Here is a 60,948-nt window from a genome sequence, read left to right on the forward strand (position 1 = left end):
TTCCAGTGGTGGAGATATTTGAGTTTGTGAAGGAACATTATTCTACCAGGCAGATGGTTAATGACATTCAAGTAAATTGGAATATAGTTCGTGTTAGCCATGACTTGTTTAATTCTATTTTACTTTTAGGAGAAGTTGGCAAAGCTTAGTGCTCAATTTCGACTTATACAGAAAAGGCTCATTGTTAAATACAGATCTAAAAATCCTACACCGTTAAAGAATTTGGAGTTGCTGTTAAACGATACTTATAGTGATATTATCTTCGTTACGGAGTTTTTGGAAAATGCAAAGGGGAAACTGGTCAAGACACAAACGAATTTGTCCTGCGTCATATATTTGGCGAGACAGTTGATTGATTTGATGGATATTAATAGTGGAGTAACCGAAATGGTGAAGTCTACTTTTTGTGGTAGAATTTATGATTTAGATAGTCAGGTATGAGAAAGAATTAATGTATTTTCTTTTACTATTTGAAAATAAATAATTCGTAGGCTTGGGAAGATGTCATGGATACTTGTCTATGTTATTTATTGAGAACTGTGTTGGCCAAGAACGAGAAAGATCAGCTCAGAGTGGCGCACACCAGCTTTGAAGAAGTGAAGGACATAAACAAGTTCGAAAAACATTTAACACAAGTCTTAGAACGATTACAGAAGAAATCAATTTTCAATGGTGGTGGAAATTCTATATAATTAATATTTCTCTCTGTGATTATAATGATGACATTTTAGATGGGAGTGAAGTTGAAAAGGACGATGAACAGGAAGAGGAAGAGGAGAAATATAAATTGGAGGCACCTATCGGTAGTGAGATCGCTGTTTCTAGTACTAGACTTTTATTAGCTAGGAAGAGTTTGTTGAGAAAGAGGCATAAAGATGACGTCGTTGCAAGCAACCAAAATTAATTGTATAAAATCGTTTATCAAGATATTTTCATTTAATAAAAAGATGTAATAATCTTCAGCGTTTTCCTTATGCTCATATAGAGGTTTGGCGAAAAAGTAATTTCGGTTCTTCCTAATATACATAATACTAAGGATTTCCTTCTATAATAGAAGTTATATTATAACTTGTTTTAAAGGTAATAACCCATAGAACATTCTTGATGTAAAACTGGCGTTATTAGTTTACTCAGTAACAGATTATTGCGTTTTGAAGATGGGGATTCCATAAAAAGATATGTGACGATCGGTCTCTAAAGAAATACCAGCGTGAGAATTGCTTTCGTGTGAAAAAGATCGAACCCGGCCCATCACGACAATGCTAGATCACACATGTATTTAGTCACTTGGCAAACATTGAGAGATCTTGCGTGTCCAATTTCCTCACAGTTTTTTTTGTAGGTGTACTGGGCTAATTTCATCGCTTTAGGTTTTTAGTGGCCTTTCAGAGTGAGGAATTTGTTTCCTTGTCATCTGTTAGATCTCGCAGATGGTTATTTATGGATTTGTTTTTGATTTTCAATGTATTTCTTTTAATTCTTTGTGTTGATCGGCCTATTTTTTTTTCAGGTGTCCGATTTCCTTGCCATTTACTCGTAGTTTTCGTTTTTCACTAACCATTTGCAAAATGTATTTGGTATAATTCATTCATTTGGTTCTCTTTCTTAATTTTTCCAGTTTGTTCGTTTATTTGTTAATGTTGGGTGTTGTTATTTTTTTTTATTATGTTTTCAGTCAGAGGTCAATTAAAAGAGTCAGAATCACTAGTGAATGATCTGAGGTCAAAATATTCTTCAATTTCCATATAGTTTGGAGATATATTTCTGATTATGAAAAAATCTAATAGGTCTGGTGTTTTATTTGGATCAGTCGGCCAAAAAGTTCATTTTGCCGTTGACATGTAGTTCGGCAACATCTTGTTCACAGCTAAACATTTTATTTCAGCAACTGTTTGTATTTTTTGTTTGATGTAGCAAACAATCAAAACGTTTCTCTTAAGTTGTTTAGTACGTTCAGGCAATATCCCTTTTTTTGGTTGTTTATTGGAAGGTAATAAATTACAGATAGTATAATCCTATACCTACTTGAATTAGTTGTTGTCGCTATTATTTGATTTGATTTGCGTGAGGAATTTTTTTAATATATTTTAAAGTCTCCTCTTCACCAATGAGGGTTTACCTGGACCTATAATTTTAACATGGGTTCCGAAACACGATCCTTGGCAATAAGCCTACCAACTGGCCATTAGAGATCATGTCAGAAGACCTCCGGTCTTACCCAGCCTGGTTACTGGCGTAACTGGGATGGTTATTTCTTTCGGATTTTCCACTGTTGCCTAAAGACATTTACAATTACAATCACAAACATAAAGTACATCCATGCCCCAGCAGAGTTCGAACCCGCGACTATCGCCACAGTAGGAGGACCGTCCTGTCTCCTTGACCACTGCGCCAACGAAGCCGGAGAGTGAGCAATATTGTTGTTGATTAGTATTGCACTTCCTCCTTTTGCGGTGTTAAAAAAATGTTAAAGGTTATATTGTTTTTAGTCACGTCAAACTCTTGGTTTTTTAGTTACTGAACCTACAGCTTAACGTGGGCTCTGAACCACGGTCCTTGGCATTAAGCCTACCGATTGGCGAGTGACCCACTTTAGAAACCATCTCAGAAGACATCCGGTCTTACCCAGCCTGGTTACTGGCGTGACTGTGATCATTTTCTTTGTCGGATTTTACACGCTTGCCTAGAACAATCACAAATATTAAACAATCACAAATATAAATTTACGACCATGACCCAGCAGGATTCGAACCCGCGACTATCGCAACAGTAGGAGAACCGTCCTATCGCTTTTACCACTGCGCCACCAAGCCGGCTTTTTGCGGTGTTTTGCTTAGAATGTGTAGTATGATAAAATTTATACCCTCTAAATTTAGTGAAAGAATTCTTTGTCAGGTGGGTTTCAGATATTAGAAAAGTATCTATTTGTTTGTAATTCCAAGAGTGCCTGTAGATCAGTTTGCTGCTGTTGGAGCCTATCAGCATTCCAAATCGCAATTATAATAACTTTATTTGACATTTTTACTAGTTGAGAGATATTGGTTTATGATGATGATTGTTCCGTATTTCTCTAGTGATCCAATTTGTTCTTATTTCCTACTTAGTTCTTTTGGGGTAACTGGTGTGTTCTGATTTTGTCACTATTAATTATGGAGTTATTTGCCTATCTTTGGTTGATAATTTAGTCTATCCAAAGAAGCACTGAACTCACGTCATCAATATGTGTAATGTATTGCCTATAGCAGTTTTTAAATTCGTTTGAGTACCAGACGATATTTTCCTTCTCATTTTATTCCAATTAAAAATGGATATAATGTTGCCTGATACATTCGAACATGAAAACAACAACGACAAACGTTATTTTGGTGCTTTGCTTGTTTTGATTAATTTCAAACCTCTACTCTGGTTGAAAATGCCGAGGAATAGTATAAATAGTATGGTCAGCAAAAGCTGTAATTAAGGATTGGCTTGCAAAACATACAGTAAGTTTTAAAGATATGTTAAACAGTGAATCAGATGGCTGAATAATATGGTCACAGAGTGTAATGTATCCCTCCCTCTCACTGCATATTCAGTGAAATCGAATTGTTATGGACAAATGTGGCAAATAATTACTACAGTGGATATGCAGGTCGAGAAAGATATACAGGCAAGAACTGTTTGTATATGTGGAAAGGATTGTCTACAATAATATCCTTCGGTATGGATGAACTGGCGGAATTGTGAACTACTGTTACCTATCTTGACAGTAAGTGAATGAAACTTTCTGGATGTGGGATTATGATTCAATGTTGACAATACGAAGCTGACAATACAGGGTGATGGGAGTGGAAACAATTAAATGTGAGTATATAATTAATATAGGATAACCATAGAAAATCGTATTTTAGAGCGTGAAAAATTTAGATAAATAGATATGTGTGTAATTGTTCAGAATATATATGGGCATTTGGTTAAAATGTACGAGGAGAGAATGAATATTAACTGTTTTGCAGATATGGCATTAGGTAGAATACAATGATTAAATCTAATTTTATCAAGAAAAATGGGCACAGGTAACAGAAGAAACTAAGGAGAAATAAAATAAACTATTAATTAGGTAGATTAAGTCTCCAGGGGATACCATTAATTAGTTAAGAAAAGATACCATTAATTAGTTAAGAAAAAAGTTCAATATAAATAGAATAAAATAACTATAACCTACAAACTATTGTGTTTAATTAACTATAATTTATATTCTCCGATAATATATGCATTAGATGTATTTTATTGTTAAAATAAATTATATTTTATAGCATTTTTGTTTCATTATTTTATTTATGTTAGAATGCTGTTATATATCGAATGTAAAATACATTAAAATGCGTAAATTTGTGTCATAAATTGAGATGACGTAAGTTCACTTCTACTTTGGGTAGACTATATACACTTTTGTCAGATGTTTTGTTGTCTGTCGGAACCCCAGCTTGTTGCTACGTTTCTAGGATATTCTTTTTTCATTGGCCTTTAGTCAGACGTATTTTGTATGCTGTTCTGTGGATTTATTCCTCGTAAAGTTTGCAACTTCTTCTTGTTAGTTTGTTGTTTTAAGGTTAGTTTCTAGCTTGACGCTGTACTGCAGATCATACTTTGTGATTGTACATTTAGAACATATTGGACACCATATATAGAATAATGTGCAATATAATTATATAATCTGTGATATATAAATAATATTATACTCATTGCCAATGTTAATAAGTTTTTTTCCAGTAATGAAAGTTTCTTAATTTCAAACCAGTCCAATATGTAAGTTTTAGTAAAATTTAATACCATCTGTTCAATGATTAAATGTTTGTTTAAATAAATGCAAATTATAAATTTAGATGTTATTTATTTTTAAAATTGGTGACTTGAAAGCTTAATTGTTTTGTGCCAGTGACCTAGTTCTTCTACCGGCGCATTGGATCATTATTGCACTCGTCCAAAAACATCTAATACCTCTGCGGATTATCATTTTTTCTGCATTATACTTAAGGAACCGACTGGCCTACATACAAAGGCTCGGTTCTCTCGACTGGGTACCACCGGCGTCCAGTATCAGTTGCTAACGACTGAGGCGAACTGCTAAATACTAGTTTCTGAACAACATAATTGTTATATAGAGGGATATTTTAATGGGTTTTCATTGTCTGGCCTCGTGCGGTTTTTAATTGCTTTTAAACCATTAAATGCACCAAGTTTTTTTAATTGATGCCTTTAGTGGTTGAACAATGTGCCCAATGCGCAATAAGTATTTCCTATGATAACTATTATATAAATGACATGTAGAAAATAACTTCATTAAGGAATTTCCAGTGTAAACTATTTTATGATAAATTTTATTCTAATGTCTATATACCAGGTGTGCCGGAAAGTCATTACCGTTTTTTTTTCGGGAAAAACTACGTCATTTTCAAGAACATGGAAAAATTTATTTATTCAAAGCATTGATCATTTGATTCTATACACCTTGCCTATCTTTCAGGTCAATTATGGATGCCACCCAAAAAAAACTGTTTGTCTTTTGAGTAAAACCATTTATGGGCCCATTTTCTAACATCTTCGAAATTGGCGCAGTATTACTTTTCAAGCGTGTGTCCCATTGATGGGAAAAGTTGATAGTCGGACGTAAAAAATCTAATAGGCTTTCAAAGTGCCTTTAAGTCAAAAGAGTTTTTATTGGACATTTATTGCAAATAGGACCTTGTACTTTCCCATCAATTGAACGTTCTGAAGCACAAACAGGCTACATAATATAAACTTTTGGCGCTCAAATATGAGTCGAAATCGATTGCAGTTGTTACTTTGTTATCATTTGTTTGATAACTCAATATCTTCTGCCGACAGATTATACAAGATCAGACCAAGACTAAATCTTTTCAATAATATTATGCGTGAAAACTATGTACCAGATAAAAATATTTGTTTTGATTTTTTTTGTTCTGGCCTAAAACCATGCGGTGGAATGCATGACGCATACCTGGTCGCGGAAACTTGCCCTGGAGTGACGAGTTGGATCGGGTTATGTGGAACTGCTCCTGAGCAGGGGCAGCCGTTATTAAGCTGTCGTCCTAGCCGCGACCTTGGCAAAAAAGTAACCCAATTAATGCTTACATAGATTTATATGTAATATATATAGTTTTATAATTTTTTTGGTAGCTTACTTGTAAATAACAATATATTGTATATTAGGAATATGTACATCTCCGTCTTGCTTATACTATCGTTGGAAAATATAACCACATATAAAATTAACTGGTCCAAGCAATTATCTACGTCCTTTCCTCCCTCACAATTTATACAGGAAAGGGTTCGTACATCTTCGTCTGACATCACGAAAAAAACAGTCGAACCGTGCATTTGACTCAAAATAGTAATTACTATTTTCAATCGCTAATTTTTTAATTATCGACTGTTTCGACTGTTTTGCGACTATCGACAGTTAATAAATATATGGCGCGTCTTGACGTTATTATTCATAGATATACATCATATCTATAACCTATCTTATCTTGCGTAATAATTATCCATAGTGATTTCAATAATTCTGTTACTTTGTCAATTCATTCCAGGTCAATACATTTGATAATAATTGCGGAGACACATTTGAATCCATTAGTAACCCACGTCGCAAAACTAACTGAAATAATGACACTATAACATATGTTATAAAATGAGGATAAACGATTAACGGAAATAAGAGTCGGTAAGTTCCTATACTTTGTGCTTGTCGATGCGGTTAATTTCCAACATTTTTACTGTCTCGAAAATTGTTTTTGTGCTGTTTAATTGTAGCGGAAAATAACTTTCGCTTTCACATCATAATCGTGAAATACAGGGGATTCCCAATAAGATATTAACACGTGTTCTAACACCCTTTCACATTTTTATGGTAATCTTGATTTGTTCTATTCTTTATGAATGGTTTCCTACTCTTTATTAGTTGCATAAGCTTTTTGTGGCGTAGTAACGTTGTTAATCTCAGGTTGTTCTTGAACCTCGTGATCGAATAAATTAGTATATGAATAATTATCATATCTAATTAATTTCAACGGACTTGGCCATCATTATATTATTTATATATTCTTAGGTTGGGGAAAGGTTGATGACGTTTTTTTAAAAGTAAAATCTGGTTTTCCAATAATGTGAGAATTAATTTATTGAAACCAAATATGCTCTAATTTTATTGGCGATATATCGATTGATAACAATTCTGTGGTTTATGATTTAACAATGAAAAAATGTTTTTCGTTCTTCTTTCGAGTGAGATTACTTACCGGTGAGCATTTTTTTGAGGTCTGCGAACAGCCAGTTGAGCCAAATCTGGCGAATACGGTGGATGTGGGAGCAATTCGAAGTACAATCCATATTGTTTTGTCATTGTTTTGATTTATTTGTGACACGGTGCGTTTTATTGATGAAAAAGAAGTTCTTTGTCATATGCGGTCGTTTCTTTGCAATTTCGGACTTCAAACGCCCCAATAATATATACTGTTGATGATATTGCTTTTCTCAAGATAATCGATGAATATTACACCATGCACATCCCAAAATACCGAGGCCATCACCTTTTCAGCCGATTATTACGCTTTCGGGTGTTTTGGACGAGGTTCCAGTTGCTGTTCACTCGGATGACGATCGTTTTGATTCCGGAGTGAAGTGATGGATCCAAGTTACATCCACTGGCAAACATTCCGGTTTGTTACGTTTAAACACAGTCACTTTGAACAGAGTTATCTCACAGTTAAATGCTCATGCAATATAAAACCAACGCGTTCTTTTGATATCTTTACGATGTTAGCTAACTCACGCAACTTCACTTTTCGATCATACAAAACGATTTTATGGATTTTATTGTGTTTTCTGGTGTTACCACCTCATTTGGACATCCACTGCATTCTGCACCATCGGTGTATCTACGACCACGTTTGAAGTCAGCAAAAGCTGAGTGCTTCACTCATTAAGAAGCAATGAAGCAATGCAAACAAAAGGAGTGTCACTCTTAGAACAATAACTCATTATTAGTAGAATATCATGAAATTTTAACAGCTTTCTTTTGAAGATTAGTACTAACTGAAAAAGCGATGAATGCAATAAATCAAGCGCTATCTATGTGTTAGGCCCCGGACTTTTCAGTCCATGTATTACAAATATTCAACTCGGGCAACATTTTTTTCCATTTTCAGACACAAACAATTTTTTCTTATCTATATATCTTGAGTTATTTACATGTTTTTCCTAGAGAAAATATTATGTTATAAGTGCAGTAAAAAATCTAGTTATTTTTGAGGTTTTACATAATATACTTGGAATGATTTGATTTACGCCAATTATGCACTGTTTTTTTATAATGAGGTTGCCATTTTTTGAAGATAGTTCAATCATGCCTTCCTATAGAAGCATTTGTCCCTGTTGTTAAAAAACTGTGACAGTCGATTTTAACACGCCTTTCTTGAGAAACTTTAAAAAAATATACAGGAGCAGGTGCTAACCAGTCGTTGTCAAGTCTGGGGATGCAAGTTTCTGGTAAGTCTTTCTCTATTGTATGTATGACGTTGTCGCTATCTTGATAAAACACAATTCTTGTCCTGGTGGTCAAATTTGACTGCTTCTGGGTAATCGCTTCCTTTTGACCAATTTTTGAGTTTAATTTTTTTCGAAACAGAAACAAAGCCTTCTGAAAATATGGCTAGTAACATAATAAAGTTATGATAAGGAAGAAAATACGAATAATATTGAAACCCAACTGGTTTGAAGATTATGGTAAGAATATGTCATAAAACTCTTGTGTTTATACAACTTTAGTACTCTATTTATAGATTTTAAACATTTACAATTCTGTGATGACTACAAAATAATCCAAAATAATCAGAAGGTATATTCAGCCTCAAGCGAAATTGCTCCATATACGGAAATTTCACTACTTATTCTATAGGACATAATAAAACTGTAAATTAAGAATATTACCTTTATTTCGGGACACAAAATGTATAAATGTAAGCAATTCATACATCAAGTATAGATTTACTGCATGGTGTGTTATATTGATTATATTCTAGAAATTAAATTACTGTTTTAAAGGTGAAATTTTAAGCTAACTACTATGAAAAAATAAAAGCTGACCAGTACAACATAATATACGGATAGAGGAGCCACAGTCCTTAAAAGAACATAAATATATTTTTCAAATTATAATCTAAAAAATTAACTTGTTAAGAAGCACCTTTGAGACATATCTTGGAAAAAATTAAGGAGTAACACCTTGAAATCGCATGTGATCAATGTGATATGATAACTGCTGTCTAAAGAATAATATATTATTGTATTTAATGGGTCTTACTTTATATTTTAGGTTGAAACTATGGTCTTTTTGGAAAGAAGCTAAAAAACCACTTGTTCACTATAACATAGTGCAGTTAATGGTTGGTTATTTTTACATATCAATGTGTTTAATATAAATATACATAATATGTAATACATTTTAAAAGGTTTGCATTGATTTATGAATTAAATAAAATTAGTAGTAATATGACAATATTGTATTTTTTCAACCTTTTTCCAATTACTATTTCTAGTGTTTGCACAACTTTCATATATGCTACATTGAAAAATGCTGTGCTAACAACTATTGACAAACTTAATTTTTTATGTCGTTAATAGTTATTTTATATGAGATTATTAATGAACATCTTTTACCTCAATAGTTATGAAATATTTTTCAACAATATTTTTCATAACGTTTTTATATAGTTATATGTATTATTATCAATCATTAATAACTAAATATATATTAAACACATATTTATCATTCAAAAACATCTTTATGGTAATAACTAAATTACAAGGAAGAAATAGGTTTATTTTCTTCAAAACCAAAACCTATCTCATTAATAATCCCGCCAATTTTTTTCACTCTCGTTGGAACAACATTCTGTTCGTGGCCAAGCGCTGAAAATCACGTGGCAAACACTGGAACTAACCAAAGTGCATGCGCACTACCACTTTTGAACCAATTTTGAAACCTCTTCGGCACAAATGTTCGCTGAATTCAGTTCTGCTCATGCGCATTTTCAAATTTCTATGTAAATTCGTCCCGAATTCTCAGGAACCTGACAATCTAGCAGAACACGTCGGATCTTATGGGCCCATCTTGAGAGACTGCAGTAAAAGACCTCGTCTTTCATGCTTATACAAGTTTCTATTGGCTAGGATTGCACATGCGCACTTGTTCTAATCTAACCGGACAGTTTTCACAACTCGCGTCCTTTTCTACCACGCATTTCGTACCACAATTTTAGTTTTGGTTAGAGGTCGTTTTTAGGTCAATTTTGTATTTACAATTTATTGAGGTAATATAATTTATTCATAGGTAAAATTAGCAGCATATAATGCGAAAATGAGTGTATAAGGTATGAATTATTAATATTATCATTTTATAACACTAATTTTGTAGATTGTTATGGAACAAAGAATATCTTAAATAATATGGAAACAGAACCTATTTGAAGATTATAGTAAAGGTAAGAATGAAATATAGTCATGTTTATATACGTTTTCTGTGTATTTGTTATTATACTTATATCTAACTGATTTTACAAACATTTCAAAAGAATAAAAAAGCTATAACAAAGCTAAAATCTAACGAAGTATCATGAATTTTTAGCATAGTGTAAAAATAAGGTGTATTTAATAGAAAGTGGTTGGAATAAATTGATAACATAGTATTTGAAGCTTTGTGATTTATTATTTCTGTTTTATTCGTTTATATAACTCCTCGGAGCAGGAAAATAATGACAAAATATTACAAAAGGAAGAATATGGTTCAGAAAAAGACAACAGGTTTTTCGTTTGTATACTTCTTTATTATATTTAGATTAAACTCTTCTCCACACCACCTATAAGGTAGAATTCCGTTTTTTTTTTGATTTGTGATTGTTGATCGATTGATTTCAAAGTGTTAATTATACTGAAAACTCTGCTGTCAAAATCATTTTCTGTCATTGGTTTTTCCGCTTCTCCCTGTATATATTTTTCTTGCAAGATTCTTCTAGTTTCTTCTTTGGTTCTGCGATTTAATCACTGACCGCTCTCCTAGAGCACTTGCTACATTATCTGCAAAAGAATTAGTGCCCATTTTCTCCTCATACATACATACCAAATGCACATGCTTGCACAGATTATTCTTTATCGTATATTTTGGACCTCATCATTGTGGGGTATCTATTTGTCTTACGTCTAACAAATTTCTGTTGTTACACTAGTTTTCAATTTTTCAATAATAATATTTTTCTCAGAGTTCAGAAGATACCTTTACGATAATCTTCAAATAAGTTCTGTTTCCATATTATTTAACATATCCTTTGTTCCCTAACAATCTACAAAATTAGTGTTATGAAATGATAATATTTTATTAATAACTCATACCTTATACACTTATTTTCGCATTATCTGCTGCTAATTTTGCCTATGAAATAATTATATTACCTCAACAAAATGTAAATACAAAATTAACGTAAAAATGACATCTAACCACAACTAAGACTGCGGTACTGAAGGCGTTGTAGAAAGGGACGCGAGTTGTGAAAACTGTCAGGTTAGAGTAGAACAAGTGCGCATGAGCAGTCTTAGCCTATAAAAACTTGTATAGGCATGGATGGCGAGGTCTTTTACTGTAGTCTCATCTTGAGTGGTACCTTGGTGGTTGACTGAACGCCCAAGAGCCAGACTACCGATTGGCATACCATCCACACCCCACGGATTATTGGTTGTGCTTACGTAGTAAAGTAAACAAATACATACTTTTATTTTGCTAACAAAATCATAAAAAATATAAAAAAGAAAACAATCCATCTGCTGCTATATATATTCCATACATTATATTTGATGTGATATGTATTTGACAGATGATGCTACCTTTGATGTTCAACGTAGGCGGACAAAGCAAAAAACTTTCCTTCTATTTACCATAACACTGCATAATATGAGATCCAGCGAAGACAATCAATTATTCATCAATTCATCCTGAACTATTCTCAGGCATATTCGCCGAAAATTTTATTGTTACATACTCAATTTTATCACTTATTTATAAACATCGGCACACTTTCACTTTTCAGCAAGCTCTGGTAGATGTGCAGGAGGAAGTCGATTTCTTTACCGCGTCAATACCAGCCGGCCTTCCTTCGTAACACGTTGAGTACAGTCAGCGCAAGATCTTCCTTAAGCCACAATGCGATCACAAGAACACAATGTTTTTCTTTAACCATCGTTAGGCAGTCTCTCACGTGTCATATAGTTTATTTGAATCCAAATAAATGGTGTTATGTTTGATGATAATAGTGAAAATAATAATAACATTAAAGTAAACAAGATGACGGCCCTATCCACTAGCCAAAATATCTTCTTGAGATTGTCGATTTTGTTGGGAATGGCAGCTGCAGTGGTCACTGTTTTGTATCTAACCCCGTTACCAGGTAAATGTTTGTATTTTTAGTAGTAATTAACATATTCTTTTAATTGATATAATATTAAAAAATGGTTATAATTAAATAATTATAATACTGATCAAAAGATGAGTATTTATAATAAGTTATTAATTTTATTTTTAAGTAGTAATATCAATCAATCAATATTATTAATAGTCAAAGATATGTTCTACTTAATTCGAATTCAATGTTTATTTATGGCATTATTTTTTGTGATGTTGCTATTATATTTAATTGCTTTCACTCTCCTAATACCATTCCAAACCATCTAATTCTAGACCGGTATGCTGTATACTGAGTTGACAAGAAAATATCCGCCGTATATAGACGTCATTACTTTTTGTAGCTGTTAATTTTGGATCAATTATTAAAAAAAACTAGAGATAATTTCTTGCTAACTTTCTCTCTCTTTCTCTCTCTCTCTCTCTCTATGTATATTCTTTAGTGGTCTGACAACGTTTCGGTTAAAGCTCATCTGCCATCTTCGATATACTGAAGCTGCTGTTATCATTATCAGTTATTATAAAATACTTTTTTACCTCTATTATGTGCAACATATTTTTTCAATTAGTTTAATTTGGGATCTATGGGGTCCATGTAAACTATTTTCTCTTGTGTAAAACTTATTTTATTACTTCTTCTATATGTGTAAAGCCACGGGCAGGTTGCTTAGGATATCAAGTTGTTTGATACAATTAATTATAATTTCCTTTAAATTAAAATTTTTCCAACAATCAGAGAAGAATCTTTAAACTAAGTTAATTAAATATTGATTGAGTATGTAGAGGATGGGATCTCAAGCCAGGTGGACGTCCTATCCACAAATTTGTCATCATCCAACTACAACACTGTTTTTCTTTTTACTGGCAATAATTTCAATTTACGTGCTTTCTTCCAAATTTCAACTAAGCTTGTCTCTTCTTCTGAAGGCTGACTCTTTAGTACATTATTTCTGTTCATGTATCTGTCGTTAGTCAGTTGTTAATGACGATGCATACGTAGTTAATATTGTATGTACAGCATGAGCATCATCCAAGATTATAAATCACTAAAACAATCTATACATCTGTTTTTATATTCGATATATCTTTAAAAAATATTGAAAAAGGCATTAAAAAGACATAATAAAAATATCGAACATCGTAAAACACTGATATTTTCTAGGTTTATTTCAATATTTTTTTTTATCACATCTTACATTAACAAGAAACTTACTATTGTTCTATTGTACCTGCATCAATACACAAGTAAGACAAATTAAAATTAAATTAGTCTACTTAAGCTAAAATTTAGAGATGTACTTATGCATTCTAGAAGTTCGTGTGGTTTGATTCGCTTCAATCTTATGATTATCAGTGCGTATTGCTTCAACGTTGCTGTGATTTAGTCTTCCAAGTTTCTTCTTGTGTCTTCGATATGCTAAAGCTGCTGTTATCATTATCAGTTATTATAAAATACTTTTTTACCTCTATTATGTGTAACACATTTTTTAAATTAGTTTAATTTGGGATCTATGGGGTCCATGCAAACTATTTTCTCTTGTGTAAAACTTATTTTATTACTTCTTCGATTTGTAAAGCCACGGGCAGGTTGCCTTAGGATATCAAGTTGTTTAATACAATTAATTATAATTTCTTTTAAATTTAAATTTCTCCAACAATCAGAGAAGAATCTTGAAACTAAGTTAATTAAATGTTGATTGTGTATATGGAGGATGGGATCTCCCGCTAGGTGGACGTCCTATCTACAAATTTGTCATCATCCAACTACAACACTGTTTTCCTTTTTACTGGCAATAATTTCAATTTACGTGCTTTCTTCCAAATTTCAACTAAGCTTGTCTCTTCTTCTGAAGGCTGACTCTTTAGTAAATTATTTCTGTTCATGTATCTGTCGTCAGTCAGTTGTTAATAATGATGCATACGCAGTTAATATTGTATATATAGCATGAGCATCATCCGAAATTATAAGTCACTAAAAAAATTATATATATATGTTTTTATATTCGATATATCTTTAAAAAATATTGAAAAAGACATTAAAAAGACATAATAAAAATATCGAACATTGTAAAACACTGATATTTTCCAGGTTTATTTCAATATCTTTTTTATCACATCTTACATTAACAAGTAACTTATTACTTTTGTTCTATTGTACCTGCATCAATACACAAGTAAGACAAATTAAAATTAAATTAGTCTACTTAAGCTAAAATTAAAAGATGTACTTATGCAGTCTAGAAGTTCGTGTGGATTGATTCGCTTCAATCTTATGATTTTCAGTGCGTATTGCTTCAACGTTGCTGTGATTAAGTTTTTTTCATTCTTGATAGCTAAATCTTGGATAACTTCGTAGATTCATTTTATTTCGAGGCCATCGTGCAGTTCTTCGTTTGACGTAGCGATAAGTATTGGTAATTAATCGTTTTGATGTCATAGTGTAACCTCATATTTGCATTAATGTACATTAATCAATTTGATCTTAGGTCAGTTTGGGAGTATCTTTCGACTAACCAGTACGTTTCTTTAGTTTTGAGTCCGATCAGTTTAGCTTTCATGCCTGACGATTGTCTTAATCATCAAAAAATGCTATTTGTTTTAAAAAATATACTGTTTTAATTAAAAAATTACTCAGAAAACATATAATTCAATAATATGTTTTAACAAACCTATAATATAATATTAAAATTTGAATAAATGGAATCGATTATTCGATTAAAATCCCTGCACAGCTGAATAACAAACCCAGAGATGCAGATTACAGCTGTTCGTCGGTTCAATTTCTCAATATCTTGAAAACTAGAATATTTGAGAGACAGTATTCGAGGTCAAATCGATCAGTCTGTTAATCAAAATAGTCAATAGTGGCGATGATGATGATGGTCTTCTAACCAATCTAATATAAATACAAATTTATGGGTTTTCATTTTGTATCTTAACAACAGACAAGAATTTTTATATGTGTATATCTTTTAATCAGTATACTGTTGATAGGAGTTATTTTTCTATATTGCTTGGATTTCGATGCTGCAGCGAAAGATCTTTGGTGTTGAAACAACACTTTCATTTCATAAAAAACATTGTTTTAATTGCGCCAATATATTTACTCCACCAAATATTTTCCCAAAAACCTACCACCACTGTTAATTTAGAACTCAGATCAAGTCAGATGACTTAGGTACGAGAAATCAGCGAATTCAGTTTAATGAAAATAATTATAATTGATAATAATCAAGTTTCTCCTAATTTACAAGTTTACATGTTCATATAACAAATTATGTTTCAATATATCTACGGTGTTAATGGCTCGTTTTTTCCAAATAGAACTATCAAACATGGCGCTGGAAATCATAATATATTTCAACGTGTTTTGATTAGTCTACTTATCAGATCATGTGGTATTTGTATTTATTTTTTGTAAGTCACTTTCAAGACTTTCCGATGTAGCTATTCAACTCTCACTTATGCTACCTTTATCGAATTACTTGCTTATTTTTTGTATTGAAATTAAATGTTTTAAATAATATAAATCATTTGATATTGGACAGTTTGTTTTCTATAAATTTCATCAAATAAGTTCAACATGAGCACTATTTTTAATTTGTTGATAACTATGCTGTTTGCATATTTGAATATATATATATATATATATATATATATATACTATGTATATATATATATATATATATATATATATATATATATATATATATATATATATATATACTATATATATACTGGAAAAATAACTGTATATGATTATTTTTTCGAAACATCGATGAATCTGTATCATTAGTGTCTTAATTTTGTTTTTATAAATATTTACAAACATATATAAAACTTAACATAAATTATTGGGTAACTGAGCTATGCATATGGAAACTAATTATAAATATTTATTAAATGCAAATTGTTTATTGATTTCTTATGGCCAATATGTGGAAATTATAATATATTTTTATTTTAATAATAAAGTATTTTACACTCTAGCACCCTTATTGTATTTTATACAACTGAATAAAATTTGATTCCATTCAAAAATAGATAACAAATGAGATAACATTAATTTGTTATATTAAAGGAAATATTTATAATTAAACTAAATACAATATAAATATCTTCTACATTTATTAATTTTTTATCTAAATATTAGGAAACAACTGAATATATATATTTTTTGGTGACTTGTTAACAAATATTTATTTAGATAAATTGATACTTAGAAAAAGTCTTTAAAGAAATGTAGTGCGCTTAGTTCGAAGGTGTAAATTCTGGTGAATATGACTGGTAGGGTAGAATGTAGTTATAGACTCTATAATACTTGAATGTTTTGCTGTATATGTTAACAAGTATATAATATTATGATATATATGTATGTAATAAAAATAATAAAAAACACACCTTTTGCCGTGCACTATTCAGTGGTATACGTGTGTTGTGTTTATTGCTTATATTCTCTTACATGTTTTTTATTTTCTTTCTTTCTTTCTATATATCTTATTCAATATTGAAGTGTGTTTTAATTTCTTCTCATTCTGTTCATTTTTGTTACACTCTTGACTTGTTACTCATCTATTATTTCCCTTTTACACCCCTGTTCAGAGGTATTTAATTTCTGCTGCTTGTATCTTAATTTTATATAGTTTTCATAATATCAACGTCTCACAACAGAATGTTAGGGTTGATGCATTTCCGTTATCTGGCTTATATTGCTTTCCATTTCTATACCAATACTTAAATGCATTTACTTGTTTTATATTTACTCCTTCTAGGTCTCCCACTACCATGACCGTCATTTTGCCTTTATTTATTAGCATTCTATTTCCTCTGAGTATCATATTCCATCTGGTAGGGAGTAGATGCTCGGTCCTATCATCATTACGTCATCTACAAAATTTCCTACTGACATTTCTACTTTTCCATATGTTTATACCCTATAAGTAGTCCTGTTTGGTCTATTCTATATATATCTATATTTTCATCCATTAATATTACCCACTGTATAAGTCATTAACATTATGATATGACATTTTAAAACGGATAATTTTATATGACTTAATTCGTGCCATCTATTTTGTTGATCGGAAAAGTTATTTTTTTGGACTGTTATTGAATATTGTCAGAGTTAAGCATTAGGTCTAAATATTTTTTCTTAATCAGTTAAAAGTATTGTCCACCAGAAGGTGGAAAATGTGGTAGTCAAAGGGGGCAAAGTGTGAACACCATCTATAGCTACAATTGATGAATTCGTTCAGTAACGCTTTCAATTCTTTATCTTAATATCGTTGTGGCATAAACTATTTGCTTGATTTTTACACCAATGGTTTGATTTGCTGAGCTCTCATCAGTCGATTTTCAAAGATGACCATTCTTTAAGTAATTTATGCACATTAGAAACACTAGTTCTGGATAGAGCATCATTACTATGCGATTTTTATTTCATTTAGGGGGTCTAAGAATAATATAAGTTGTTTTAAAATATATTTCAATCATGTTTTCAGTCATGTTAAAAATAGTAAGACATATTTTTTTTGCAAGTAAATTTTAACATTAAATGTGTAGTTTGAATATGAACGATCGATTTTAATTGCAACGTTTTCAAGTGAATTTTTTGGATTTTGCAAACAAAACAAAGAGCGTTGCCAGGTTACAAAAAGACTTTCCCTAATTGTCTTCATGTTGAGCTCAGATACATCATTAGCATCAAGGATTTCTTCTGTTCGCAAAATTTTTTTTTTTTTTTTTTTTTTTTTTTTTTTTTTTTTTTTTTTTTTTTTTTTTTTTTTTTTTTTTTTTTTTTTGTGAGTCCACAATCTGCCCTATTGGCAATAAGTATTTCTTCTGTTTATATTATATATACATGGCATGTAGAAAATCACTTCATTAAGCAATCTTCTGTATAAAATATTATCTTAATTAATTAGTCTTATTCTAGTGCTTATTCTAAACTCTACATATGTCCAGTAATCAGATCAGATGGTGTTAAACGTTTTAGTCTACGCACTTCACTATCACGTCGCATATTTAGCTGATTAGCGAGTACATTGGGATGCACTGACACTCTTTCGAAGTACTTCACACAAACACGTTGGATTACACTCGTTATAGGTTCTAGAGGAATATCGCGTTGTATCACTTTATTTGAAATATAGTACGGAGCATCAACAATGGCACGCAACACCTTATTTTGGAACCGTTGAATGATGGATATATTGGATTTGCTAGCGGTACCCCATAGTTGAATTCCATATGTCCAAATGGGCTTGAGTATAGACTCATACAGCAATACCTTGTTATCTAATGATAACTTGGATTTGCGCCCAATGAGCCAATACATTTGATATAATTTTAGTCCTAGTTGTTTCCGTTTAGAGAGTATGTGCTTCTTCCAGGTTAGGCGTCGATCTAAATGCATACCAAGATATTTAACATGGTCTGCTTGGGGGAGTTGGCGATGATTGATATTTACTGGTGGACATGTTCTTCTACGCAGGGTAAACGTTATATGCGTGGATTTTGATTCATTGGCTTTAATGCGCCATGTCTTCAACCATAATTGTATTTGCTCCAGGTGGGTTTGTAGGTTTATTGATGCTGTGACTGGATCTTCATGGGATGCTAAGATTGCTGTATCGTCTGCATATGTTGCCACAGTAGTTATTTTTGTGGTGGGCAGATCAGCCGTATACAGAAGATACAGTACTGGACCCAGTACACTACCTTGCGGAACTCCTGAATATATGGGATTTAATTCGGTATGTTCATCGCCTTGATTTACAATAAAATGTCTGTCAGTGAGATACGATTTTAGTAGCTGATAGTCCGGATGAGGGAGAAGTTTCTTTAGTTTAACCTGCAAGCCCGTATGCCATACTTTGTCAAAAGCCTGAGATATGTCTAGGAAAGCAGCCGAACAATATCTTTTGGCATTTAGGTCAGCGTTTATTTGGTTTACAAGTCTATGCACTTGTTCTATAGTCCCATGCTTATTGCGAAAGCCAAACTGATGTTCTGGAATAATTTTTCCTTTTTCTATTATATAGTTTAGTTTTTTTATGTATAACTTCTCGAAAACTTTCGAGATTATTGGTAATAAACTTATAGGTCGGTAGGAGGTCACATCTTCTGGTATTTTTCCTGGTTTAAGTATCATTAATATTTTAGCTACTTTCCAGATACTAGGGAAGTAATTAATTCGTAGCATAGCATTAAATATATATGTTAATAGTTTTATAGCCTTTTCTGATAGTTCTTTTAAAATTTTGCCAGTAATTAAGTCATAACCAGGAGCTTTTTTAATATTAATCTCTCTCATTATTGTATGTTTAACTTTTTTGACCGTTAATTTCTCGTGCGGTAAATCCATTTGAAATGGCGAATCTAGAAAGCTAGTAATTTTATTTTCGTCATCTTTATGTAGCTGAGACTGGAAAGGTTTAAAAACATTTTTTAAGTGTTTTGAGAAAATGTCGGCCTTCTCTTTATTGCTTCTCGCCCAATTATTTTCGCTTGTTTTAATAGGTGGGTTATGCTGCTGGGATCTCCTAAGCTATTTTGTTGCTTTCCACAACGAATAGTCTGTAGCCTCAGTTGATGTCAAGTTTTCTAGGTATTCTTGAATGCCTTGGTTCTGTTCGATTTGGATTAGATCTCTCAGCTCTTTTATGGCCCTATTAAATTTTCTTTTATTCTCTTCAGTCCTTTGCTGTTGCCAATTTCGTCGTAACTTTCTTTTTTCTGCTATCTTTTTCTGTATTGTACATGATATATGTGTATTTTTTCTTGGAAATGTTTCAATGTTGGGAGTCGCGGAATATGCTGCCTCCTGTATATTTTTTGTAAGATTTATTGCTGCTATTTCTATATCCATTTCAGTTTGTAACGGTAAGTTTAGAGAGATATTTTGGTCTAAGTTTTCTCTAAATGAGGGCCAGTTAGTTCTATTATTGCACAGAGAAGGGGGTTTATCTTTGATGGTAATTTTTGAAGAAATTGTTACTATTATTGGTGAATGATCAGAAGACAGGTCGAAACATGATTCTGCCTGACACTTTTTTGGATCAATATTTTTTGTAATACAGAAATCTATTGTATCTGGTTTTTTATTTCTGTCTGAAGGCCAATATGTTGGTTCACCAGTAGAGATATGTTGTAAGTTATCTATCCTTATGGCTTTGAGCAGTTCTCTACCTTTTGAGGTTATTATTCTTGAACCCCATATTAAATGTTTTGCATTATAATCTCCTCCTGCTATAAATCTATTACCTAGCGTACGGAAGAATTCTTGAAATTGTTCTGCCTTGTTGTTATGTTTGGGTGGGCAATAAATCGCAGAAATTGTTAATGGTCCATGGGCTTCCTCTATGGTTATACTGGTGGCTTGCAGGTAGTCTTTGCGGAATTTTTCTTTTTCGAAATGCTTTATATCATCTCGAATTATTATGGCTGTACCTCCATGTGCTTTATCATCAGGGTGATTTGTATGATAAAGCTTATATTTAGGAACTTTCAAATAATTTTTGTCCGTAAAGTGTGTTTCGGAAACCATCATAACGTCAATATTTTGTTCAATTACGAACATTTTTAGTTCCCTGGCATGTTGTTGGAGCCCATTGGCATTCCAGACGGCGATTTTGTAGCTATTGGTTTCAGGCATTAGGCAAGTTTGCTTACGACGGTTGTGAGTAGACCAAGCATCGTACTCATTTGATCCATTAGTTTGACCATCATATTTTCTAATCTTGAGATGTTGCTAGTTTCAGTAGGTTGAGATATTGTCTCTCGTTTTTGCGCTGAACCATTTTCAACTATTTGGGCATAAGTTATGTCTGGTTGACTTGTTCTGGTGGGTAGTGGTAGATTGGTAGTAGTGGATTGTTTTTGTTGATGCCTTTTTTCCCTTAAGGCAGGATAGAGTTTCTGCTGTAGTTGCTTGTGAACTGCGCAACCCTTGTAGTTCGCTGGATGATTTCCGTTACAGTTGACACATTTCACTTTTTCATCGCGAACTTTACGAGTACAATCTCCTGTCTTATGTTCTCCTGCACATTTTACGCATCTATATGATTTGCGACAGTAAGTCTTTGTGTGCCCGTGCGCTTGACACCTTGTGCATTGTGGTATAATTCTTTTTATATGTGGTGGTTCGCATTTAATAATATTATTTTCCAATTTGGTGATTTCATACACCGCCTTATTGTTTCCATTAGGTTTTATGTCTATATAAAACATAGGCAGAGGTTTTTTTGTCGTATGATGTCGTATATTGTGAATATTTACGACCTCGTGGCCTTTTTCAGCTAGTGCTACCTTGATGGTGTTAAAGTCCGTCCCGTGATGTAATCCTTTTAATACGAATTTAAATGTTCTCTCGGATTTTGGCCTGAATGTATGGTATTGGGTGTTTCTTTCATCTAATTCTTTTATAAGAACTTTAAAGTGATCCGCTTCGAACAATTGGATTTTAATTGTTTCATAGCTCACTGTTTTAATTGTGTAGTTCGTAGTAATGGTTTTTAATAAATCATGGATGTTTTTTATTATTCCTACCTTATAGACTGTTATTGGTGGTGGTTTGGGAACAACTTTTTCAGGGCTTGGTTGTATGTTCTCTTCAATTTCTTCCGACAGGTTGCTAAAACTGTTTTTTGTCTCTATCGGTTTCTGCAACCAATAGTCACTGATTCTTGTTTGTTTCCTCGCGATTTCTTCTTCTGGACTTCTCAATCGTTTTTTGTTAACGACTGTAGTCCATTCTGATGGTGGAGTTTGCGTTATTGCTGTTTGTTCTAATCTTATATCAAAGTGTGCAGGTGATTTGGTTGAATCGCTATTGTTTGCCATTTTTTAATTTTTAATATTTTATTTAATTTACTTCCAGAGGATAAAAAAAATAAAATAAATACATTGTTTATTTCACGCACTTCATTTTTCACTTACGTTATTTTAGCACTATTTTTTTACTATAAATACTATAAATGAATTTCAAAAGGACTGTTGTAAAATAAGATGAAATTATTTTAAACACTAATAAAAATGAGATGCAGTCCTTTTGTCTGGTCACGTAAACACGTATTCACTACACTTTAGGTCCACTGAGAGACGGATAGCCGCATCTGTTATGCGTTTTTAACACTCAATTAAATAACCGTAATAAAATACTGGGTTTTTTTTAAAGAAAGGTATCTTTTTATAGCTTGGACCGTATTGAAAATACGTCTTCACCCTACGAAGGTTGGAACTGAACTGCAAAAAAAAAAAAATTAAACATGTTCTCTTGATAAAGGTGTTCTCTGCAAACCATTTCAAACGTTTGAACGTGATCGATTTCTTATGTGTATCGGTATAACACATGACATGGATCTTCGTCCAATAATATTTTCAATTCTTAATCTTTATTTTTGTGCACGGTCTGAAAGTTATTTGTTTTTTACGCTAAAATTACCATTGTCCCATAAACCATTGTGAATAAATTACCATTGCAAATAGGAATGCCATTACTTTCTACAATAATTTTTTAATAAAATAATAATCGAGAAAATTGAAAAATACACTTTTCAAAAAAAAAATGTTTTTAATATTCAAAGAAAGTTATTTTTATGAGAAATCTTTTAACTTATAGTTCAAGTTGTTAAATAAAAAACAGCTCTCATCGTGAATAACTTGTGACAAATTGTTTGTAGCTAAATAGCGAGAATGTATGAACAATATATCTAAATAGCCGGCTTGGTGGCGCAGTGGTAAAGTCGATGGGATGGTCCTCCGAAAGAATATCCTCCTACTGTTGCGATAGCTGCGGGTTCGAATCTTGCTGGGACATGGTCGTAAATTTATGTTTGTGATTGTTGAGTGTAACATCCGACAAGGAAAATGATCCCAGTTACGCCAGTAACCAGGCTGGGTAAGACCGGATGTCTTCTGGGATGATTTCTAAAGTTGGTTACTCGCCAGTTGGTAGGTTCAATGGTGAGGACCGTGGTTCGGAGCCCACGTTAATATATATATATATATATATATATATATATATATATATATATATATATATATATATATATATATATATATATATATATATATATATATTAACGTATATATATATATATATATATATATATATATATATATATATTAACGTATATATATATATATATATATATATATATATATATATATATATATATATATATATATATATACCATTTTTAACTCAAGAAATGGCTGATTTTTATAACTAATTGAAACAAATATAAAACATAAAAATATAAATTATTGAGGATAGGAATTCAATGGAAAATAGTAGGAAAATAACATATTCGTATATAACATAACTCGGATTTTCTTTCCTTTTCTGGGCCAATTCTTTCTCCTGGCCCATTCTTAATTTCTGGGTTCTTTAGCCAATTTCTTGGCATTTATACTGACTGTACTTTTCTGCGACTCATCCAGTCAAAAAAGGTACAAAAAGGATTTAGTACGAATAATTTAGAGCGAGGTTAATATCAACTATAGAGAACAAATGATAACAATTGTTAAATCGATTGGTCTCAATCATTCAAGACCATTGAAGAACACACAAGATGTGTTATCACAGAATATATGAAATAACATTTCAGTACCGTTATCTGTCAGTATATGGTGAGAGTTGGTTGTTGATTAAGTTTATTATAATTAAAATTATATTTTAAACCAGTTTGTTTCTGTGCCTGTTTTTGTTTACCAATTAATTTGTCTCCATTTGGAAAATTGTCGAACTTTTTAGGTCCATTTTGTTACGTTAATAAAATCATAAATTTAGATTTAGCCGAAAGGTAATACAACATTCATTGACTGTTTCGCGGTACAAAATTCGTCAGATCAGCTAGTAAATAAATTAATAATTAAAACAATTTAACAGAATCTGTTTACACAGTAGCTATTTAAGTAATTATATTAATATAGCGTATTCTTTATTATCATATTAAACAAAAAATAGTAAAAGTAAAATTGAAAGGTTTGTATAGTTTCACGAAGCTAATACACCACACGTTTATGAAAACATAGCGATGGTTAAATCGCTGATGGTTACACGATAGACGAATATGTAAAACAAGTACCGTTTCTCTTACAGCGTAACTTTCTCCCGCAGAAATAGCAGTTTTTTTTCTTTGCTTGTCTTCCTCAATCAAAGTAAAATAATATTTCATGTCGTGCTATGACAAAGGTGCAGGCTCACTTTCTCTCGCCGGTTTTTCAACATTTTCACAATAAAATAATGTTGGATTTCGTTATATTTGTTTCTTGCAAAATTAATACTTTCAATAATTAATAATATAATTCCGAAAAGATAATGTATCGTACAAAAAATATTAATTTTTCCAAATTTATTTGTACTCTTCAATTTTTTCAGTCCAACAATGTTGTAAATATTGCAGCAATGTTGTTGTTTGACTCAGATTCTTATTTAGATTCAGTTCTTCCAAGTACTTGCACGTGTTTTGATCCGTGATTTCTATCGACGAAAGGGCAATATAAACAAATATTAAACAACCCAACCAATTGTTAAATTGACGGTGATTTTGAAATTTATCTATTAGAAAATAATAGATTTTTCTTTAACTTTATTAAGTTATTTGGCACATGTAGATGTTAATTAGCGTTGGGAACTATCGACTGAAAACAGTCGAAACAGTCGATAGTCAAGAAACTAGCCACTGAAAATAGTAATTACTATTTCCAGTCAAATACACGGTTTGACGATTTTTTTTTCAATTCGTGATGTCAGACAAAGATGTACGAATCTTTTCCTGTATAAATTGCGAGAGGGGAAAGGAGGGAGATAATTGCTTGAAACAGTTAATTTTATATGTGCTTATATTTTCCATCGGCAGTATAAGCGAGACGGGGATGTACATATTCCTTCACGTACTAATTTTAAAAAAGAAACGGAGAAAAATAATTACTGAATAGTATTAACATGAAATTAATAACTTCACTTTAAAGGAAGTAGAATTACTTGAATGTTCTGTGGATCTGTAACGATGAATCAAATTCTTCTATGGAATGGAATAATATTCCACAAATGTTGTATCGTATTTTAATATGTTAATTGTTGTTTTAAATAATATACTATAATAAATATAGACAATAGAACTAAAAAGAAACCTAAAAACTAAAGATGTACAATAACTATGAGTACTAATTAAAAATTAAACATACACTTATTCATAAAAGAAAACAATTCCATGACATAATTAAAAATGATGGCACAATAACTACTAGAGCTTTTTTAAATCAAGTAAAACTTTATTTATTATTGAACGAAAATATTTATTAACAAAAATCGAGAGAGTAATCGAAATATTACCTATTATTGCCATAAAAACAGTCAAATGTATTTTACTATTTATTATTCACAATTTTAATCTTTTTACCCTATTACATTAACAATATTGAAAAATATCGTTCTAAAATGCTACTATATTAATATACAATATATTGTTATTTACATTTTACATTTTTACATTTTTGTCAAGGTCGCGGATAGGACAAAGCCACAGCGTTAAAAATCAGTCGAATGAAACTAATAGAACCAAAAATAGTAATTAAAAGTACACGACTGAAACAGTCACTAGTAAAAACTAGTACAATCAGTCGAACCAAAAATGGCGACTAGTCGATAGTAAAAAGTAGTCAATTACTAAACAGTCGATAGTCAATTTCAGTCGAAAGTTCCCAACACTACTAATAATTCCATATTCAAAATTATTTTCTCGACATTCTTTACTTTTGTTGTCTGTTTGTAAAAAATCTGCTGTTGAAGCCGTTCAGATGCTTTTAGAAATTTATGGTGATGCTACTCTGTCATATCGCAATTTTCTGGTTTTGGTTTCAACTATTTAAACGTGGTGAGAAGTGTCTAGAACCAAATGGTCTTTTGCTAATTTGGCTTCAGGTTCGGGATAGAGACCCCGAGGTACAACCCTGGGATTGTCGTAATTGGTTTAACTACCGGGGTTTGTGGATGGATAGAAATTTGATCACGTTGTTTTCGTGTTCTAAGACGCCAAGGGAGAACCTTACACTGGGCATGTTCGTGAAGCTTTTCACGAACGGGATGCCTGATTCGACGTTCCTCATAAACCATGGGGCACTAAGTAACGCGCGGACTTTTTTGGACTGAAACACTTGGACTAGTGCAAGTTGTCTCCCAGAGAAGTACCTGTACCACATCTGTGCTCCGTAGATGCAGACTAGACCGACTAGAATCTTATACAGACTCTCTTTCTGGGGGATTGGGAGTTTGCTTTTTCTGAAGAGGAGTGGAAAGAGTAAGGCCGTACACGCCATTGGCAGAAACATTAGCAGTTGACGACTATTTCTAGACTTTTACGTGTGATGAAAAAGATCCAAAAGGAGGGAATATGGTTTCAACATGAACTGTATAAAAATGCCATTTGGAACCGTTTCTATATCGCAGTTTCATTGCTTGCCAAGCAAAGAAGAGTTTCCTGCAACGTATTGTAACTGAAAACGACAAGTGGATTTATCACGACAATCTCAAGTGCAAACGGCCATAGGTTAGTCCAGGAAAATCAACCATCAAGGATTGGTATGTTAAGTTCATACGTGGTGAAATGAGCACCCAAGACGGCGAACGCAGTGGATGCCCAAAAGAGGTTGTTACCGATGAAAACAGTAAAAATATCCACAAAATGGTTTTGAATGACTGTAAATTGAAATATAATGAAATAGCAGACACTTTGAAAATCTCAACTGAACGTGTACATCATATCATTCACGAATATTTGGGTATGAGAAAGCTCTGTGCAAAGTGGGTACCGCGCGAGCTCCCTTTTAACCAAAAACAATGACGAATTGATGTTTCGGAGCAGTGTTTGAAGATGATCAAGCGTAATAAATAAGAGTTATTGCGCCGATAGAAGAATGGCTCCATCATTTCTCTCCGAAGTCCAATCGACAGTCATCCGAGTGGACTGCACACGATGAACCCGCTCCAAAGCGTGGGAAATCGCAACAGTCGACTGGCAAGGTTATGGCGTGTGTATTTTAGGACGCGCATGGAATAATTTTCATTGACTACCTTGAAAAAGGAAGGACCATCAACAGCGACTATTATATAGCGTTATTGAACCGTTTGAAGGACGAAATCCTCGAAAAACGGCCGCAATAGAAGAGAGCTGCTTCAGCAAAGCACACGATAATGCACCGTGTAACAAGTCGGTGAAAAGGATGGCAAAAATTCATGAATTGGGCTTCGAATTGCTTCCTCATCCACCATATTCTCCAGATTTAGCCCCCAGCGACTATTTCCAGTTCGCAGATCTCACAAGAATTTTCGCTGGGAAGAAATTTTCGTCGAATGAAGAGGTGATCGCCGAAACTGAGATCTATTTTAAAGCAAACGACGAATCGTACTACGAAAATTGTATCGAAAAGTTGGAGTATCGCTGTAATCAGTGTAGCACTTTTGAAGGGAATTATGATGAATAGAAAACACTAATTTTGCCCAAAAATGTGTTTTACTACGGTAGGCCGAGGACTTTTCAATTGACGTGTTATATATTATTCCAATTGTTCTGAATAAAAGCCTTTCTAAATTTTAATACTGATCAGAATGCATGAAAAGATCTAATGCATATATTTTGAGAAATATATTAGCAATAATTGGAATCGTTAGTAACACAGAGCCTACTCGTACATATTATATTGATCAATAAATTTATGGAGCATGATATTCATGATCTGAGTAAAGTGTAAGAAGTAACTCGCTAAAAATCCAACGCCATTTTAATATCAATATTTCAATATTAATATTTTGATTTTATTAATAAATTAAATTAATTTCAAAATTTTAAAATTTTGTACTTTGTGAGTATCGGCTAGCAATGGACGAAGAAAATATTCCAGTTTGTCCTTTGGGTGAAAAATATTAAAACCACTTTGATTCTCGTTTCGTCATTATGGTTACTACCATCGTCCGAAGGTAAAATAAGAGGCTGAGACATTTTCATAAATCCTGACCCTTTTTGACTACCTGTGGTCTGAATTTGACCATGAAAATTGTTTATTTAAACCTGCAAATCTTAAAACCAGAAACCAAAATCTGCGCCTTTAAACCTGCAAAACGTTAATTCTTATTATGATAATCCCTTCCATCCTAGAAAATCGAGATAGAAGACATTTTTATTAATATATATTGTACTATTTTTTTCTCATTGAACTCCTTTTATTATGATCCTAATATAACAATTTAATTAATCTTTTCAACAAGTGATTCGGTACTTTAGGATTTAATCAAAATACCACAGATCAAAATCGAGCCGGCCAATTTTGAATTATTTACTTGGATGGAGCTTAACTATCGTTTTCCTACCTCTCAGTATACATTAATTTCACAAGGTGATATTTAATCAAGAATTTTTGGTCAAGATAGCGAATTTCAACATGTTTTTTGTTTGTATGGTATGTTATGGAAAGTTTACTTTCTGGTTTACTTTTTGATCGTGTTAACAGATGAGCTATATACGGTCATTCCGTTTTACGACCGTAAAATAAAAAAAAAGAAAGCTTCTTTCTATTTTTCGTGTGAATTTTAGTGACCGTGGGTGTCACGAGGCTTTCAATACATTTTATTAATGTACGAGTACTATAAATCCAACTGGTCTTTCGTTGGTAATTGAGAAAGGTGGAAGAATCAACGGAACTTGTTCTTTTTTAATTTCATACGTTTCCGCAGTTCAAATAAGAAGATACTTATCTATATACCGGTGATTATCATCATTTCAATTTATTTAAACTAGTTAACGGTTACAGCTTATTTATACAGTGATATATAATATACAATTTTGTGCAATATTCACTAAATTTCTTCTTTGCTTTACTGACTTTCCCTTCAAAAAATTTTTCCATGAAAGCTTATGTGGAAATATAATTACCATTTCTAAATTATAAACATATTAGCTACTGCAGTGCGTCATATAGATGAAACATCTTGGATTAGTCTGAATTTTTATTATTTATTCTTATATAAGGTGTCCCAAAATGTTTGTAATATCTTAATTAAATAGAAAACACAGTTTTTAACTGTATTTGTTAAATTTATTCCTACAAATTAGTTTAATTTTTTGTAAATGCAATTCGTTGTAAATGTCGAAAATGTATTTCTTTCAAACTATTGTCCATCAATAGTTTTTAGCCGTTATTTTTTCCTATTTTTCAAACATTTTACGGATTCAAAATCGAAAGAGGGATGTATCTGTTGAGGCTATCCACGAATCGATACATTTTTTAATATCTTCGTAAAAATTGAAACGCTGCTCAGACTGGTTATGACTCATATGCCGAAACAAATAGTAAAATGAAGGAACAAGGCTTGGAGAATACGAGGGGTGGGGTAATACCTCCCATTTTAATATTTTCAATTATGTTTTGATCGGTTTTGTAACATGTGGTGAGTTAATCCATAGAAATCCCCATAGTGCCTTCAAATACACGTCTTGACATTTTTTTGGTTGTCCATAATGCTCTTTGTCTTGGGTGTCAAAATCACCACATTTAAAACGACGAAACACGTATTCACATATTGAAATCGATGGAGCATGGTTTCCATAAATTTCAGACGGTATTCGATGACCTTCAGCCGCTTTTTCCTTGAAATTGAAGTAAAAAAGTACAATTTCCTGCAGATGGACATTTTCAAAATATTGAAGACATTTTTTGTTCACACTTGGATGAAATGACACATATTGAAAATTGATGTCTCTTATTTGTCAGTAAGGCTGCAAGTGAAGCCTCAACATCAAGTTGGTTATAAATTTTCGTAGTAGATGCGATTTAATATACAGTAAGCCGGCTTTGTGGGGGCAGTCGTCAAAGCGACAGGATGGTTCTCCTACTGTTGCGATAGTCACGGGTTTGAATCTTGCTGGGGCATGGATGTACTTTATGTTTGTGATTGTACATGTAAACGTCTTTACAAGCAACAGTAGAAAATCCGACGAGGAATAACTATACCAGTCACGCCAGTAACCAGGCTTGGTATGACTGGATGTCTTCTGGGATGGTCTTTAAGTTGGTTGTTGGCTAGTCGGTAGACTTGTTGCCGAGGACCGTAGTTCGGAGCCCACGTTAAACAGTAGGTCCAGTCTAGATAAATTCTAGTTGGTAAAAAGGCGGCTTTAAAAAATATATAAAAATATACACAGTAACACCATGTTTTGTAAATCCTTTAAAATTAATTTATAGACCTATGACTATATTTACAATTTTGCTGACATAAATTATGTCAAAACTGAAATGTTAATTATGAAAAAATTGAATATAGTATATAAACTGTTTCATGGACTTTAAGACTTTTCAGACAAAAATGCATGCCATCCACAGACAGAAAGAACTCAACTATCAAGGTTTCGATCTTTACTAATAGTTCGGTACCAACCTCACCTTCGAAGTCATTAAGGTGAACATGGCCTTTATAGTTTAGGATTATTTTGTTCAAGGAATCAGCATCCATTTGTTGATGTTCGATAATCCATTCATCGAACCGGTTACTTTACATCGTTATCAACTTTTTTCTAGAAATGGTGGCATTTGAATTACATATTGCAGAGTATTTTTGTCGTTTTTTTTTTCTATGAATATCAGCTGTTTTTCTATCAATACTCGACCCGAACTTATCAGTTATGGCCGAATGCGAGGTTGTACGATTATTTCGTTTGTTATTCTGCTTCTTTCAATTTCTCCTCTTCGATCTTTCGGCTGTTCTCTTTTAATGAATTAATTGGATTAATTCAATGAACCGAAATAAATTTACTTATCAAAAAAAGAAGACAGGTGATCTTGGAACCATAACCATAACCATAAACTATTACAATTAGGAAGCATCTATGCTTTGGGAAACAGCCATAGTCTGTGGTGGGCTCGTGTCATCAGCATCGCCCTTCAAGGTGTAAGATCATCAAAGGCCGATTGAAGTTGCTGCAGGTTGCAGTTCCGGGTGTAGGGCTGTCAAAGGAAGATAACAGTAGCTAAGTTGCTCAGCCATAACAATTTTTATTTGGAGCCAGCAAAACTTGGAACATTATTCCATACAGGATATACTATGGAAATTTGGCTAAAAACAGTGCTATTCAGAAGAGCACCAACGGCAAACTGGCTGAGAAGTTATAAGCGATATTCACAAATAATTTTATTACAACTATAAATTGCCCAGGCGAATCAACCATCGCGTACATTCCTGTGGTCGCGACTCCTATGACTTTGATTCCTATGGGTTTAAAGTATTTTTATTATTGTTGAATTTTGAACAATACAGTGCTGAATGTATTATCAGTTATAAAATATATAAAATATAATATATATACGTAAACCATGATAATTTGAAACGTTATGTAATACATGTAGACTTATAGTTATTCTATGTTCTAAAACCAAATAAAAACGCAAATATATTTTTACTTAAAAAATCTGTAACAATCAATTCTTTCAAGTAATAACCGAATCATCATGGCTATGAATCCACGTTAGTTGGTGAGTGGATATAGATGTAAAAATACGGATATTATCATCAAAATTAAGATAAATAACTAATGAAGTAATAACCAAAAACATAATACCAAAGAAAAAGGCGAATATAACATCACATTTCCCTACTTTTTTTCAATGAAAGTTAGACAGCGATATCAAAAATAACAACGTGATACATTACCGAAGTTGTATGGGAAAGAAAAAGGATGAAAATATAAAGACTGTGGTCCGTGAAGCTTCCTGGTTGAAATTATACGAAATAACGAATATTACTGAAGTAACAGAGTCTGGAAGTAGTTATACGAAGCCGTCATTCTAACAAATTGAACATAAATTGTCACAATTAATTTAGTAAATTGATTAACTAATGATAATGATGATATTAACTTCACTGAAAAGATAATTTAGACAATGGTACTGACGTGGTTATAAAAAAGAAAACCCATACATTTTTACTCATATTCTTTCGTTAAAACTTATGTCGCTCGTTATTATAACTAAAACATGATGTTGCGTAAAATAGAACTATAACTTCAGGAAACTTTCTACCCCATAAAGATTATATTTATATGATATTATAGCCATAGAGTAATAGAGAGTCAACTCAATAGGGGTCTCTGGCGAAAGTTTTGCTTTGCCCAACATTCAGATGGGGTTATATCGGCTAGTCAAGTATTTTGATCGGCCGATTTAAATCTACATTATAAGCACCTGTAAAAAATTTCGCTGTGAAGACATTTGATTGGTCCTTTGATAAAATTTTCCATTCAGGTGCGGCACGTGATAGCCCTGACGTCACGTTTAATTGACCAGTAAAATGTAAATTAGAAGCAATTTAATTTCTCAAATAAATTTATTAAATAAAATTCAATGAGATAAATAAATATAATCTGTACAAATCAAAATTACTTCTTGAGTCTTTTGCCTTTTTCATATTTGTTTAGTGCCATCAAATTAATCTATTAGAGTCTTTTTGTTTTCTTATACTGAAAGCAAACTTTTGAGTCCTTCCTTGTTAAAATTCTGTTTACCTATTTTATCCAAGAGTTTATAGCCCACCTTATTATTTTTAATATTCTATCTGGAAAATAATTAAGTAGTGTACAATTAAAAGTTTTAAATTTACAGTTCTGAAAGATATTTGACAAAAAATGTTATATTATCGACATGGCAATATCGCGGAATAAAATAAAAGAGATAAAGAGATTTCGTAATATAACCATGATGGGATTTGATTGACAATTGTTGAAGGCTTGAATTTAATTCAAATTTTTCTTTATAGTTTGGGGGTAGATGATTTCTTGTCTAGTTGGCATTCGAATCTTGTAGAAGCATATACTGACTTCACGTATATTTATATGATTAAACCAGTCACGTTATATTAAATACAAGTTTCAATATTATTTGGTAGCTGAAAATAGAATTATTATTTATTATTAGGAAAATTATTAGGGATTTAAATACACAATACACGAATAGTTGAGGCCTAACATTAAATATTTTCAACAGTGTTATTTACCTCGATATTACGTTAACTATACTAATTGACATAATTAAGGGTACTTGAAATAGTAAATACTTACAATAGAATGATAATTTTACTGTAAATAACTTACCTATTTTCAAACTATACTGGCTGGTTCTCGCCTTGGAACATTTTTCTGCATAGGCACGAAAATACATAACTTTTTTGGAGTTTTTAGCGATATATTAGGGGTTCTAATACTACCCGATACCCGATAGATTGTCTAATTATAACACAAAATTATTAAAGTAATGCATAAATAAGACCTGTACTCGTAGAAATCGTCCAGTGCGACCAAAACAAGTACGTCATGCGCATTTTTTTCAAACCCATTTTTTTAAGAAATAATTTTAATTTCAGTAAAGTAAATACCCGTCCCTAGCCCCGGCCCGACACATAGATGGCGCTACTAGAATTAAATCCATATTTTTTTAGTTAGCCCTAACCCTCAAAAGATGCATGTATAAATTTGACAGCTGTCGGATCATTAGTTTGTAAATTGTAGCATTTTGAGTGAAGCAACTTTTGTTATTGTGAAAAAAAATGGGTAAAAAGGTATTTCGTGAGTTGATAAAATATTGGTTTTTGAAGGGAAAACATACAGTTGAAGCAAACACTTGGCTTGATGCCGAGTTTCCGAACACTGCTCCAGGAAAATCAACCATCCAGTATTGGTATGCTAAGGTATATGGTTTAGACGGGGTGCAATGAGCACTGAAGACGGTGAAATCCACAAAATGATTTTGAATGACTGTAAATTGATATAGAATTAAATAGCAGACACTCTAAAGATGTCAACTAAACGTGTACATTCACATCATCATTCACGAATATTTGGGTATGAGAAAGCTCTGTGCAAAGTAGGTGCCGCGCGAGATGACTTTTGACCAAAAGCAACAACGAGCTGATGATTCGGAGCAGTGTTTCAAGGTGATCAAGTGTAATAAACCCGAGTTTTTGCGTCGATATGTAACAATGGATCAAACATGGCTCCATCATTTCACTCCGAAGTCCAATCGACAGTCATCCGAGTGGACTGTACACCATGAACCCGCTCCAAAGCGTGGGAAAACGCAACAGTCGACTGGTAAGCTTATGGTGTCTGTATTTTGGGATGTGCATGGAATAATTTTCATTGACTAGCTTGAACAAGGAAGGACCATCAACAGCGACTATTACATACCGTTATTGGATCGTTTGAAGGACGAAATCGTCGAAAAACGGCCACATTTCAAGGAAAAGAAAGGGTTGCTTCACGAAGACTATGCACCATGTCACAAGTCAGTGAAAACGATGGTAAAAAGTCATGAATTGGGCTTTGAATTGCTTCCTCATCCACCGTATTCTCCATATCTGGCCTCCAGCGGCTATTTCCTGTTCTCAGATCTCAAAAGTATGCTCGCTGGGAAGAAATTTTCGCCGAAACTGAGGCCTATTTTGAAGCAAAGGACAAATAGTACTACAAAAATGGTATCAAAAAGTTGGAGGGCCGCTATAATCAGTGTATCACCCTTGAAGGGAATTATGCTGAATAAAAAAACTAATTTTGTCAAAAAATTGTGTTTTACCATGGTAGGCCGGGACCTTTCAATTGACCTGTTAGAATTGACATAAAGTAGTTTTTATTATTGTATCTATGTTGTGGGAATTAACGTATCACACAAATTATATTAGTTTTTATAAAGAACACCTTCTTGCGCAAACTAATAATATGACATACGTAGAAATTGCAAATATTAAATTCTGAATAATTGCTGAGACAATCTCATGTATAAACTTGATTTATTTGTTTAACAATATGCACAAATAAATATAATGGTAAGAGTAATTATTAATGGGACTACATAGTTACGCCTATGATCGAGCGGTCCTCCTATATTTCGGAAGTAGTAATTCCTTTATCCGGAAATACAGAATTTTTTTTACCCACATATAATTATATTATGAACCATCACACCATCGATATACATAGAATATCTAACTATAATATAATATTATTAAAATAATGTATAAATCAGATCTGTCATAAATCGTCCAGTGAGACCGAAACAACTAGTTCTTATTATTCTATCTATTCTGTTGGAATTAACATATCAATCAAATTATGTTAATTTTTATCAAGAATACTTTTTTGTGCAAACTAAAAATATTCAATTCTGAACAATTGCTGAGACAATTGTGTAACAATAGGTACAAATATATGTAATAGTAAGAGAAATTATTGATGGGACTACTCAGTCACGTCATATGATCGAGCGGTCGTCTTATATTTCGGAAGTAGTATACGAGTATTTACTTAATCACATTATGTTATATATTATTTGGTAACTGAAAAAAGAACCGAATTATTATGGTCTCATAAACACAGTAAACAAAACAAATGAAACCTAACCTCAAATGTTATCAACAGTGTAATTTATCTCGATATTACGTTAGTTACATGTTAGATGTAATTAGAGATACTTAAAATAGTAAATATTTACATTAGAATAGTTTAATCATTGTGAATGAATTACCGCTGTTCAAACCATGCCAGGTGGTTCACGCCTTGCCATATTTAACCACATTTCTTTTTGTCTGCCTTGGAACGAAAATACAGAAGTTGTTTGTAGTTTTTACCCACATATAATTATATTATGAACCCTCACACCATCGATATACATTAGAATATCTAATTATAATATAAAATTATTAAAATAATGTATAAATAAGACGTGTACCCATACTAATCGTCCGGTGAGACCGAAACAACTACGTAACGCGCAATTTTTTCCAAATTCTATCTATTCTATTGGAATTAACGTATCAATAAAATTATGGTAATTTTTATCAAGAATACTTTTTTGTGCAAACTAAAAATATTCAATTCTGAACAATTGCTGAGACAATTGTGTAACAATACGTACAAATATATGTAATAGTAAGAGAAATTCAGTCACGCCATATGATCGAGCGGTCCTCTTATATTTATATTATATATTATTTGGTAACTGAAAAAAGAACCGAATTATTAGGGTCTCATAAAAACAGTAAACAAAACAGATGAAGTCTAACCTCAAATGTTATCAACAGTGTTATTTATCTCGATATTACGTTAGTTACATGTTAGATATAATTAGAGGTACTTAAAACAGAACTTGTTTGTAGTTTTTACTCATATATAATTATGTTATGAACCCTCACACCGTCGATATACATTAGAATATCTAATTATAATATAAAATTATTAAAATAATGTATAGATAAGACCTGTACCCATACAAATCTTCCAGTGAGACCGAAACAACTACGTAACGCGCATTTTTTTCCAAATTCTATTCTGTCTATTCTGTTGGAATTAACGTATCAATCAAATTATGTTAATTTTTATCAAGAGTACTTTTTTGTGCAAACTAAAAATATGCAATTTTGAACAATTGCTGAGACAATTGTGTAACAATACTTATAAATATATGTAATAGTAAGAGAAATTTAGTCACGCCATATGATCGAGCGGTCCTCTTATATTTCGGAAGTAGTATACGAGTATTACTTAATCCTGTTTAAAGAAGTGAAAGTATACGGTCACTCGAATGATATAGCTTCGTCATTCTTAAACACGATGTTCGGCTGTCGCAACACGTGCGAGAGCCATAGTGCTAATCAAATCTGTTATATAACGAACTTGATTATTTATTAATGATTTCCGAAGTCAATAGCTGATTAGTCGAATTTTTATGTAGATTTTAGTAAATACACAGGGTGTGTAAATAAGTTTTAAAGTTTTTTCCTTAACCGTTTATTCAAATTAGTTAAGAGTTTTTATTCAAATTATTTTCCATGGTGCATGGTACTTCTAGACAACACACGGCTTTTTCGTAAAAGAGAAGGTAGCCCGACGAAACTATGTTTTCCAGTTCCATTTGGTTCCATGCATATGTTGATATATTCTAAAAGATGTAACACAACGCTCGCATAATACGAAACAAACTTGATCGCATTTATACATCTATAACGATGATTTGTATCTAGTATTTGTCATGTAAAGAGATCTCTCATGTCGATTTAGTTAGGTTGACATTTAAAACAGCTTTTGACAGTTTGTTTCACTTAAGTCAGCATCATAGAATAAAGAAATTAGCAGTGAAAGTTATATGGAAAAATCGGGTCCCACGTTTAAGCTTTTCGGAATCCCCGTTACGCGGCTAAATGTAAATGGAAAATGTAACAGCTATATATGTGTTTCTCTCTCGTTCGGCCTCGGTATTAATTATTCTAATCTAAGCAATTAACGCCCATTTTTAGGTGATATAATTTGTATTGTTTATTTACGTCAAGTTTTTCGGTATGTGTTTTTATATATATTTGACAATTTAGATTATTCTGTGTATTTAATTTAGTAGTGTAATAAAAAGAAAACCTTAAGGGGATCTCTTATGATCTCCTATGTAGGTCCAGGAAAGTTTGTAATCATTTTAAAGATGAAGACTATAGACCAAAATGTGGAAAACCATGGCTGAAACAAGATGTAGTTCCTACTAGTAATTTAAACAGTAAGTATCTTGTTAAATTATAATGATTTATTGCATTGAAATAATGAAGCAATATTTATTGAGATTCTTTATCTTTACTACAAGACAAGGAACATATGCCCCCAATGTCAATATTAAATCACATAAGTTTTTTGAGGCTGATAGATATATAGGAGGTTCTTCTACCCCAACAAGACCCAGAAGTAAGTATTTAATAAGAAACCTATGAATTAGAGAATGAAGGTTCTAACTTGAAATTGAAACTTGAAAACTCAGCCTGTCCCATCAGTTTCGGTTCAGGTTGGATGAAAACTAATGGCTTTATCCTTATTGAGATGCAGTGGTAGAGAATATAAACTGTTATCGAAGATATTCTGCTTGCCTTCTAGAAGAACATTAATGCAGATACCGAGTGAGGTTCCTTTTTGCTGCTGCAGTAGTATCCTTTAATTTTAGTCATTAGTTCAGAAACTTGACTGTATAGACTGAACTGTAGTTGTCATATTTGATAAAATGTACCTCAATTTAGGTAGGTTGTTAATTTAGTTGATTCTAAAAAATAATACAACAGAACCATTAATAGTTATTTTATCTTATTTTAATGTTTGCTTTAAATATTAGAGAGAAGATAATATCAGTAGATTACGTGTTTTAGGTAGTGGAGATATCTCTGTGATTATATCAGTGTCTTTATGGTCAAGGAAAATTAATGTAATTGTAATATATTAATAAAATATATTTAAATATATTAATTTTTTTATTTTCCCATTAAAATTAAAAGAATTTTTTTTAATTTCCCGCTAAAATTTTTTACTATACATTTTTAAATTTCCCGCTAAAATTTTTAAGATTCCCAGTAAACATTTTTAAATTTTCAACCGTAACTAACTGTCATACGGCGCATGCGTAAGCGCCCTCACAAGGGGATTCCGAGCGTAACTTAGAAGGAATTTTAACATAGGAGATGCGTTTCTAAATTTCTTTATTCTATGGTCAGCATTATGATTTACTTCTAAAAATAATCGATAATAGTTGTTATAATCGACGCTCTATATGTTATTTAGCACGCACTTTACTATTGATTGGTCGGAAATTGCGTGGGATCAAAAAACGTTAGTTAATTTTATATTTATTTATTTGATGTTAAGTTATAGGGTCGACAGGAGGATGGGTATGATTAGAGATGCAAGGTATATATTAAGGGTGTTGGCCACCGAAAAATATCGAAAACGGTATATCGATATTTTTTTAAATATTAAATATTTGAAATATCGATATATCGGGGAAAAAATATTGATATTTTGTGAAAAAATTATCGATATTTTTAAGAAAGAATAATATTAGTGAAATATTAGCTTAAAAATATATGTTTTTTAAAATATCGATATATCGCGAAAAAATATCGATATTTTATAAAAAATGTATCGACATTTCAAAGAAAGAATAACATTAGTGAAATGTTAGCTTAAAAATATATATATTTTATCTAAATATTTTAAAGAATAGTGATATTTTTGATAATATCAATTTCAAAAATTTATTAAAAATTATGTTTAATTTATTTTGAAAACATATTGAAAAATATCGATATATCGGTATATCAGCCAAAAAATATATCGGCCAAAAACAGATATATAGATATTTCTTTTCTCTATGCGTAAATACAAAATGCAAAAAGTTATTTTAATTGTATCCAGTATTATAGATTATATCATTTTCTATATGTAAAATATTAATAAATAGTATTATAAAATAATATATTTTTTATTGTTGTATAGATAGATAGATACCGGTAATAAAGAATCACAAAAATATTAATTTATAATAATAATATACTATAGAGAGATTATTAAGAATATTTTAAAATTAAAAGTAGGATTATTCAGAGTATCACCAGAAATAAAAACACAACATTTCAAAACTGACCATGTTAAGTCAAACATCAGGAGCGCTACGAAACATTGACGTCACTTACCGATTCCTAACCACCATTTCCGCATTACAATATTTGAACTTTTTAGCGCTTGAACTTCGATTTTATTTGGATTATTTCTCTTATATTTCACAGTTAAAAAAATCGGTTTTTTGCTATCAACGGAAATACATGATGAACGAAAAAATTAAAAAACAAAAAAAAAACTTAAATATACAGTATCGATTCGTCGATGGTGACTGTAATTGAAATAATAATTTTAAAAATAATACTAGAACTATCATAGAGTTGAAGTAAATGAGTATTCCAGACACACTAACCATGAAAGGTGGTAGAATATTGAAGGATATCAAGTAAAAATGCTATCAGTATGCCACTTGGCAAGAAAATTAATAATTTCAGGCATAAACTTTCCCAATAATATCACAATCTCCATTTGGGGACTGTGAGAATAATATTATTGAAATCAAGCGTGCTATATTTGCTAAAACAAAGCAAAATTGTATCGAGAGCAAATATGCTAAAAATGTTATGATGATAATTTAAAGATACAAATGCAAATGTTTTTGATAGGGCCACCAAAATATTTATTTTACATAGTTGATAGTAAGTATAACTCAAAAAAGGCTTAAATTACATATATTTGATGAGGGTTGTCAGATTTTCATAAATTTGGAGCGAAAACGTGTATCTGGTATAATTTTTGTAAATACAATGCACTTAAATGCAATAGCCTTAAAATTTCAATACTTCATCAAGTACTTTAAGAATCCTGTGCTTGAATCCTATGAATTCTTAAACTAGATCTTTGCTTAGTTTCTTTTACTTTAATTGATTCCACTGACTACATTTGAGTTCATACAACATATGCAAGTTTTTAAAACTAACAATATTGAAACAATCAATTCTTCTCTTCAAGCAATCACCGGCAATGTTAGAAGTGATCCTTAATTTGTTGTATTGAACAGTCGCACTATAGGCACAACTTTTGAAATAGCTTTGAGTGGTCACATGACATAAGCAACATATTTTATATCGTATCGATTTTTTGGGGCGCCGAGATATCGATAATTAACAGTTGTTCGATATATCGTTGTACCACCACTAGAGAGAATAATCAAGGTGGTTCCGGAAATAGTAAAAGAAAGATAGAGAAGGACGTCTTTTAGTTTTCTGTAGCGTGTCGTGAGTGGCGATGAAAAGTGGATCAATGAATAGACGAAAAGAGATGATGATCTATGATGCTGATGGAAAATAACTGATACTTCAAGTTTATGTTACTGAAAATGTTCAATTATGATATGATAATTTAAATCACATAGTTTTACATTACGTAAGTGCTGGCGTCTTCGTTTGTTGAATACAGGAGACTTTGACTTGCCATGTTTGTCCATTTAATTATAATTCGCTCGTAATTCATGTTAAGTTAGAAATACACGGTGGATGTAGCTGCAACATAGTAAGATCGATTTGACTTTAAATGAGAATCAATTCTGAGATTTTCGTTTATTTCTCTTACATTTTCTCCAGTTGAAAGATTTTCACATGGTCCGAAATCAGCACTGTTTGACTGGATTGAACATTTTGGTAGCCTTGAACACATTTGAAAAAATCGTATTGACTATATTTCTAATATATTGTTCTTATCGGTTTCAGATCAAAATATTAAGAGCTGCGATAGACCTTGTCACGAGTTGGATTGGCCCATGATCTGTAGATATAAATTAAATATCGAGATGTATCAAACCAATAAACAGTAAGTAACTCTATCAAATTAATTTAAAGATAACCAAATGAGACGTCATTGTCGAACAAAAGATAAGTACAAAGTCTAGATAATATATAATCTAAAACTGTAAAACTGTAAACACACCATTTAACAGCACCGAGGGGTTAGCTAAGTCATGTGTATCCGCTTTATTGTTTTCCAGCAATTCTGCTGCATATATTTCTTACGTAACAATTTCTACACTACAGCAATCCATTGTTTAGCTGCAACAATATTCCTCCACATTTTACAAAAATATGTTTTGGATACTTGCACGTATTTTGATCAGCGATATCTATTGGTAAAACCACAAAATATATTTTTTTGATAACATCTTTATTAGATATGCTTAGTACAATCTTAATTATAAATTACTACATTTCATTTGAACTTGGATTAATTCCAAGCAAGACGAGTGCCAGATAAATACATCAAAATGTATTCTCAATTATAAAATTATAATAAATTAAGTTATAGGTTACACTAAAGGTATACACTTTATATAAGTTCGTATGGTTTGGTTCGGTTCAATCTTCTGTTTTTCTGCGCGTTGTCTAATAGTTGTATTGCTTCCACGTTAGTATGACTTAGTAATCTTCTTTCGTGTTTTAAGGGGAAATCTTGGATAACTTCGCAAATCCATTTGATTTCCAGGTCATCGTGCAGTTTTTCGTTGGTGGCGTAGCGATAGGCATTGGTAATTAATCGAAGAATTTTGTTTTGGCAGCGTTGGATGACTAGTTGATTTGAATTTTTAGTGTAACCCCATATTTGCACCGTATAGGTCCAAATTGGCTTTATGATTGTCATAAATCAATCTCTTTGATTTTAGATCAAGTTGAGAGTATCGTATGAATAACCAGTATATTTGTTTTATTTTGGTTCTAATATGTTTTGCTTTTTGTCTAACAAGTTACGAAATAAAAATGTCAACATCTGTTAAACAACTAAACCTAACTGTTAAATTCGATGGTTTTGATATTTCTCTATATACAATAATCGTTTTCCATTTAGTATTATTGAGTTATTCTGTTCGTTATGTAAGTTAACGATGGAATGCTACAAACTGCATTTTCAACATTTGTTCATTAAACAATTTTAGACCCTTATTGTGATGCTGCTCCATTATATCTCACTCAATGGTTTTGGTTTCAACAATTTAAAACTGGTTATTTTGACACTAACGATAAAAAAATGTCTGGAAGACCAAACGAGTTCTGAAAAAATGAATTGAAAGGCTTACTGGATTAGAGTACAGTTCAGACTCTCAAAGAAGTTTTACACAGCTTAGCAGTTAATGAAGCAAGTATTTTTGGATATGGAAATATCCAAAACGGGAAAAATGGTTACCAAACGAATTGATTAAAAATACCATTTCGACCAATTTCAACATTGCGAATTCATCGCTTTCCTGGCAAAAGAAATTCTGTGGTGTATTGTAATTGGAATTTACTAGGACTATAGCAAGTGTAAAAGGTCATGGGTTAGCATAGAAGAGCTATTTTCAGTGTCATTATATACTACGTTTAATAAAACAGTGAACTCAAGTCATCTGAATTGAATATGGCAAAGTGGCCGTACAAGTCAAAGCTCAGAGCTGAAACAGAGAGTTCATTTGAGCTTTGGCACACAACACAATTCTAATCTAAATAACATAATTAAACAAATACACTGTTGTCAAATACAATTTATTTCAACATTATAGTACATCTAATGCATATATTATCGAAGGACTTAAAATTACAATTAATTATACAGTTATACTAGTTCGTAGGTTAGGGCTGTGTTTTATTATATTTACATCGAACACTATTCCATAGCACCTATGAGTTGGAGTTCTAGGCACGTTTTTTACGTAGTGGTATTGGCTGGATGCCTAATTCAACTAATTAACAATTGTATATTCAAGCATTGTATTTTACTGTCATTAGAGACATATTTACCTTTTACGCTTAGTTCTTATTTTCATGGGTAGTGTTTCCTTGTAAGGTCATTTTGATATTACTGTATTTTTCCTTAGTTTTTTCTATTTCTACCTGCATACATCTTTTTTGATAAATCTACAATAAGATTTCCTATAGTTATCGTATATTCATTATATACCTTTAGTTGCTTCCACCACCCGTATTATAATCATAATCCCAAATTCAGAAAGTTTCATTTCAAGTAAATAACTAAGCTCTTAATTTCCAATCTATCTAAAACTTGTTCACCATTCCATCATTTGTCAATTTCTTCTTCAATGTATTTAACCGAGTTCATACAGAAACTGTTACTACCCATGCAATGAATTATTAATAAATCTTATGTCTATTAAAACCTAATCAATCCTTATTCCAACGTTTACCTTTTTCCATCAACTTTTGTTTTCTTAATACTATTTTTATTATCATCTTGCCATGAGTAACCATTGAGTAGATAGATCCCATTCTGAAATATCCATGTCTCATCTAAATACATGAATTGAAATAATAAGCCTCCCTTGATTTTATTACATGCTTTTAACATTTGTATTTTTTCTTAAAACAATGTCTGGAAATTCCATTAGACCTCTTCGTGTTTGATATCCCTCAAAGAGCCGTGCATCTCTAAGCTTTCTGGGTATACTTTTCAGACTCACAGTTTCCTCTGAAATAATTGTATTATATTATGTTTATATTGAAAAAAACTACCCATGGTTTTTATATACTTCATATATTTGATCTCTGATAAAGCTAACAGCTGATCTTGATATGTCACCCGCTTCGTATGAGGACGATTTCTTTTCAGTGAATCCAAGATTATATTTTTAATTTTTTTGCTAATGTAATATTCAGTGCAGCTGCAACACGCTAGAAATATGTTCAATAAAAACCAGAAAAACTTAATATTTAACAGTAAAAATTATTACCTCTCCAACTAATTTTACTGACAAGATGGGCTTCCATTAACTGGTTCCTGATTCCTCAACGCAATCTGTTCTGTCTGGCTGCGGCATTTTTCGTTTGATAACCGGACGACTTTTGCAGGTTAGTTCGGTTACATGTTCGAACATGGAATCAGATAGCACCGTGTCTCTTCTTAAGTAGAATAAAATGAGACAAAAAATATTGTCTGACTCTAAAACTAATTTACAAATTGTGACAGGTAATACACATGGGTGTGCAACTGCAATGGTAAGTAGTGGGGCAAAGTTTCGCTTAGTCCAGTCATTGGCGGCGCTGACAACGCGAATTGGATTGGTTAGTTTAAAATAGTTATATAGAAACCTGTAAGGAAAATAATTTGCTTTGATTGGTCTGCCATTTCCCCTGATTATTTTGTGACGTCACATTTATTGGCCAATAGTATTTAAATAAAAATCAAATTTAAATTTTAAAATTAATTTATTAAAATAAAATCCCATACAAATATACATAAGTGTAAATAATATAAATATATATAAACAAAAGCAAAAAAAAACAATTATGAACTCTATTCTAGGCAATAATAAAATATCTATAATTCTTCTATAACGCCTTCCCATATATGTTTAGTGCCATCAATTTTATGGGATCTATTAGAGTTCTAACTTATCTTGATATATTGAAGGTAAACTTTAAATCCTTTCCTGTTGATATTGCATTAACTTCATTAAACCAAAAATACAATCACACCTCATAATAACTTTTAAAATTTGGTCTTGGAAATCACTATGGATTCGACAGTTAAAACACTAAAAATGTATGTTTTTTAAAAATATTTAGATTTTAGAGTGTTTAATCTGTGTAACTACTTAACATAGAATATAGATAAATATTGCATATTGTCTCTTTTTCAGAAGTTTTGTTAAATGGCCTGAAATAACACTAAAATACAATATTAGACTCGTCTTCCTCAGAGCAAAATTCTCTGGAACTGAAAATATAGACTCAACTTGTGATTTAACAACCTCAAGTGGTGACTTCACAATTTTCTCAGCCCTTTTAAAAATTTCTCGAACATGCTAGGGGAAGGATGCTGTTTCAACCTCCATGACCTCTAATTGATCCAACAAAATTCTTTAAGCAATCTTGGTTAAGATTTGTTAAACAAATGTAGTTATTTGTAAATTTAGACAAAATAGATTTCTTTAAGGTAATAAATCCCCTAAAAGCAGCAATTAAATTTATTGATGGCACCATAACAAATATTTTCTTAACAAGGCTTCTTATCAAATTTAAATATATAATTACTATACTATAAAATGATTGAACACTGATTGTTCTAAAAAGTTAAAGTATTGCAACTATTTAGGGATATTTTACAATTAAAAGTAGTATTTATTACTACTAATTATCCAGTTATATTAATTGTTACCTTCTTGTAAGACTTCTTTATGTAGAGACCTCACACTGACAGCATACGAACAACTTGGTAGATTAATTGAATTTTATTACTACTAACATCTTCATAAGGTTTTGAATTTCTGTAAACAAACAATATATAAACAGACATGCAGTAGATAGATAATTTTATATGTACCTGATAAAACCAATGATGGATATGCATTTACCCTAATACCTGTTCGTGAAGGAAATATAACTCTAATTTTTTCACTAAAATGTCCATAACAAACACCATGACGTTGATATATTTGCATTGTGGTTTATCCAGGTAACTTACTACTATTTACTTGATCAATCCATTTTTGGAAAGGAGCGAAATCATTCTTTCTGAAACGATGTCTAATTTCCGTAGTAGAATTTTACCCCAGTACACTACATCTTTTACTACACTGACGTATTGTCATCAATTTTTATATTATTACTCCATAGTAATTGATATAAAACAGAAAATATGCACAACGTAAAACGAAAATTTCGTGATCTAAACAAAAACCATAACCTACAAACAACAAACATAAAAATGGACGCCCATAGAAAATGCTGATTTCACACAATTTGATGTGAAATGAAATGTGATTGGTCGACATTTCATGTTAGTGGCGGCACCAGGAATTTAAACTAGCCAATCACAATTTGCGATCGCAGCGCTACAGTTGATTGAACTGAAAAAACATTTCCCCAAGGTCGCCTATACCGTGAAATTTCTATTTTTTCTATGGTAATACATTAACCATCTTGATGACATGAGTTCATATGCGAAATAGTAGTAGATAATCATGAATGGATGGAAAATATTTTGATTTTTATGGTATATACATTAGTTTGAAAAAAATATCTGAATAGATGTATCAATTATATTATTACTATTACTATATTTTTACTAGTTATAATTTTTTTTTACTATGAATAGTATTTGCGAGAACTGCAGAAGAAACTCATCAGGTTCATCCTCGCAGTGCACGAATATTTTCTGTCAACTCACGGAGGACAGTAATCCCAGAAGCATCATTACTGCCAACAGACAGATCCCTGGTCCCTCGATTCAAGTATGCCAAAACGATATTCTGATCGTCGACGTTATCAACAAAGTACCTGGAAAGAGCGTCACTCTGCACTGGAGAGGACAGCCCAATCACGAGGCTCCATTCATGGACGGGGTTCCTATGGCGAGTATGAATTTTTAAAGATTCGATTTTAATTAACGAGTGCCTTATTATAGGTAACACAGTGTCCCATAGCGAGCCACACGGTATTTCAGTACAAATTTCGAGCTTCGCATGCTGGCACTCATTTCTATCACGCCTTCACCGACACCGATCGCTCGAATGGTCTGTTCGGGGCTTTGGTGGTGCGAAAAGCTGATAAGATCGAACCTCACAGGAAACTGTACGATCTGGATTTAAAGGAACACCTTATAATTCTATCAGAGTGGTCTGGTGAGTTTTCGAGACCGTTTTCGTTATAAAGTGTGTAAATATTATCGATATACATGATATTTTATCGTAATCTTTAGTTATTCTAAACATGGATCAATTAATATACAGAATATTGTGCTATGAATGTTCGAATATGAAGACGATTCTTGACTTTCTCGTTGAATCCTCTTATTTATGAAATTAATTTTGTGTTTTAGGCCATGAAACTATCATCAATGATGTTACAAAATTCATATTAAATAACGTTCTTTACAGGATTTATCTTTTTTTTAAATTTATTTTTTATTAACTTAAATCTAGGTATATATCTAGGAGGACCCATGGGCTCTATCTTAGTCTCTACTGTAATAATGTTTATGTATTAACACTGCTATTTTTCTGTTATATGCACATCACTACACTACACTACACTACACAATATTAAAGTGTTTAATTATCGTGAGTCTGTCTCCTGTTATAGTATTATAGTGACACTCCGAATCTGAAGGTCTCGGTCTAAGTAATCCATCCTGAAGTATCTGAATGCATCTGCAATATTTCTCAGGACATTTTTCTGGAAAACTTGTGTTGTATTTATATAATTTTTCGCGGAAAATTCCCATAATTGTATATTCATATACATTTCTGCATTTCCTTGTGAAATATAAATTTATTATGTACTGATAATTGTTATTTTCTTCCAATTAACCAATATATTTTCCTATATTTTCACTCTTTCATTTCATTTCCTTTTTACTTGTGTTGTTGCTATATGGAGTGATGGTATTATTTATTGTTATTCATTTTTATGCAGTCTGATTATACGTTATACATGCACAGATTTACTTTCGTTCAGGTTTCGGACCAATTATTTATATTGTCACTTACCTGTTGTAATTTTCGTGTGAGTTCTTTGCTATTGTCTCCGATAGAAACAATCTCAATATCATCAGGAAATGTAGTTACCACATGTCTAGAGTAGGTAAAGAATTGGCCCCAATAATCTGCTTTTGTTTCTTTCTTGCTTCTTCCATTTTAGAGTAGGTTTCCTATTGTTTGACTCTAAACATTCTGGCAGTAATATAATATATCAATAGTTCAATGTGTTACTTCGGTAACATATTCTGTAGCTCATGAACAAGGCCGTCATGCATAATTTATCGAAGGCTTATGATACATCTAAGAATATAAATGCGCATGCCTTTTTACCTTCATAGGCGCGATTTCTCTAAAAATTGACTCAATCGAGTATATCGGAATTGTTGACTATCAGTTCCATATATACATTTTTTTCTCTTGGGACTGACTATATCTTCTGATAATTTTGGATTATTTCGTTGTCGTTACAGAATTGTAATTGTCTTTTCAGGAATCTATAAATAGAATACTAAAGTCGTATAGACATAGGACTTTTATGACATATTCTTACCATAATCTTCAAACTATTAGAATATCAATATTATTTTATTCATTATCATAACTTTGTTTATTATGATACTGGCCATACTTGAAATAATTTCATATTGTTTAAAAAACAACCAGAAGAATAAGCGCCTCCGAAACAAACGATGATAACCGTCAAATAATTTATAGGGACCGAGACTTTCCGAGAGGAACCGAACGCACCGCGAGTTGATTAAGATACATTATTCCACAACATCTCCGGATTTGGAGCATGCGCATATTGGCTCCATTTAATTTTAAAACAGAATAATCCGAGTTTGGTGCATGCGTATATACAGCTTTATTTACTTATTTTCTTTTATGGTGATTATTAGATTTAATATGGAATATATTAAGTAGGTAAAAAGGTTCAGGAAGTAAATAGCAATGGTAAAATTTTGGAAAAAATTAGTGAATAAAACGAATTATTTTTATAAAAACATCATATTACAAATCATCATTATTTTTTATAAATAAATATACACAAATATGATAAATAACTGATTTAATGCTGAAACTATTTATAAAGAGAGAAATGAACATTGAAAAAATTTTTGAAATAACACATTTTATTTAAAAAATTATCCAATAATATGAAATAATAAAAATAATTTCTATATGCCATTCTATTTTTATAAAAACACCATATTTAAATAAATTTATATATTTGAACAATTAACAACAGCTCTAAGAACCATGTAAATAAACATTAGCGTGAAAAAGACCAAAATCCTTTATATCAAACACAGCCAGTATAGTTAAAACCAAATGAAAAGCCCGCCACTATAAATGAAAGCACTAAAATTTTCTTAAAAATATCCAAATATCATCGCCACTACTATCCATGATCTACAAACCTCTTTAATGAACCTTGAGCTTTCGATTAACATATTACATATTTAGGCTAGTACATTTACGAGCCTAAAACGAATGGATGATCGTCCTTTAAAGTTAAAAAAACATCTATCTCAGTCAATACATTATTATTTTTACAAAACAATAATTTATTTGCCTATACTCTTATATCATAATGCATAGTATTTTCCTTGTCATTAGATCATTAAGGTGTCGTTGATAGATTTACATTTTGTTTATTTGATCCAGGTCTACTTTTGTTAGCAAATTTAATTGTTTCAAAGTATCACTGTGCACTGTTCTTACATGTTAACAAAATGCTGTCTAATTTCTTCTTTTCTGATTCTCTGAATTTCATATTCTTTGACTTTTACTCTCAACCCATGCTAGCTACATCTTAGCTATAAAATAAAAGTTAAATCATTACTAAAAAATATTATTATGATTAAAATAAATGTCTAATTATTACCATTTATTACAGATTTTGCTAATATTCTTGATGGACAAACCTCATTAATGACTTGACTACTTCCAACAAGAATCATTTTCTTCTCTATTCTTGTTATCATTAAATTTTGGCACATGTTGATACCTATTCTAGGTCTTTGAAAATGATGAAAATTGATGCTTTATATTTTTGAATGATGCTTGTTTGGGTTTTATAACTTTTACAAATTTTACCTTACATTCTGCACTTACCCTTGTTCTTCCATATTTTAAAACTAATGTATGTTAGACCACCAAGTGCAACACAACAATTTAATTGTTATTACTATAGAATTATGCGTCAAATCCAGAGATGTTATGGAGTAATGTATTCTGAGTTGATTTCGATCTTCGTATATATCCGAAATCATATTGGCGCAATCTAATAATTATTTTCAATTGTCATCTACAGATCCATCTACCAGCAAGACACTACTCATCAATGGGAAAGCTCCTAGCGAGAGAGGCTCTGCACTCAGTTTATTCACCGTTCAACCAGGGAAAAGATATCGATTCAGGACAGCCTTTGTTAACAGCGAGTCCGGCTGTCCTGTGACCTTAACCATCGATCAGCATTTAATGAGAGTCATAGCTCTTGATGGAAACCCGATTGTTCCTTATGAATCGAATTCTCTTACCATATCGAAAGGCGAGAGAGTTGATTTCGTATTGAAAGCTAATCGCATGAAAGGAGCTTTCTATCTTACCGCCCGGTAAGTGATATGTGAGATGTTTTGATGTCGTGTCGAGAATAAGTTTGTTTTTTAGATCTACTTGTTCAGAAAGTGACTTAAATGGCTTGGCCGTGGTAAATTATAAGAATTCCGACCGAAATATCGAGATAAAATCGATAAAGGACACGACGAAGCTCACCCGAGACTTCGATACGTCATTATGTCCGTCGAAGTTGGGCAGCGTCTGTCTTCAGGACGTGAAATCGCTGGAAAAGATGCCGGAAGAGCTGAGGGAGAGCGAAGTCGATCGCAAAATCTATTTAGACATCGATTTCCGAGACCCCAGGAGGAATCTTAATGAACACGGTAAGGGCTATTCGAAGCCGCATCTCGATTTTTTAGATAAAGTGGTTTTAATGTTGCCAGATGGTCTCGCATCCGATCTTCGCAGCAAGATTTACAGGATAAACAATCTGACGTTCGTCTATCCTTCTTCGCCGCTCCTTACCCAACCTATGGATGTGCCGTCCTCGTTAATTTGTAATGAACTGATGATGCCGGAGGCATGTCGGGCATCGGATATATGCGAATGCGTTCATCTGGAGACAATACCGTTGGGACAGAGCGTGGAGGTCATTCTAATAGACCAAAGTAAGTATATTATATATCGAACTAGCGACCCGCCCCGGCTTCACACGGGTGCAATGCTGATACTAAATTAAATACACTACAGAAAAAATATGAACGTTGTATATAAAAACATAGCGGCCCACTCCGACTTTGCACGGGCATAAAATATATATGCCTATGTCACTCAATGAAAACATGATTAAAATCGATCCAGTATTTTTGGTTCATTCATTACTTCCCTTGGCCTGCACGCATTAAATCTGGAGTAAAACAATTCCTCTTCCCCTATACTTACTATGAAGATTTCCTGCTATCTTTGGAATATCTAAATTCATACAATTTTTATTACATTACACATTTTTAAACGCAAATTTTAAATTTGTAATATCTCCGAAAATATTTGTTTAATTTACATGCTGTAAGGAACCATATTGATCTATATTAATTGCACACTGTATTTAAGGTACTTAATTCGATAAGGATTAATGCCGTATTGCTTAAAATAGCTTCGTAAATAAGCCATTTTCTCACGTAAAAAGTAAACAATAAAAATGGTTAATGTGGGTTATCCCTAAAAGATAAACATATACCATCGCGGACTTTTTTGTAGACCTTTTTATGGTGTACAATACTGTAGTACATTAATTTGATCTAACTCGTAGGGTTAGGCAGCGTTTTTGCTAATTGCTAAATAAGCCTAAAAAAATAGGTTAATTTACGACATCACGTTAGAAACCTCTAAAATTAGCAATGTTGCCTTAGTATATTATGCATGTATTATACATATAAACCTTCCTCTTGAATCACTCTATCTATTGAAAAAAACCGCATCAAAATCCGTTGCGTAGTTTTAAAGATTTAAGCGTACATAGGCATATAGGGACAGAAAAGGCGACTTTGTTTTATACTATGTAGTGATATAATTACAAGCTTGTTAAATAAGGTTGCGGGAATCAAATTGAGTTTGCAAACATTATTTCATCCTTCCGTATACGGTGTAAGTTTGTATTTTTCAGAAATAGTTTTCTTAAATTCATTTAGCTTAATAATCATGTTGTCATATATACTCAACGCCTATTTGAGGCTGAAACATGTTCCGGAATGTCTTAAGGTTGCTCGAGTAATTATGCCTAAAAACCTGACAAACCGACAGAGCAAATTCGCTGCTGCTTATAATGATGCGATAATTATTTGAGCAAATACTTTTAAAACGTATAAAACCATTTATTGAAATACCAGATTTCCAGTTTGGATTTCGAAATAACCATTCGACAATGGACCAAGAGTTCAGAGTAACAGCGGTTGTTGAAAAGGCATTCGAAGAAAAGAAATACTTTCCTGCAATATTCCTGGACATCTCACAAGTTTTGACCGGGTATGGCATGTGAGACTAATCTACAAAATGAACAAATCGCTACCGCGGAATTACTGTCGACTGCTGGAATATAATTTCGAAAGAAAATTTAGGGTCTCGCATGAAGGGGCACTGTCGATACTTAAACCTATTTCGGCTGGAGTTCCACAATTCCAAGGCACTACCTTGGAACTATTCCTGTATCTGCCCTATAGTGCTGATATCTCAAAAACAAAAGAAACAGTACTTGCAACATTTGTCGATGACACAGTTAGCATGGCAAAAGATGTATCTCTGTCTATATAGAAAAAGTATATAAGTCTATAGAAAAAGTACAAGTAGCGCATCTACAAATGAACTAGAGACTGGAAAATATAGTAGACTACATACAAAATTTCTTCTAATTGTCCTATGTATTTCATCTATGCAAATTATGCAGTTAGTTTCATTTTAACTCACGCATATTTTCATTACTTCATTTATGAATTCATATAATGCTTATCTTTTATCTATATCTGTCACCTAAAATATACGCCATATATAACAAAACAATAAATACACCAGGCTGATTAAAGGAACAATTATTTTACCTAAATCTTCAAAGAAAATTGCATTCTTCTTTGCTTAATATACTAACTAATTTTATGACTATTAGTATTCTACGGAACATTCATTTTAACTGTTGATTCCCAAATTCATATATTTATTACCTGCAATTACCTGGTTAGTACAACGTGGGGCAAAAGTCCCGCTACCATTTTGATTGCCTATAACTTCGCTCAAACAAAGGATGAGTAAGTTTGGTTTCCATAAAAAGTTTACTTGTTCTTTACATTTTTTTTTCGTTAGGATTAAAAAATTATATGGGCTGAATGGTGAGGCGATTCGCTATCTTTCGTTAACTTTCGGCTCTTTTTAAGGCTTTTTCATGACATCCTGCAACATCTCAGGCTGAATTTCTTCAATCTCGTGACAAATATTGTCCTTAAGATGTTGAATCGTTTGGGGTCTATACTAGCTAGCCATGCTGAATCGCCACTTCGCCAACAACCTTTAGAATTACCTCTAGTACGATAATATACTATGTCTCCAGAACCAGAACATCAATTAATAACAGTCTGTACGCAAGAATAATTTTTTTTGCAATCTTCTAAATATCTTGTAAACAAAGAAACTGACGATTCTTGTTATTCTCAAATGTTGTTAATCTATGTTGGGATGAAATTTTTACATATATTTGTTTATAACATCTTTATTAGATACGCAGAACCTGAATTATACATTAATTTATTACTATTCATTTGTACTTGGATTAATTCACAAGCAAGACGATTGCGAGAAAATAGATCAATAAGTATTCCTCAATATTTTTACATGTGTCGAGTTTTTCTTTCACAGCTGGTTATACCTTCCGATAAAGTGGACACATTAACTTGTTTTCTCTGCAAAATATATAAAATATAACTTTACGTGACCACTTTACGTTTTTATCCAAACTCTTATTATTATTTATCCAACAATATGGGAATAATCGAAAGTAATACAAAATATTAAATAACACTGCTTTTACCTACTAACTTTCGGTGTTAAAATCGTTCCAGATATAAAATTTAAGGATTTGCCTTCGTATTTAAAATTGCGTACCGTTTTTCGGTACAACGTTGCCAGATTTTGATTTTAGAATTACTCGTCCATGATTGATTTACGTACAACAACGGGTCGGCCAGAACTTACAATGTTTGTTTAAATTTTTTTAAAATTTATTTATTTATAGTCGTACTATTTAGCGTCTTGAAACACTCACTCACTCACTTATTTTTAACACTATCCTTTATTTTATTTTATAAACTTAAGAAAATACCTTTAGCCCCAGCAAGATTCGGTCCTAGGACGTTAATGTCGGCGAGTTAAATTTTTAGCTCTTGTTTTCTAAATTTTGGCGTTTTATTGGAATATATTTATTTGTAGCGCATATTAAATAGATAGTATTACAAATATAACCCAAAAAAAGTCCGAGAACAGAGAATGTCCATCTATATTTCTAGACGTACTGCAAGACTGCATGACATAAGGACTTCGAGTATAAGTTAGCAGATAAATTACCTAGAAAAATGTTACTTCAGATTAAGATATGGTGACGAATATTCATAATTAAAATTCGTCTCCGTTGGTATCTCGCTGTCCTTGACTAGAATATTGATTTTCCATTTACTCTATAATCTAGTATAATCCCTAAATGTGAAGGAGTTTTGGAGGAACAATTGCATTCGTTGATGATACTGGCTTACTCTCTACAAGCAATAATACGACACTAATATTAAATTACAAACCCGTTACAACTGATTTGGATATTGAACAAGTATCTATCAGAAACTGTTAAATATGTAGTTTGAGATTGTAGACATGGGCTTGATTAACATAAAATAATTGACATAGCAAAAAAAACTACCACTACATGTTATAAATCACTTTTGATTTGGGATAGGGCGGAATAATAACACCACTTATGGCTTTGGAACAAGAGGGAAACTTTATTTACATATAGCTTATTTTAGTAATTAAAACCTCTGATTTCCTGATATAGATATCTTTACCTATTATTCCATTTAAAAATACGATTCGAACGCCAATTCGCTTTATCTTCCAGTTCTGTTGAATTAATATTTATAGCAAAATTCTAATAATTTGTAACTAAACTCTTATCCATTGGTTTCAATGGCTTTTTATCCTACCTGTATCTCTGTTTTCTAGTATTCTAGTGCTTTACTGGTCTTTATAAATTACACACGGCTGCGTTACTAAACTCTTATCCATCAGTTTCAATGTTTCTTTTTATCCTACTGATAATTCTGGATGACACGTTTCTAGCTTCCTAGGATTTCATTGGTCTTTGAGTCTTCTAGTGCTCCATAACTTTTTTCCGCCATCTACTGCATACTATCTTAGTACTTGTTATATTTGGTGTTGACTATTGTATCGATTTTAATCATATTTTTAGCACTATATGTATTCCTTTATTGTTTTCGTGTCAAATTTTAAAATGTTAAGGTTATAAAAAGAAGAATGACACCTTTAAGCATACGGATAATATTTTAAAATTATATTCCCATGTTTTTTTTTCTCATAAATTTGTATTAATAAAAACCTTACAGCCGCAAACAAAAAAAATGGTAATAAATCTTAATTTGTTTCCTGTCTCTTGACAGTTTAATTGTATACTGTCGTTTATTTTTCCTGCTTGTGACGACGACTCACCCTGCCGGCTCCAACTGTTTTATCAAGCAACACATGTATTAATATTTCCACCCTTGAGTTCGTGAGAGAATTCGTAAAGTGGTTGACTGAAAACGTAATTTGTTCGATACTAACATATTTGCGTAATTTTCAAGCAATATGATTTTTCATTCATATAAATGCGAAAGTATAATTTTGGAATTTTAAATTTTGGAAAATAAAGAGGGTTAAATTACAAGTAGAACTGTAGGTAGAAACTGCATATTTGGTAACCAATAGTCTTCCACATTTGGCTTTAAAAACCCAGTGTTTACTCATTTTTCAATATTGTATAGACTAGAATTTGTTTATTAAATTTGTCATTAATGCTGATTTTATTAACCGACTTCAAAAAAGGAGGAGGTTCTATGTTCGGCTGTATTTTTTTTTAATGTACGTTCGCCGATTTCTCCATCAATTATGGGCTGATTTTCAAAATTCTTTTTGTTTTTTTCGACAGAGTGCACTTGTGAGGTTGGAACCTGTATTGGAACCAAATCAGGATCTGTAGTGGGGAAGGGGGGAAATCGAGGGAAATGCTCAAATTTCAAAAGCAATTTCAATGTTTTGACATATTTTTTATCTATATTAATCAGATATTTATCGTTATATTGAAAATCGGAAGTCGTTCAGTGCAGAAGCAATTCAGTTTGCATTTTAAGTCCAAACTATAGCATATACAACGTTGTAGAAATATTGTACCCTACTGCTACTATGGTGCAATGGTTAAAGCGTTTAGCTCCCGGCGAGGACAATATCTTTTTGTTGTTTAGTTAGAAACATTTGTCAAGTCACCTAGACTAGGTCCCGGGGGCTTGAAGAGCTTCTACGGGTTGCACCTTTACTTGGCATACCCACTGTAATATTAAATAAAATTACTGCGTAATTTATTGAGTAAATATCTAACACAAAAAAGAGAAAAATAAAGTATTTTTAACAAAGAAATTGAACCGACATCAAGAAATAAATAAAGAATTCTAAAAAGGAAAAAAGACGTTTTAAAATAAAATATGTACGTAATAATCGTTGTAATAACTAAATAAAAATCAGTTTGAAATCTGTAGCGAGCACTCAAACAATACAAAACAAAATGAAAAAGGAACAAAACATATTTAAGTTAATACAACTATTTGGGCACGGCACCGACTGATTTTTTAGTTATTAGAGCGATTATTACGTACATATTTTATTTTAAAACGTTTTTTTTTGTTAAAAGTCTAAGTTTGATTATTTTGTTAAATTTTTTTAAAAATTATTTCGGTTCAATTTTTTTATTAAATATATTTTATATTCATTCTATTATAACATTATTTATATTATGTATTTCAAGTTTATATTAATAAGAATCTATTTCCATTTTTTTTTATAATTTACTTCGGGAAAAAAGCCGAATTGGTTTAGCAATTTCTCAATTTTACTCTGAACAACACATTTGTTCATTCATTATTATATATGAAGAATTTCAATTTTTATTTGACCTAATATATTCTAATAAGTGATATTTACAGTTAGTACAAATTGCGGTGACAAGCCGATGAATTTTCACCGGAAATGTTACACCAGTTTATATTATTTTTCTATCACTGTTATGTAGATACACTCGTTTGATGTTTTATATATCCTATGACTGTAAAATATAAGCTGCATATGTCTTGAATAAAACATTGTCTAATAGAGAACGGAAATGAGGATCTGCTTTAGATCTTCCTCGATATTCATACTGTATAGGTTTTCATGAAAATTTAAATTAGCTTTCTTCTCTAGCGAAAAGAAACAACGTATGCAACAGCGGGAAATTCTAGTTAATGAATTTTCTTCGGAATGCATTAGGGAAATCTCGTTTATTTTAAGAGAAAATAGCTTAAAATATAAGGATATTTAATTTTTTTTAGCTGGCGACGCAAAAGGACATACATTCCATTTTCATGGTTATCATTTCTACATCGTGGCTTCTAGACAGTTTAATAGGGTGATGACAAGGGACGAGATTAAACAGTTGGACGAAGAAAATAGGTTGGTTAAAAGGAACTTGAACAATCCCGCTAGGAAGGATACGGTAACAATACCGAAATTTGGTGTTGTTATATTGAGATTTTCAGCTAACAATCCTGGTAAGTTTTTACAAAAATAGCTAAACAGTATATCTTAACATCATAAGCGCATTCGCCATTTTATTTTTGCGCATTCACCATTTTCATTTAGATCGCATTCACCATTATCATTACATATTTGTATTTTGTAGGATTATGGATGTTTCGTGATGAGAATCCCCAAGGATGGACTAAAGGACTGGATGTAGTGTTTGAGGTAGGAGAACGACACGAAATGGTAGCGACGCCCTCAAATTTCCCCAGTTGTGGAAACTATATAGGTCCAGAATTCTTCCTGTTATAAGGAGGCTTTGTTCGTTTAAAAATACTTTTAAACAAGTTAAGTGATATAACGACATGTCTACGTGTATGTGATATGTATATGCGTCCATATATTAAATAGTACCTGTAAATAGAAATTGTACATAATAAATATTTTATATATTTTGTTTGATATGAACAATTTTATGAGACTTGACATAACCGGTAAAAACCTGAACTTAACTGATGTGTGATCTTTTATTTTATGCAATTAAGCTTCTGATGCAGTTTACGCTGATGACGTTACAGTCAATGTTTTAGTAATGATGTTTATTCAAAACAATAAACTATTGTGCCTGACATGGTAAAAATATTATTATAGTTGCCATGCATATTATAAACGTCAACCTCCTTAAATTACCAAAGTTACAAATAAAATTACTCATAATCTGCTTGTAATATGAATCAATTGTATATCAAGGGAAAATGTCACGAATTTGTCGCTTCTAACAACATAACAATATTAGTTTGGAAAAAAAACATTTTTTTGCCGATCTAATACTAAGATAAAACATTATTGGACCTTCGAAAAACTTCGTGGCGTTTATTTTTCTGCAACTTTTGAGACAACAGTATTAAAATGCAATTATTTAAACCAGCGTTGGGAACTATCGACTGAAAATACTCGAAACAGCCGATAGTCGCAAGAGTAGAACTAGTCGATAATAAAAAAAAATTGACTGAAAATAGTAATTATTATTTGAGTCAAATATACATTCCACTGTTTTTCTATTCAGTGTTAACAGGCGGAGATGTACGAATTCCTTCCCGTACTAATTTTGCAAGAGCAAAGGACGGAGATAAGTGTGTGATTTTCTGTGCTGTACAGAGCACGTTATTTTAAATAATTTAAAATTGACAAGGAAAAAAGGAATAGAATAATGATCGCAAATATATGTAACCGTATTATAATCACACGGAAAGTAATAATGACATAATATAATAAAAATAATTGGTTTATTTCTATTTCATACCAACATATGATTATTATTTTTTTAAACCGTTTTTCGTATTCTTTGGGAAAGAAAAGAATAGGGATAATTCATTAATAAGGAATATTTTATTATTAGGAATATTATTACTTCTTAAAACTTGAATGAAAGAAGTTTTAACATTCAAAAGGCTTGAACAAATATCGAGAGACTTAGAAAATCTAAAAAATTAATCACAAAAGACCCAATAGTTGCCTAATTTATGTTGTAAATGCAGTCAAAATTATTTTACTATTTATCAATTAAAATGTTGTTCTTTTTACCTTATTACATAAATAAAAATAAGGGTTTCAAAATACTGCCATATTAATATACGATATATTGTTATTTACAATCATACTACATACAAAACATAATATGACATATATTACATAACAAGTTAATTGAAAAGTCCCCGGCCTACCATAGTAAAACACATTTTTTTTGGCAAATTTTTTTTTTATTCATCATAATTTCCTTCAAGGGTGATACACCACTTTTCTAGTACGATTTGTCCTTTGCAAAATAGGCCTCAGTTTTGGCGATCACCTCTTCATTCGACGAAAATTGAGTGAGATCTGACAACAGGAAATAGTCTCTGGGGGCGAGATTTGGAGAATACGGTGGCTGAGGAAGCAATTCGAAGCCCATTTAATAGATTCTTGCCATCGGTTTCACTGAATTGTGACACGGTGCATTGTCTTGGTGAAGCAGCACTTCAAACGGTCCAATAATGTTATGTAATAGTCACTGTTGATGGTCCTTCCTTTTTCAAGGTAGTCAATGAAAATTATTCCATGGGCATATCAAAATACAGACATCATAACCTTGCCAGCCGACTGTTGCGTTTTCCCACGCTTTGGAGCGGGTTTATCATGTGCAGTCCACTCAGATCACTGTCGATTGGACTTCGGAGTGAAATGATGGAGCCATGTTTCATCCATTGTCATATATCGGCGCAAAAGCTCGGGTTTCTTACGCTTAATCATCTTCAAACAATGCTCCGAATCATCAACTCGTCGTTGTTTTTGGCCAAAAGTGAGCTCGCGCGGCACCCACTGTGCACAGAGCCTTCTCATAGACAAATATTCATAAATGACGTGATGTACACGTTCAGTTGATATCTTTGGAGTGTTTGTTATTTCATTTAATTTCAATTTACGGTCATTCAAAATCATCTTGTGAATTTTTTTAAATGTTTTCGTCGGTAACAACCTCTTTTGGCCGTTCACTGCGTTCACCGTCTTCGGTGCTCATTTCACCACGTCTAAACTTGGCATACCAATCCTTGATGGTCCATTCTCCTGGGGTAGTGTCCGGA

At 32.0% G+C, this 60,948-nt stretch overlaps 2 protein-coding genes across 3 annotated transcripts in view; both read left to right on the forward strand.

Annotated features, from left to right (window-relative positions):
• Window positions 1–957, forward strand: part of BBS9 (Bardet-Biedl syndrome 9) — a 3,695-nt gene extending 2,738 nt beyond the window's left edge. For both annotated transcript variants that reach the window (XM_076410082.1, XM_076410083.1), the window contains 4 exons: window positions 1–71; window positions 130–435; window positions 492–672; window positions 732–957. The exon at window positions 1–71 is cut by the window's left edge and continues 213 nt beyond it. In XM_076410082.1, the coding sequence (XP_076266197.1) occupies window positions 1–71; window positions 130–435; window positions 492–672; window positions 732–904 (731 nt within the window). In that variant the 3' untranslated portion in view covers window positions 905–957. The remainder of the gene's footprint in view (window positions 72–129; window positions 436–491; window positions 673–731) is intronic.
• Window positions 958–12,196: 11,239 nt separating this feature from the next.
• LOC143199933 (uncharacterized) lies at window positions 12,197–58,782 on the forward strand. Its single transcript, XM_076410092.1, has 9 exons — window positions 12,197–12,494; window positions 41,658–41,757; window positions 47,026–47,281; window positions 47,335–47,551; window positions 50,727–51,027; window positions 51,083–51,354; window positions 51,415–51,639; window positions 58,138–58,356; window positions 58,488–58,782. The coding sequence occupies exons 1-9, from the start codon at window positions 12,344–12,346 to the stop codon at window positions 58,637–58,639; spliced, it is 1,893 nt and encodes a 630-aa protein (XP_076266207.1). The 5' UTR covers window positions 12,197–12,343; the 3' UTR covers window positions 58,640–58,782.
• The last annotated feature ends 2,166 nt before the right edge of the window (window positions 58,783–60,948 follow it).

Source organism: Rhynchophorus ferrugineus, unplaced genomic scaffold, assembly GCF_030347505.1.
Source record: "Rhynchophorus ferrugineus isolate W39M unplaced genomic scaffold, kcgeb_rfMv2 rfM7, whole genome shotgun sequence".
Lineage (NCBI taxonomy): Eukaryota > Metazoa > Arthropoda > Insecta > Coleoptera > Curculionidae > Rhynchophorus > Rhynchophorus ferrugineus.

Excerpts from the sequence above, each read along its gene's own strand:
- LOC143199933 (XM_076410092.1), top strand. The coding sequence starts at position 12,344 with ATGTTTGATGATAATAGTGAAAATAATAATAACATTAAAGTAAACAAG. Across the intron at positions 41,758-47,025 it reads ATGTATCAAACCAATAAACA|TATTTGCGAGAACTGCAGAA; the intron begins GTAAGTAACTCT and ends TACTATGAATAG. Across the intron at positions 47,282-47,334 it reads TCATGGACGGGGTTCCTATG|GTAACACAGTGTCCCATAGC; the intron begins GCGAGTATGAAT and ends GCCTTATTATAG.